The sequence below is a fragment of the Rutidosis leptorrhynchoides genome, chromosome 3 (genome assembly GCF_046630445.1).
Source record: "Rutidosis leptorrhynchoides isolate AG116_Rl617_1_P2 chromosome 3, CSIRO_AGI_Rlap_v1, whole genome shotgun sequence".
NCBI lineage: Eukaryota > Viridiplantae > Streptophyta > Magnoliopsida > Asterales > Asteraceae > Rutidosis > Rutidosis leptorrhynchoides.
In genome coordinates this window covers 433,665,909-433,737,997 of record NC_092335.1, presented here as the reverse complement: position 1 = coordinate 433,737,997, position 72,089 = coordinate 433,665,909, and the positions used below count along the sequence as shown (strand labels likewise).

General features: G+C 34.9%; 2 protein-coding genes across 2 annotated transcripts; both read right to left on the bottom strand.

Moving 5' to 3' along the window:
* Positions 1 to 19,657: 19,657 nt before the first annotated feature.
* On the bottom strand, positions 19,658 to 24,853 carry LOC139897885 (uncharacterized). Its single transcript, XM_071880598.1, has 13 exons — positions 24,757 to 24,853; positions 24,380 to 24,622; positions 24,239 to 24,307; positions 22,816 to 22,913; positions 22,639 to 22,726; positions 22,435 to 22,563; positions 21,897 to 22,097; positions 21,718 to 21,797; positions 21,543 to 21,615; positions 21,364 to 21,465; positions 20,811 to 20,916; positions 20,473 to 20,560; positions 19,658 to 19,979 (listed from the first exon to the last, which is right to left on the bottom strand). The coding sequence occupies exons 1-13, from the start codon at positions 24,838 to 24,840 to the stop codon at positions 19,799 to 19,801; spliced, it is 1,542 nt and encodes a 513-aa protein (XP_071736699.1). The 5' UTR covers positions 24,841 to 24,853; the 3' UTR covers positions 19,658 to 19,798.
* Positions 24,854 to 24,859: 6 nt separating this feature from the next.
* LOC139901481 (uncharacterized) lies at positions 24,860 to 27,904 on the bottom strand. Its single transcript, XM_071884190.1, has 4 exons — positions 27,565 to 27,904; positions 25,576 to 26,285; positions 24,909 to 25,425; positions 24,860 to 24,864 (listed from the first exon to the last, which is right to left on the bottom strand). The coding sequence occupies exons 1-4, from the start codon at positions 27,902 to 27,904 to the stop codon at positions 24,860 to 24,862; spliced, it is 1,572 nt and encodes a 523-aa protein (XP_071740291.1).
* Positions 27,905 to 72,089: the final 44,185 nt, after the last annotated feature.

Below are 72,089 nucleotides of genomic sequence, written 5' to 3'. Positions count from 1 at the left end.
AGGCATGGAGTACCGGTTTCCATAGTTTCGGATCGAGACACTCGATTTACATCTCGATATTGGAGAAAGTTTCAAGAGGAAATGGGTACTAAGTTACATATAAGTACCGCGTTTCACCCACAAACGGATGGTCAAAGTGAACGGACTATACAAACTCTCGAGGATATGTTAAGAGCATGCGTCATCGATTTTGGTGGTAGTTGGGATACTCACTTACCTTTAGTTGAATTTTCGTACAACAATAGTTATCATTCTACAATCGGAATGGCGCCTTATGAGATGTTGTATGGAAGGAGGTGTAGAACCCCGATATGTTGGGGCGAAGTAGGTCAACGGGAATTAGGAAGCACGGAAATAGTACAACAAACCACCGAGATGATTGACCAAATTCATGAAAGAATGAAGGCGGCGCAAGATCGACAAAAGTCTTATGTTGATAAAAGGAGAAAACCGATAGAATTTCAAGTAGGTGATAAAGTGATGTTAAAAGTTTCTCCATGGAAAGGCATCATTCGTTTTAGAAAGAGGGGAAAATTGGGTCCAAGGTTCGTGGGACCATTTGAGATAGTGGCGAAAGTTGGGAAGGTAGCCTACCGTTTGGCTTTACCCGATGAATTGAGTAATATTCACGACACGTTTCACGTGTCACAATTGAGAAAGTGTTTGGCGGATGAATCAACTTATGTTCCTTTGAATGAAATTGAGGTTGATAATAAGTTAAGATATGCGGAGAAGCCAATAAAGATATTGGAGCAAAAGGTTAAGCGCTTGAGAAATAAGTCGGTTACATTGTTGAAGGTATTATGGCAATTTAGAAAAGGTTCCGAATGTACATGGGAACCCGAAGAATGCCTCATGAAGTATTATCCGTCATTGCATCAAGAGTGGTTCGCGAGGACGCGAACGATCCAAGAGGGGGAGAGTTGTAACATCCCAAATATTTAAGGTATTATTTTATGTAAATTTTATTTGCTAAGAAATTATATGGTAAAGGTTGTTTTATGTTAAATGGATAAAAGTTAAGTTTATTGGTTAAGTTAAGAAGGACTAATGGTGCAAAGTTAGAATTAAGGACTTCCCTAACTATAGATGTGATGGGGAGGGTTGAAATTGCTAATAGACCAAAGTTACATTAAATAAAAGAAATTAGAAATGCTGGAAATTGAATTTATTCACAAAAAAATAAAGAAACCTCCTGGTTGTATGTGTGTGTGTCGACTTGGAGGAGGAAGAAGAAGGAGATCACCAATTGATGAAATTAAACTCATGCAAGCTTGAATTTAGTGAAATCTAACACACCTTAATCACTCTAGCAAGCTTTAATCTTCCAATTTCACTCTCTTGGTGCACAATTAGGGTTCTTAAACTCTAAAAGACAAGGTATGGATTTTGTGTCTAGGTATTGCTTGTATTGTGTGTTAATGATGAGATTATGCTTAAGAAAGTTGCTATTTGTTAAATTGTGCACATTTGAATAGATTAGAATGGAATTGTTGATGATTTTGGAAGTAATTACATGTATGAACTTGCATTATAGATTTATGGCATGATTATGGTGAGATTGATGATGTTCTAGTTAGATTTCTAGTCATGCACACCAAGTGTTTGTTAAAATGCCTCAATGAGAAGTTTATGTGTTCTAGCTAGAAATTGTGATGAAGGATGTTCATGTATGAACTATGGTTATTGTTGAAGGTTATAGAAATTGATTATTTGATAATTTAAGGGTGTTAGTAATGAAATTGGATTGTATGCACATTTCTTAAATAATGAAAGGATTAAAGGAAAAGTTGCATGTATTGCTAAGAAATGAACTAGTAAATGTACTTGATTAAAGTTATGAAGTTTAATTGGTAATATTCTTGTTTTAGAAAAGATGAGATCAAGGCTAGAATGTATGTATGTTGTGATTAGGGGGTTAAGTAAATGTGAAAGTATATGATAGTGTATTAATACATGAAAGTTGTGATTTTCGATTGAGTGATGATTAATGAGATTAGCTCATGTATAGGTGCTAATCAAGGAAAAGAGGTTACAAGTGATCAAGGAAATTCAATTAAGCAAGGTGAGTTCATAGGGGGTAATATGGGCGGGTCAAGAGTGGCTTAGTGTTCTCGGATTGCATCCGTGCAAGAGAGAAACGACTAAGTGCACTAGTTATGTAGCTTAGATAGAACTATTGGGTTAACCTAATAGTTGTATCTATGGTTGATGTTTAGCTTAGGCAAGGTTATTACATTGCTAGTAATCTTGCCTATGGTTTGTGTTAGCTTAGACACATTAAGTGTCTATGTATGAGATGATGATAGCTTAGGCATATTTAGTATGTCTATGGTTAGCTTAGGCATGATTACTAGGTTCGGCCTAGTAAGTCATGTCTATGGTATGAATGAATTGGATCCGAATGTATGCAAGCAACCAATGGGTTGAAGGATAAGTGTTATGATTTATGCCCACATGTTTTGTGTTTTGTGTTTTATTACTTTCCTATAACTCACTAAGTGCAAAAGCTTACCCCTATGATTTTTTATGTTTTAGGTGTTAAGGTCCATCGTGAAGGTAAGGAGCCCGTGTAAAGCGCTAGAGGAGCATTGGCATAGCGTAAGTGGTATTGCAAGTCCCTTTTTGTAATCACGCTCTACGGTTACCGCTTATTAAACGCCAAGGGCTTTGAATGAGTCATGTTTGTTATTGTTGAACTTGGGACCAAATGATGGTTTTGATTCATGAAAACACGTTTTGTTGTCTAAATGTTGTTTATAGATGGTTCACGATGTTAGAAACTGATTTCTGATGTTTGTGTATGAATTATCCAGTTTTAAATATGTTTGAGTATGATGAAAAGTGAAAAAGTTTGGTTTAAGTGAAATGTTGCAGATCAGCCCCCGGATTAGTGTTATGTCGCGCCGCGGCCAAGGGCTCCGCGCCGCGGCATATAACTGATGTTGGGAACAGAAGCAAGGCTAAGAAGTATAAATTTTCCTGTGTATTGTCGCGCCGCGACAAGGCTGGCCGCGCCGCGGCATAAGCCTTGTCCAGGCAGTAACCTTGTTTTTCAAAAAAAAAAAAAAAATTTACTCGATTCAAGGCGTTAAAGCGAGTTGTTGAGGTAACTCAAGTCGGTAAGCTACTGGTCCGACACGATCAATAATCTTGAATGGTCCAATATACCTTGGATTTAATTTCCCTCGTTTACCAAATCGAAAAACGCCTTTCCAAGGTGCAACTTTAAGCATGACCATCTCTCCAATTTCAAATTCTATATCTTTTCTTTTAATGTCAGCGTAGCTCTTTTGTCGACTTTGGGCGGTTTTCAACCGTTGTTGAATTTGGATGACCTTCTCGGTAGTTTCTTGTATAATCTCCGGACCTGTAATCTGTCTATCCCCCACTTCACTCCAACAAATCGGAGACCTGCACTTTCTACCATAAAGTGCTTCAAACGGCGCCATCTCAATGCTTGAATGGTAGCTGTTGTTGTAGGAAAATTCTGCTAACGGTAGATGTCGATCCTAACTGTTTCCGAAATCAATAACACATGCTCGTAGCATGTCTTCAAGCGTTTGTATCGTCCTTTCGCTCTGCCCATCAGTTTGTGGATGATAGGCAGTACTCATGTCTAGACGAGTTCCTAATGCTTGCTGTAATGTCTGCCAGAATCTTGAAATAAATCTGCCATCCCTATCAGAGATAATAGAGATTGGTATTCCATGTCTGGAGACGACTTCCTTCAAATACAGTCGTGCTAACTTCTCCATCTTGTCATCTTCTCTTATTGGCAGGAAATGTGCTGATTTGGTGAGACGATCAACTATTACCCAAATAGTATCAAAACCACTTGCAGTCCTTGGCAATTTAGTGATGAAATCCATGGTAATGTTTTCCCATTTCCATTCCGGGATTTCGGGTTGTTGAAGTAGACCTGATGGTTTCTGATGCTCTGCTTTGACCTTAGAACACGTCAAACATTCTCCTACGTATTTAGCAACATCGGCTTTCATACCCGGCCACCAAAAATGTTTCTTGAGATCCTTGTACATCTTCCCCGTTCCAGGATGTATTGAGTATCTGGTTTTATGAGCTTCTCTAAGTACCATTTCTCTCATATCTCTAAATTTTGGTACCCAAATCCTTTCAGCCCTATACCGGGTTCCGTCTTCCCAAATATTAAGATGCTGCTCCGATCCTTTGGGTATTTCATCCTTTAAATTTCCTTCTTTTAAAACTCCTTGTTGCGCCTCCTTTATTTGAGTAGTAAGGTTATTATGAATCATTATATTCATAGATTTTACTCGAATGGGTTCTCTGTCCTTCCTGCTCAAGGCATCGGCTACCACATTTGCCTTCCCCGGGTGGTAACGAATCTCAAAGTCGTAATCATTCAACAATTCAATCCACCTACGCTGCCTCATATTCAGTTGTTTCTGATTAAATATGTGTTGAAGACTTTTGTGGTCGGTATATATAATACTTTTGACCCCATATAAGTAGTGCCTCCAAGTCTTTAATGCAAAAACAACCGCGCCTAATTCTAAATCATGCGTCGTATAATTTTGTTCGTGAATCTTCAATTGTCTAGACGCATAAGCAATCACCTTCGTTCGTTGCATTAATACACAACCGAGACCTTGCTTTGATGCGTCACAATAAATCACAAAATCATCATTCCCTTCAGGCAATGACAATATAGGTGCCGTAGTTAGCTTTTTCTTCAATAACTGAAACGCTTTCTCTTGTTCATCATTCCATTCAAATTTCTTCCCTTTATGTGTTAATGCAGTCAAGAGTTTTGCTATTCTGGAAAAGTCTTGGATGAACCTTCTGTAGTAACCAGCTAGTCCTAAAAACTGGCATATGTGTTTCGGAGTTTTCGGGGTTTCCCACTTTTCAACAGTTTCTATCTTTGCCGGATCCACCTTAATACCTTCTTTGTTCACTATGTGACCGAGGAATTGAACTTCTTCCAACCAAAATGCACACTTTGAAAACTTAGCGTACAATTCTTCCTTCCTCAATACTTCTAACACCTTTCTCAAATGTTCACCGTGTTCTTGGTCATTCTTTGAGTAAATAAGTATGTCATCAATGAAAACAATGACAAACTTGTCAAGGTATGGTCCACACACTCGGTTCATAAGGTCCATGAACACAGCTGGTGCATTAGTTAAACCAAACGGCATGACCATAAACTCGTAATGACCATAACGTGTTCTGAAAGTAGTCTTTGGAATATCATCTTCTTTCACCCGCATTTGATGATACCCGGAACGTAAGTCAATCTTTGAATAAACAGACGAGCCTTGTAGTTGATCAAATAAGTCATCGATTCTCGGTAGTGGGTAGCAATTCTTGATGGTAAGTTTGTTCAACTCTCGGTAGTTGATACACAACCTGAATGTACCATCTTTCTTCTTGACAAACAAAACAGGAGCTCCCTACGGTGATGTGCTTAGTCGAATGAAACCACGCTCTAAAAGTTCTTGTAATTGGCTTTGCAGTTCTTTCATCTCGCTGGGTGCGAGTCTGTAAGGAGCACGAGCTATTGGTGTAGCTCCTGGTACAAGATCTATTTGAAATTCAACGGATCGATGTGGGGGTAATCCCGGTAATTCTTTCAGAAATACATCGGGAAATTCTTTTGCGATGGGAACATCATTGATGCTCTTTTCTTCAGTTTGTACTTTCTCGACGTGTGCTAGAATAGCATAGCAACCTTTTCTTATTAGTTTTTGTGCCTTCAAATTACTAATAAGATGTAGCTTCGTGTTGCCCTTTTCTCCGTACACCATTAAGGGTTTTCCTTTTTCTCGTATAATGCGAATTGCATTTTTGTAACAAACGATCTCTGCTTTCACTTCTTTCAACCAGTCCATACCGATTATCACATCAAAACTCCCTAACTCTACTGGTATCAAATCAATCTTAAATGTTTCGCTAACCAGTTTAATTTCTCGATTCCGACATATATTATCTGCTGAAATTAATTTACCATTTGCTAATTCGAGTAAAAATTTACTATTCAAAGGCGTCAATGGACAACTTAATTTAGCACAAAAATCTCTACTCATATAGCTTCTATCCGCACCCGAATCAAATAAAACGTAAGCAGATTTATTGTCAATAAGAAACGTACCCGTAACAAGCTCCGAGTCTTCCTGTGCCTCTGCCGCATTAATATTGAAAACTCTTCCGCGGCCTTGTCCATTCGTGTTCTCCTGGTTCGGGCAATTTCTAATAATGTGGCCCGGTTTTCCACATTTATAACAAACTACATTGGCATAACTTGCTCCGACACTACTTGCTCCGCCATTACTCGTTCCGACACCATTTGTTCCTTTCGTTCTATTAACCCCTGGTCCGTAAACCTCACACTTAGCCGCGCTATGACCATTTCTTTTACACTTGTTGCAAAATTTGGTGCAGAACCCCGAGTGATACTTTTCACACCTTTGGCATAGCTGCTTCTGATTGTTGTTGTTGTTGCGGTTATTATTGTTGTTGGGATGATTGTTGTAGTTGCTGTTGTTGTTGTTGTTGTTGTTGTTGTTGTTGTTGGGCCGTTTATTGTAGTTGCGATTGGTGTTGCGATTGTTGGGATAATTGTTGCGATTATTGTTGTAATTGCTGTTGTTGTATTGGTGATTCTTATCACCGTTTTCCTCCCACTTTCTTTTGACTTGCTTCACATTGGCCTCTTCAGCAGTCTGTTCTTTAATTCTTTCTTGAATCTGGTTCACTAGTTTGTGAGCCATTCTACATGCCTGTTGTATGGGGGCGGGCTCGTGTGAACTTATATCTTCTTGGATTCTTTCCGGTAATCCTTTCACAAACGCGTCGATCTTCTCTTCCTCATCTTCGAACGCTCCCGGACACAATAGGCATAATTCTGTGAATCGTCTTTCGTACGTGGTAATATCAAATCCTTGGGTTCGTAACCCTCTAAGTTCTGTCTTGAGGTTATTGACCTCGGTTCTGGGACGGTACTTCTCGTTCATCAAGTGCTTGAATGCTGACCACGGTAGTGCATAAGCATCATCTTGTCCCACTTGCTCTAGATAGGTATTCCACCATGTTAACGCAGAACCTGTGAAGGTATGCGTAGCGTACTTCACTTTGTCCTCTTCAGTACACTTACTTATGGCAAACACCGATTCGACCTTCTCGGTCCACCGTTTCAATCCGATCGGTCCTTCGGTTCCATCAAATTCCAAAGGTTTGCAGGCAGTGAATTCTTTGTAGGTGCATCCTACACGATTTCCTGTACTGCTAGATCCAAGGTTATTGTTGGTATGTAGCGCAGCCTGTACTGCGGCTATGTTTGAAGCTAGAAAAGTACGGAATTCCTCTTCATTCATATTCACGGTGTGTCGAGTAGTCGGTGCCATTTCCTTCAAAATAGTCAAATGGAACAAGTTAATCATACAGAATATTAAGAGTAGTTAATAGTATTTCGTAGCATAATATGAACTCATTTATAAAAGCTTTTTCTTCATATTAGCATTTTATAAGTTTAAATTCGGGTAGTACCTACCCGTTAAGTTCATACTTAGTAGCTAATATACAATTCAACTACTACAATTCTATATGAAAAACTGATTATAATAATATTTCGCGTTCAAACTTTTACACAATATTTTACAAACTTACAATACCGCTTATTTTACATATAGCATGAAATATAGCACACAATAAATTTGATACAAGATGGTTGTGAAGATAATTCTAGCTAGTACATAAGTCGTTCAGCAAAGGCAATAAAGACACGTAATTCATACGTCCAGAAACAAGTCATGCATTCTGGTTTTACTAGGATTACTTCCCATCCTTGGTCTTGTGGAACATAACCGTTATGGCCGTTGATAAGACAGCGTGTTGTAACGTCGTCAAAGGGACGAGGGTTACGTAATGTCCAACAGTCCCGTAACAATCTAAAAACCTCATTTCTTACCCCAATTACCGACTCCGTCACTTGTGGGAACGTTTTGTTTAATAGTTGTAGGCCGATGTTCTTGTTCTCACTTTGGTGAGAAGGGAACATTACTAATCCGTAAGCATAACATGCTTCTTTATGTTGCATGTTAGCCGCTTTTTCTAAATCACGAAGTCCAATATTCGGATATATTGAGTCAAAATAATTTCTTAACCCATTGCGTAAAATAGCATTTGGGTTCCCCGCAATATATGCGTCAAAGTAAACACATCGTAACTTATGGATTTCCCAATGTGATATCCCCCATCTTTCGAACGAAAGCCTTTTATAAACCAAGGCATTCTTGGAACGTTCTTCGAATGTCTTACAAACTGATCTCGCCTTAAATAGTTGTGCCGAAGAATTCTGACCGACTCTAGACAAGATTTCATCAATCATGTCTCCGGGTAGGTCTCTTAAAATATTGGGTTGTCTATCCATTTTGTGTTTTTATACTGTAAAATAGACAAGAGTTAGATTCATAAAAAAAAATACTTATTAATACAAGCAATTTTTACATATATCATAAAGCATAAGCACACTATATTACATATATTACACCACACGAATACAACTATCTTATTCCGACTCGCTCGTTTCTTCTTGTTCGGTTTTGGTTCGTTTTGCCAAGTTTCTAGGGATATATGATGTTCCCCTAATACGAGCCGTCGTTGTCCACATTGGTTTAGAAAAACCTGGTGGTTTAGAGGTTCCCGGGTCATTGTTACAACTTAAGGACTTCGGGGGTTGACGATACATATAAAGTTCATCGGGGTTGGAATTAGATTTCTCTATTTTTATGCCCTTTCCCTTATTATTTTCTTTTGCCTTTTTAAATTCAGTTGGGGTAATTTCTATAACATCATCGGAATTCTCGTCGGAATCCGATTCATCAGAGAATTGGTAATCCTCCCAATATTTTGCTTCCTTGGCGGAAACACCATTGACCATAATTAACCTTGGTCGGTTGGTTGAGGATTTTCTTTTACTTAACCGTTTTATTATTTCCCCCACCGGTTCTATTTCCTCCTCCGGTTCCTCCTCTTCCGGTTCTGATTCTTCTTCCGGTTCTTCTTCGGGAACTTGTGAATCAGTCCAATATATAGTTTCCAACAAAAATGTTAAGCAATCATTTTTAAAGAAAACACGGTCGAAGTCCAGACTCACTAATGCATCCTAACAAACTCGATAAGACACACTAATGCAAATTTTCTGGTTCTCTAAGACCAACGCTCGGATACCAACTGAAATGTCCCGTTCTTATTGATTAAAAACGTTCCATATTAATTGATTTCGTTGCGAGGTTTTGACCTCTATATGAGACATTTTTCAAAGACTGCATTCATTTTAAAACAAACCATAACCTTTATTTCATCAATAAAGGTTTAAAAAGCTTTACGTAGATTATCAAATAATGATAATCTAAAATATCCTGTTTACACACGACCATTACATAATGGTTTACAATACAAATATGTTACAACAAAATAAGTTTCTTGAATGCAGTTTTTACACAATATCATACAAGCATGGACTCCAAATCTCGTCCTTATTTAAGTATGCGACAGCGGAAGCTCTTAATAATCACCTGAGAATAAACATGCTTAAAACGTCAACAAAAATGTTGGTGAGTTATAGGTTTAACCTATATATATCAAATCAAAATAATAGACCACAAGATTTCATATTTCAATACACATCCCATACATAGAGATAAAAATCATTCATATGGTGAACACCTGGTAACCGACATTAACAAGATGCATATATAAGAATATCCCCATCATTCCGGGACACCCTTCGGATATGATATAAATTTCGAAGTACTAAAGCATCCGGTACTTTGGATGGGGCTTGTTGGGCCCGATAGATCTATCTTTAGGATTCGCGTCAATTAGGGTGTCTGTTCCCTAATTCTTAGATTACCAGACTTAATAAAAAGGGGCATATTCGATTTCGATAATTCAACCATAGAATGTAGTTTCACGTACTTGTGTCTATTTTGTAAATCATTTATAAAACCTGCATGTATTCTCATCCCAAAAATATTAGATTTTAAAAGTGGGACTATAACTCACTTTCCCAGATTTTTACTTCGTCGGGAAGTAAGACTTGGCCACTGGTTGATTCACGAACCTATAACAATATATACATATATATCAAAGTATGTTCAAAATATATTTACAACACTTTTAATATATTTTGATGTTTTAAGTTTATTAAGTCAGCTGTCCTCGTTAGTAACCTACAACTAGTTGTCCACAGTTAGATGTACAGAAATAAATCGATAAATATTTTCTTGAATCAATCCACGACCCAGTGTATACGTATCTCAGTATTGATCACAACTCAAACTATATATATTTTGGAATCAACCTCAACCCTGTATAGCTAACTCCAACATTCACATATAGAGTGTCTATGGTTGTTCCGAAATATATATAGATGTGTCGACATGATAGGTCGAAACATTGTATACGTGTCTATGGTATCTCAAGATTACATAATATACAATACAAGATGATTAAGTTATGGTTGGAATAGATTTGTTACCAATTTTCACGTAGCTAAAATGAGAAAAATTATCCAATCTTGTTTTACCCATAACTTCTTCATTTTAAATCCGTTTTGAGTGAATCAAATTGCTATGGTTTCATATTGAACTCTATTTTATGAATCTAAACAGAAAAAGTATAGGTTTGTAGTCGAAAAAATAAGTTACAAGTTGTTTTTGTAAAGGTAGTCATTTCAGTCGAAAGAACGACGTCTAGATGACCATTTTAGAAAACATACTTCCACTTTGAGTTTAACCATAATTTTTGGATATAGTTTCATGTTCATAATAAAAATCATTTTCTCAGAATAACAACTTTTAAATCAAAGTTTATCATAGTTTTTAATTAACTAACCCAAAACAGCCCGCGGTGTTACTACGACGGCGTAAATCCGGTTTTACGGTGTTTTTCGTGTTTCCAGGTTTTAAATTATTAAGTTAGCATATCATACAGATATAGAACATGTGTTTAGTTTATTTTAAAAGTCAAGTTAGAAGGATTAACTTTTGTTTGCGAACAAGTTTAGAATTAACTAAACTATGTTCTAGTGATTACAAGTTTAAACCTTCGAATAAGATAGCTTTATATGTATGAATCGAATGATGTTATGAACATCATTACTACCTTAAGTTCCTTGGATAAACCTACTGGAAAAGAGAAAAATGGATCTAGCTTCAATGGATCCTTGGATGGCTCGAAGTTCTTGAAGCAGAATCATGACACGAAAACAAGTTCAAGTAAGATCATCACTTGAAATAAGATTGTTATAGTTATAGAAATTGAACCAAAGTTTGAATATGATTATTACCTTGTATTAGAATGATAACCTACTGTAAGAAACAAAGATTTCTTGAGGTTGGATGATCACCTTACAAGATTGGAAGTGAGCTAGCAAACTTGAAAGTATTCTTGATTTTATGAAACTAGAACTTTTGGAATTTATGAAGAACACTTAGAACTTGAAGATAGAACTTGAGAGAGATCAATTAGGTGAAGAAAATTGAAGAATGAAAGTGTTTGTAGGTGTTTTTGGTCGTTGGTGTATGGATTAGATATAAAGGATATGTAATTTTGTTTTCATGTAAATAAGTCATGAATGATTACTCATATTTTTGTAATTTTATGAGATATTTCATGCTAGTTGCCAAATGATGGTTCCCACATGTGTTAGGTGACTCACATGGGCTGCTAAGAGCTGATCATTGGAGTGTATATACCAATAGTACATACATCTAAAAGCTGTGTATTGTACGAGTATGAATACGGGTGCATACGAGTAGAATTGTTGATGAAACTGAACGAGGATGTAATTGTAAGCATTTTTGTTAAGTAGAAGTATTTTGATAAGTGTCTTGAAGTCTTTCAAAAGTGTATGAATACATATTAAAACACTACATGTATATACATTTTAACTGAGTCGTTAAGTCATCGTTAGTCGTTACATGTAAATGTTGTTTTGAAACCTTTAGGTTAACGATCTTGTTAAATGTTGTTAACCCAATGTTTATAATATCAAAAGAGATTTTAAATTATTATATTATCATGATATTATGATGTACGAATATCTCTTAATATGATATATATATACATTAAATGTCGTTACAACGATAATCGTTACATATATGTCTCGTTTCAAAATCATTAAGTTAGTAGTCTTGTTTTTACATATGTAGTTCATTGTTAATATACTTAATGATATGTTTACTTATCATAATATCATGTTAACTATATATATAACCATATATATGTCATCATATAGTTTTTACAAGTTTTAACGTTCGTGAATCACCGGTCAACTTGGGTGGTCAATTGTCTATATGAAACCTATTTCAATTAATCAAGTCTTAACAAGTTTGATTGCTTAACATATTGGAAACATTTAATCATGTAAAAATCAATCTCAATTAATATATATAAACATGGAAAAGTTCGGGTCACTACAAAAGCCGAGCATCAGAGACCTTCTGGGTTACTTCAACAGCCGGAGATCCCACAATGGAAGTGGGAAAGGATCACGGTGGATTTCATTACTAAGCTGCCAAAGACGATGGGCGGATACGATACTATTTGGGTTATTGTTGACCGCTTTACCAAATCTGCACACTTTCTAGCGATGAAGGAAACGGGTACAATGGAAAGACTTGCTCAATTATACATCAAGGAGGTTGTATCTCGTCACGGTGTACCTTTATCGATCATCTCATATCGCGATCCCCGTTTTGCTTCTAGATTTTGGCGTTCTTTGCAAGAAGCCATGGGAACTCGTCTTGACATGAGTACTGCTTATCATCCTCAGACTGACGGACAAAGTGAACGAATGATTCAGACCTTGGAAGACATGTTGCGTGCATGTGTCATTGATTTCGGAAAGGCCTGGGAAAGGCATTTGCCACTAGCCGAATTCTCGTACAACAACAGTTATCACTCGAGCATTAACGCCGCACCTTTTGAAGCGTTGTATGGCCGCAAGTGCCGATCTCCTATTTGTTGGGCCGAAGTAGGCGAAAAGCAAATCACCGGACCCGAGGTAGTCCACGAAACGACGGAGAAGATTGCTCAGATTCAAGCTAGACTTAAGACTGCCCGTGATCGCCAAAAGAGTTATGCCGATCTTAAACGTAAGGACTTTGAATTCAACGTTGGTGATCGTGTAATGTTGAAGGTTGCACCTTGGAAAGGTGTGATTAGTTTTGGAAAACGTGGAAAGTTAAACCCACGATACATTGGTCCTTTTGAAATCTTGGAACGTGTTGGACCCGTTGCATACCGTTTGGATCTACCAGCACAATTGAGCTCAGTTCATCCTACCTTCCACGTGTCAAACTTGAAGAAGTGTCTTGCGGCACCGGAACTTATCATACCATTGGAAGAACTTACTATTGATGACAAACTCCACTTTGTGGAAGAGCCTGTTGAAATTATGGATCGTGAGATCAAAACATTGAAACGCAACAAGATTCCGATCGTCCGAGTACGATGGAATGCCAAACGAGGACCTGAGTTTACTTGGGAGCGAGAGGATCAAATGATGCGGAAGTATCCTCACCTTTTCCCCGCTCCTCCATCACCTTCAGCTTAAAATTTCGGGACGAAATTTTCTTTAACAGGTGGGTAATGTAACGACCCTGGATTTTCCAACGTTTATTTATTAATAATTGTTATTATTAATACGTGTGATTAAACAAATGTATGTTATTACATTTACATGTTGCCATGATTGCCCGAACTTGACTTTAATTGCCCGAAATGTCTTTGTGACACACGAAACTTCACGAATAATATTTTTAGATATTATTTGCATTCATGATTAAGTTTTATTAATCATTTTAATTAACTAAGGTTATTAGTTAGTTACTTGGGCTTTAATTGGATTTATTTGTTAATTAAGTGAACTTGGGCTTTATTAGTGTTAATGGACTCATGGTTTTGGACTTATAAGCCCACCCTACACCTTATTGGACTAACTAGTCCATTACTACTACTTGTAAATATTACTTAGATCATGAACTAGTTAGTTTGTACATGAGGAATCTAGTTAACTTGTTATCCCCATGCACATATACCAAGTAACCACCTTTTTTTCAAGCTTTACATTCTAGTGACCCTTGAATTCTTCCCTTCCCCCTTTTGTTTCTGCTGCAGGCCGTAGGCCTAGAGGGACTTGGAGGGAGTTTTTGGTTCATTTCCTTGTATTACTTCATTACTTGTAAACCTCATTCAAACACACACACACTTACTTGCAAAAATCCTCTCAACTTTCCTCTCATTTTTCTCTAGTTCTTGTAAGTAAACTTGAATCTTTTCTTCCTTCTTTTTCTCTTTGTAAAACCGAACCAAGATCATTCATCATCATCATTCTTTTGTTTACTTGTTACTTGTCTTTGATTACTTGTAATTACTAGTTGTTTTTGTTATTTACTTATGATCTTCTAAGAAGCAAACTTATTAGTTTGATTCTTCATCTATCTTGTTCTAACAAGAACACACAAGACATAAACTTCTTAGTTTATGATCTCCAATACTTGTTAAAGAAATAAAGTTCTTGTGTTGTAACTCATACTTGTAGTTCTTGAAGTAAACTTAAAGTTTACTTTACTTAAAGATCAAACCTTGGTTGAATCTTTAAAAGTATGAACAACCATGAACCTTTTACTTGTTTATTTAATTTTACTTGCACTTTAATTTTATGATTTTGGTTGTTGTTGGTCAAGTACTACAAGTTAGTCTTGATCTCATATCTCTTGGAACTAAAAGTTAACTTAAAAGTTCAAGAACATGTAAATAAGTTTTCTTTAAATATAACTTTGTATACTTATGCTTGATCTAGACTTTTGGGTCTTGGATCTTCAAGATCTAACTAAGAACTATGTTCTACATCTTAAGATCTTGATTAGTTAGTTTACTTTCAAGTTTGTAACTTATTATTAGTCTTAAAGTTCATGTATGTGTTAGATCTAAGACTTTGATGTAACTTTGGTTCATCAAAACACTTGCAACACTTAAGTGAGTTGTGCTTCATGTCTTAGACTTGCACTTGGGTTATGATGGTCAAATATTGGTCAAGATGATGCAAACACATCAACGAGTTGTACACTTGAAGCTATACGCATCAAGGATGAGAACCGTGATAAGCATCAAGCATCAAACTCACCGGAACCCATTATTTTTCTGCTTTCTGTCTGCTACCTACTGTTTTATGGTTTCTGTAACAGACCAGTAGACCTGGGCTGTTGTGATTATGATTTTCAAATAGATCTTTTCGAGTAGATAACTTTTCATATAGGACTCGTCTTAATCCGAGTTACGGTTTAGGATTTATGGCCCTCCGATCGTCACTATGTCCTTTTAAAGTTGTGCAGAAATTTCTGACCTACTCGCACTTAGACCGTCGCCACGGTCAAACGAAGACGAGTTTGCTTCTGTAAATTTTATCACACTTAAAGGACTCATATACGGAGCCATGGCCACTGGTCTCACCTTAATTCCGTAAGGGTAGAGGCCGTGGTGACTGACTGAAGTCAGCCTTTGTTTTAAACTACTTTCATAAACGAAACTTACTTTACGCCTTATGTTTAATGATGAATGATGATGACCCTTAAGACCTTATTTACGTACTTTTAAACCTATTCAGACGATTTACTGACTTAGTACTATTTGACTTAGGTTGAGGACTTTCGGACCGATTACTTGCACACTTTTTCCTACTCGACTTTACGACTACATTATCATTGTGAGTTATAGCATTCCCTTTTTACTTTAACTTATTTTGGGAACTGAGAATACATGCGGATTTTATGTTTTACATACTAGGCACGAGTACTTAAACTTATATATGTGTGGGTTATATAACGTCAGAAACATTCCCTTTAGCTCGGTAACGTTTAGTCATTGGTTTTTGAACCGGTGAACGCGAATCTTAGATATGGATCCATAGGGTTTGACATCCCCACTCGGGCTAGTCGCGCTAGCATTTAACGAGTGTTTAATACTTCGTATACATACGCACTTGCCAAGTGTACTTTCAGGGGGTATAAACGTTAAGTTAGTTACCAAGTGCCCACGGTTAACATATACTTTATCATACTATTTTGAAACGCTCTTTGTAGCACTGAAATCTCGTGGCCTACCTTACTTACTGTTATACTTAAACTATAGCTCACCAACCTTTGTGTTGACGTTTTTAAGCATGTTTTTCTCAGGTGCTTGAGGTTAGCTTCCGCTGTGTACTAGTCGTGCTGTAGACACCCGCTGCTTAGAGTTGTTATCGCATGAACTACTTTATTTTGCATTCAAACATTAGTACTTTTGAACTATGACTTGTAACGACCGTTGTGATCACATACACTTATTATTTGCTTCTCCTTAGTGAAGCATGCTTTGGGATTGTAAAACATTCGATGTTGGTTTAGACATCACTTTATTAATGAATGCAAACTCTTTTTGAAAACGCATATAGTACTTAACCTTGTAATGATCCTGTTGTTGATGATTCGTACACGATGGTTTTGTACGGGCCATCACATAACTAATCCTAAAGGGAGGTTTAAATCTAAGCATGAGATTCACTAATTTCCTTCGTTAATTCGTCGTTAATAGAATTGATTGAGCACAGTTATATGAAATAGCAAGCATTGAGAATAGAAGCAACAAAAAGTCAGTAACTTCAAAAGTCAGACCTACTAATGTGGTTGGGGAAGATGGACCAAGTTAAGGGGAAAAAAAAGCAAAATAAAACAATAATAAATAAGGTATTTACCTTCTTTGAGCTGCAATTAGTGCAGTAAGCGAGTAAGTATACAAGTAATTACAACTGGTTTATGGATTTCGTTTATGCGAATTGTGCACAATTAGCCTTTTTTTAGTTGCAGGCCCTAATTTTGTATGAACAAAGCGTGGAGGATTGATTTATTCCTAGTCCTAAACTCTGCCTTTAATTTTAATTTTGAAAGGTGGAGGGTTGATTTTAATTTTGAAAGGTGAAAGATATGAGGAGAGATAAAATGGAGATTGAAAAAGAAGAAATAGAAAGAAGAAAATGAGTTTTGAAACAGGCAAAGAGAAAAGAAGATAAAAAATAAATTAAATTGAATTATTTTAGAAAATGATAAAAAGACTGAAGTACCCTCACATGATTCGCACATGAGTCAGTTTAACATAAAAATTTGACGGAATGTAGACGGAGGGACGACCGGAGTTACAAAGTACAAGTTCAGGGATGACGCCAGCAAAAAAAAAAGTTTAAGGACGACCTGAGAAGACTGGATACAAGTTTAAGGACGACGAGCGTAATTTTGTCTTTTTATTTTTACTATTTTATAACCCACACTTTCACGAGACTTAAACATAACACGTAAAATAAATTATAAAAATAATTTGATTCATATTTTTAAATAAAACGATAAACTGATCATGGTTATGGACGAGATTGCCAAATGACACAACATAATGTCGAAAGTCTGTTAAAATAGTTTTTTATGACAACTTCTAATGTTCGTTATTTATATCAAATGTGTAAATTATACTCGTAAGAACAATTTATTGATCGGTTAATTTTTTTCGCCCCAATTAAATTTTGACCGTGTACCTTAATGGGTTAATTTTTTTCACCCACACCCGTAACACGTGGATACCAACAACCCGCATATTATAAAAAAATACATATAGATATACAATATAACTAAAAAAAAGGCTAATAATAATACTCGATAAAAACTAAGAAATATATGCAAATGGTTTAAATTTATGAAGTCTACTAATGACAGCCCTTAAGACTGTCTTTAAGATATAAAGTATGCATTAAACACTGCTACAATTATATGGATAACAAACTTGACTTCGAGCATCTACTGCGCTATCCTCAACCCATTGCAAACAATATGATATATTTATAAATTGAGACCTAACAACTCTAATTGAATCGATTCAACATTGTAAGAAGACAATGGACAACCTAACTCGTTTAAGTTGATCTCTTGTAAGGATAAATTCAGTCTTGTTGGGAGTCTATCCAACCTTAATCTCCATAGAAACTTCTCTGGAAGTACATTATACCAACAAGTCCCTGCGACTTCTCACCATTTTGACGTAGAATTCCTTGAATTCGCGGGTATGTATGCATCATTGGATAGGTTTCACTACGATATTGTTTTGAGGTGGATGGTTAACGTAATTTTCATCAATTACCCGATTATTTCTTTCATTAACGACCGTTAAAAAAACTCCATTAACTTTTGACACGAGGTAAACGTGTCATTTTTCTTTCTCCTTTGTATACACTACCTACCCCTTTATGCCATTCACAAAAAACTTATCTATGTTATAAACAAAGCTTGATATTCACTAAATGATTGGCGAGCAAGATTGGCGTGGCACTGACTAGACGCTATCAATGACGTCAATATTGGCTAGAGGGATTGGCGGCCCATTCACAAGTATCATTGGGAGTGCTATAAAAAAGCCTTTTCATGACCGCATTAATGTAGATCCTCACATTTTATAACTTTAATATGAAATCCCTCCTCCTATTACTGTAATTAATAATTAATAATTATGACAAAAGTGAAAAATCATAAAGATTTAAATGTGTTGTCATGTTGGACAACTTTGTTTAACTCCAAATAACAACTTCTGCCGTTTCTAAGCAAAAAAAAAAAAATATGTTTTGAAGCTACATGGTTTTTATTTGAGAAGGGTCAAACTTTATTATTTTATGTAAACTTTTAGTACCAAATGGCTGAAACTAGAAAAAGAATATAACATATGAACTGCTGATTAATTAATGATATATCTAATGTTTGCGCATAAACATAAACCGAACCCTATACTATTGTACGTCAACTGTACTACAGTACTCTAGTCCAAACCTTAATCCTAACCCTACTTCTAACCAAACCTATTTCGAAAATATTTGTCGTTTTCCAAACACACTTCACAATTCACATGTCTTCGTCACCTTATCCAGCCTAGTTTTGCATTACTTAGCCCTTCACTTTTGGATACTTGTCATGTTTGCCCCACTTCACTTTGTAAAATTTACAATTACTCCTCCATGAGCCACAAAGACAAGACACTTAACTAAAATGAAATGAAATGGCTTTCAAGTTTCCACAATTGAATGACAAATGACGACCCCGGGAGGAAGAAATCATAACGGGACAAATCGAGTTGGTATTGTTATCAATGTAGATGAAAATATTGTTGATCCATCAACATTACTCCATTTAACTAAAAATGTCTGCTAGTGTTTATCAGTAACTAAAATCACTTGAAAGAAATAGTTAGGCAATGGTTTGTCAAATACTAACAAAAACACACGAAGCACTGGTAACTGTCTTGGTCAACATTCATAACAAAAGGCCAAAGGATAATTCGATACTTAATTTATTTATAGGTAATGAGCCGCTTTGGTTTTAATTTATTCACGCAAAAGATTTATTTATTTATATGTATAATTCCAGAGGAAGAAAGACAAACATATACATGTGAGGCGGGTCAGACTCATACGACCCAACCATTTTGACCTGTTACCCCACCTAGTCCATTTTGCTAATAACAGAAGAGTAACTTCAACAGTGATCCAAAAAGTCATCTATCTATTCATAGAAAAAGGTTATCAAAAACTACGAATCAAGTTGTTTGTAATGGGATTGCAGCATTACAAGTCAAGTTGAGAACCAACTAAAGCAAAAGCACAATTAGGGACACTCGATTCAAGTAGAATTTAGGATCTTTACATTTTTCAACAAGTGGTTGACATTGACCCAAGTATATTTCTTCATTGAATGCCTACTAACTGAGATACGCACCTACACAGCCGTTTAATTCGTAAGTAACCCACTCTAAGATCTTTAACTGCAGCTGTAATCTGAGCTGAGAGTGTTTGAGTAGATGAGTTTTGTGATGCGTTTTCTGCGATGTCGATCTGGCATGGAGCAATCTCTGGTGGATAGATACCCCTGTTTGAGTTTCATTACTTAAGTCAGCAAGTGTATAACAAATTGATTGTCAGATGTCAACAAAAGCATGGAAATAATAAATAAATACATTACAGTTATAAAAGCATTATAAAAAAAAAAAAACCAGACTTTTACAATAAAAAAGCTATATATGATTTAAACTGACACCGCATCATCTTATTTGTAATCATTTATTTATATTTATTTTAATAATATTTAAGTTTAAAATTATTTATATTTTAAATATTTTTATTTATAAGTTAGCGTTGGTCAACATCCGTCTTGGCCGACTCGACCTTTCAAGGTCCTGAAACTACTCGTCTGAGACATGAACACGTCCAGGACGAGTCATCTCCTTCTCGTGCCTTTTTTCAACCATGGGTATAATAAGGCATGAACACGTCCATAGTTTATAGATAGAAACAAAAATAGCAAGCTATATAACATTTATAGCATCAACTTCTAGGGTCAAATAATAATTTATGTAAGGCACCTTTTTAGACATGACGTATTTAGCGATACTGTCGCCTTCTTTCCACTGGTTGCATTGAAGAAATAGAGCTCCAGATGAAGTTGTTCATCTGCAAATTAACATACGTAGTAAGACTTAACTAGACCCTAATTCTAATCCCGGGAACAGTCTCATGAAAAGAGGTAGAAGAGAACAGCACATGATGCCTTAGAAAGAATTTAATAAACTCGTTTTCAAATAGAATAATATAACCTAACCAATGATTATGTTTACATTGTACAAGTGATATCATATGATATTCTCTTCATTTAATCCACTCATTTCAGTTACTTAATGTAAGAATGTTCAAATAAGATTACCCAATGATGTGTGAAATCTTGCACGCATCAAATTCGGCAGCTCTAATCTTGCAAGTTGTATTTCGTCCAGCACATCAACCAGATTACCAAAAAGATGACTAGTGATCTATTAAGAAAGAAACAACAGAAATTATAGTTAATCGTATAAAATGTTATAAGGTAGTCTGGCAGGCTGGGTAAAGGGTCAAAAATGTTCTGGTTGAAACAGGTCAATTTAATGATGGGTGGAAACGGGTCGAGTTTGCTAGGATCAACTTGCAAACGGCTTCCTGTCCATTAAAAAAAACAGTAAAAAGTAAAATATAAATAACTAACATCTTAGTTATTATTACCAATCCAACATTATTACATAGCAACCTAATTCTTTGAATGAAAAAGTTAGAGGTATATATGCATTAAAACTAAACTAGACGAGCCAACTTTTAGTTTGACCCAATAGAAATAATTCACAATCGATATCAAATAGTGTAAACAGGTCGATACCGCTAGCTCTTAATTTCTCATTTATCTATACTAGACCGTGCACCGTATTCCATTTTGTTAAGATACTTACTTGAGTTTCTTGTGCCAAACTTGTCGCACCAACATATTTCTGTATCAACCCACCATTAAAAACAAACCCAAAAGCAGCTGAGGCATCCATATCTTTGAAAATCTACAAGGCAATAAGGCTATTCATATAAGAATATAAAGACAAAAAAAATTCAAAAATTTATCAACACTTTATATTACCTTGTTTATATTCGTCTGATTTAAAGAATGCGAGAAGGAAAAGCTTGGAATTACACCGGCAGTGACTGTTATCCTGTAAGTACCAAAAAAATAGAAACTTGAATTCAATTGAACATGAGCAAAGACTAAAATGAAATTATAGACATTATGATTAAGATGAATTTTAACAAGGAACCTTTGACTCATGAAGTTAAGGTAGTTAAGAGTAATCTCGTGATGATCTTTACTACTCTTAAAATCGTCTATAACCCAAAGCTGGAATAAGAATGATTAAATAGCAAACATAAGTTTAATCCGTCAAGCAATATTATGTTATGTGACAAAATAAACATGTAATGCAAGTATATGAACAACCTGCATATCTTTACGAATGATGTGACACCGTGCTCTTTTCAACAAATGATCATTTACATTTGCAATAGTGTCAGTGGGGTTGGGTGGTTCTCCTTTCATCTTACACGACCCGTGAAAAGATTTTGTCAAGCTTAAAATTCTTTCATCCATGTCTTTTATCACCTGCCTCATTGATTTCACTTTGTCGATGTCCACTTGGCACTGTACAAGTCAACCAGGTAAGAAACCAAACTAATTCTTTTCTTCCATTTTATTTATAAAAAAATGTAGTCACATCAAATCAAAATTGGCTAAAACCAAGGTTGTAAGAGTCGGCCATTGACCAACGTTGACTTCTAGTAATATATAAATTAAACATATATATATTACACATAAGTATATTAAAGATAAAACATAAATATTTCAAATATAGATATAAGACACAAAATCTAAATCTAAAAAAAAAAAAAAAAAATTGACTAACTTTGACTTTGACCGACTCAACCCCGATTCAGTCCAACTTTTAACGTTAACCGAACTTATTGTGCGGGCTCAATACCTCTTGAATTTCCTTTATATTATCTGTACGATGAGGAATAACTTGAGCAGGTAGCGAATTTTGAAGTGAAAGATTCAACTTCAAAACTTCTGACTCTTGAATTCCCGAGGCAAGTGATTGACCATTTTTCTGCGCATAAAAATATAACTGAGAAGATACAAACAAGATTGAGTTTATAAAAGATACACATAAAGTATTAATTACCAGTAATCTCTCTCGTTTCACATGCAGTAGCTGAGACTTTGCTTTTTCGTGCACAATTTTGCACAAGAGTAGTTTTGCTTCTATTGCTCTGGATTTTCGATTCATAGAAAGTCAAAGCATGTAAAATAACATTAAAGTTTGGGACATGAAATAAACCAATCTCATGAAATAAATTACCTTTTATTTTGAATATCATGAGACTGAAATTTGCTAGCGAGAAGCTCATATGTTTTTGACGTCTGTAGTTGCCCCAGAGTATCAATCAGACGATCAATCTGCAAAAACAGAACAACCGTTGCAGCAGATATTAAATAGAGCCCAGCCACATAGTAACGATCCACAATTAAAAATGTGGAACTAGAGTTTGTATCCCTCATGTCGTATACATAGAATTTTAAAAAAAAAAAGGCGTGAAAGTAACGCTGGAGGAAGCCTGTAAGGATACACAAAAAAAACCACAGGCCAAAGTTCAACAGTTCTCATACAAGTAGCATATAGCCATGTTTACTATATTACACGAGCCATAACCAAGCTTTCAAAAACCGCTACTCGGGTAGGGATGGCATCGGGTAGGGTTTAGGTAATCCCATCCCGGAACCCGATTGAAAAAACCTGTCCCAAACCTAGACCCACTGGGTCCTCATTTAATTACTAACTAGCAGGCAAACGGGTTTCTCCGCGGGTATTCGGGTCCCCATTTACTTACGAACAATTGGGTAAACGAGTTATCCCATGGGTATTCGAGTCTTTTTCAGGGTATACGGGTCGGGTAATCGGATAAATGGGCCGAGTAATCAGGTTTACGGGCCGGATTATCGGATTTGCGGGCTGTGTATATGGACTAGGGTCTTTTCAGGTATACGAGCCAGGTAATCGGGATTGTGTCTAAAACCAACCAGACCCGCGAAAAAAATTAAAAACCATCCCCGTACTCGGCCCAGAGGGTTCTCGATTCACGTTGGGAACGCATCGGGAACCATATGTGATTGCATAGTAGGACTTGTTTGGTTGTGGTATGTGAATAATTGTCTATACTTGTTAATAAAGTTGATATTTGTGTGAAATTGTTTGTGTTGATTGGTATGAGGGCTCGGTTCACGTTGGGAACGCATCGGGCGGGATCTTGGTTCACGTTGGGAACGCATCAGGATCCAGACGGTTCTCGTTTCACGTTGGGAACGCATCGGGAACCATACGTGATTGTGAAATGTGTGACTTGTTTGGTTTGTAATATATGGATAATTGACTATCTTTATGAATATTATTAATTCTTAGACCCATTTACACAGCCCTAAGCCGGCAAAAAAATATCGGGTTTCGAGTTTCTTCATCGGGTAGGGGGTTTTTTGCGATCCCTATACTCGGGGAGTACTCGTTCTGGACTTTTTAGGGAGTACTCAGCAACTCGAAGAGTACTCGAATGTTGACCAAGTTTGACTTTGACCAATTTTGACTGAGTTTTGACAAATTTTGACTGATTTCCCGAGTAATCCCAAGTTTTGACCGATTTTTCGAGTAATCCCGAGTACTCAGTAAGTAATTCCCAGTTCTGCAACACTGGCCATATTCGTGACATGAGATACAAAAGAAGAAAATGTACCGCATGCAAATTCATCTTATCAACTGAATCTGGAAGAAGTTTTGTTTCCTTAAAGAATCTTGTATGAATCTGCAATACAAAATATCAGATATACGGTCCTCTATAACCAAAAATATTAACGTTAGCAGATCAAAAGCAAACCTGAGTCAAATGTTCGAGAGTAGGACCAATATTTGACGTTCCACTGCCACTTGGGAGTTCAACACCAGAATTTGAACTCGTTTTAATTTTCACAATTTTTTCAGTAGGCATCACATTTTCAGATTTTCTTTTTCTCACAGATGACTGCATATTATCCACATGTAAGGAATCAATGTTGTCATTGTGAAACGTATCGCACAACTCTTTATCTGATGGACTTCTACCAAACTGTTCGGCCAAATTCTAAAAGAAGATATACCACAAGAGTCAAATTTATAGTTCCACATATTACAAAATAAAGCAATCGAATTGCTAAAAGTTTAAAACAGATCTATTTACCTTGGAACTTTTAAAGAAAGAAAAAAATAGGCACTTACCTTCTGACAAGATATTTCATCCATCCTTACGTTAGTTATATCATCATCCCTGATATTTGCACATTTAGATACTGTTGGCTGCATTTTTACTCCAGAAGCAATTTCAGACTGTAAAACCAATTGTGCTTCAACTTGAACAAGATTTTGATTACGGGTTGTACACACATCATTTTTTGGTATCTGGTTCTTATTAGCAACCATGTTCGGTAACGGATTTTCAAGACAAATGTCCATGATCTCAATCTCACCCCTATCCATAGAATTAACTTGAGGAGATACGATGTTATTCTCCAACAAAGTACCCAACGGAGTCATCTTAGAGACCAAAGATTTGAAATTTGAATTTTTAAGTTTAGTAGTTAAAGTAGTTAAACCAGCAGAAAAGGGAGAAGCTTCTAGACTTCTTAATTTAGAAATGCTTTTTTGTAAAGATGATACACTACCAACATGCTGTAGGCTATCAGTTCTTTGAAAAACCATTGTTCGATTAAGAGGAGTCGCGGCTGCACTAGGCCTATCAGTTGAATGTGCTATTGCCCCTATCAATGGAAGTTTATTTTCCTTTTCCATGACATCATCTAATCGATAAGCTATATTCCCATATTTTGATGGAGTGCTTTGACTAGTAGCCAAAAGTTCCAAGCTTGAGTTGGTTTCAGTAAGAGTGGCCTGATATTAAAAAGTAAAAGAAACAACGTACCTTAATAAAATAAGCAACTAGAACAATAAAGTGAATATTAACAAGGTTACAATCAAAAATGATCAAACAATAGCAAAAAGAGCAGTACTAACAGTTTCTCTACAGTTGTGGGTCGTTACCTTAGTAGACTGATTAGGGGATAGAGATTTAGAAGCTTGGGTGTCAGATGTATTTGGAAAAACTCCAAGAACAGGTTGCTTACTCGTAAATAGCTTGGATCCATCATCTGCCAATCCCATCTCAATATGATTAGCAGAAACCACTTCAGTGAGCTCCTCATGATTAATAATTCCTTCAATTTTAGTATCTTCGTCATGGCTCAAATCCATAAGGTCGGGCCCATTTTCCTTGTCGGCTAAAATCTTTTTTCCAGCTTTGATCGGGGACTTCAGTAGAGATACATGAGAAGCCGCATGCAAATCACAGTCATCTTCTGCCAATAGTGCATTCATTGGAGGCGATACTTTCCCGTAGTCATACTTATTACTATATTTTCCAACAAGACTCATGTCATTTATTTGAGACCCAGGGCTCATTTTTGAGGTAGATACATTGGGTATAGAATTCGGCTTCCGCTTATCAGTTAGTGTCAATATCATGGCACTTGTATTAGAGTCAATAGATCTCGGAGTTGGAGTTTTTTCCTCAAAGGAAAGATTAATCCCTGTCGAAGTCTTTAATTCTCCTGCTTCTGATCTAGCAATGCTACGGTAATGCATTGAAAACGCTGTCGAATCCATAGTTTGATCATGATTCTCATCTGAGGAAGAAGAGTCTGATAAATCTCTTCTAATAAAACTTGAAGATACAGGCCCAAAAAAGTTATCGTCTGCAAGAAGAAATGATTTGGAAAAACAATAGTAATATGAGTAGTGGGAATTATATCAAAAAATGTAGGCATCTAGTATATTAGTTGTGTATTATTTATTAAGCATATAAGAAGAAAAGGCAAGGATGTGATTGTATATATTTTTTATCTATTTCATATGCACTTGCATATGACTTGATGTACATGTGACCGCATAGTAAGAATGAATGTTAATATGTACCCTTAAACTCACTCAACGAATAATGATGTAATCTTTTCAACTGGATTATTATATGTATATTTGTTTTTGTTGAAAAACTAACTATATTATATAGGATCAAGCATAGCCCTTGGCTGAAAAAAGCAAAAGAAGCCAAGTCATTGCCTCATAGAATATCAATAAGAGAAATGTATAAATTGTTGGACATATTATAATCATTATTTCATCAAGTAATTCATTAGATAAAGATTAAAACATAAAGATGTAAGGCTTACTTGAACCAGAAGATGAAGATGCCATAAGAATAAATTAGGATGTTGGTCCTCTTCTTGAACCTCTAACTTAGATGATGGAATTAGAGTAAGTATGTAGTGATGTGTTGTTGTGGTGACTTACGAGGTGAGACATAAACCTCTATTTATAGGAGAGGTCAAGGTAGGGATCAACTCCATTAATTATGGTCATGTAACTTACAAGAGTTACACTATATTAGTCATTATGATAGTGTAACCTATAGGAGTTGTACCATGATATTTATTATGGTGAATAAGTTACATAAGTTACATAAGTTACACAAGTTATATCATAATGAGTTACATAAGTTACTCTTAATTATGATGAATAAGAGTAAGGAGTTACATAAGAGAGAATGAATAAGTTACGGCCAACTAATGGATGATTATTAATATAAAATAGATAAGTCTAACACAGATAAATGAGCCGATGTTAACAAATAATGCTCATTACAGGTCCATATACATTTGTAAGTGGTAAACAGATCAGGATCCTACATGTTGTGTTAATATACTTGGTGCATCATTTTACGATACTACATCTTATCTACGAACAAATAGGCACTGATTTACTGACACATACAACAATTAACAAGACACTGCACGAATTATAGTCATTAAGATTGCTGATAAACAGCTTATCTGATTCGTGGTTTCTTTAAACGCAAATACACAATTTGTTCGTAATTTAAAAGGCAAACGAGTACCTGCTTATTTCCATTTCCAATGCACATAACAATAATCTCATAAAACTTAAAACAACTTATTTAGGATTGAGATAACTTACCATCATTAGAGGTAGCAGAAGGAATGGTGCTTCCACCAGATGACGGAGACGCAACAACTCGAATAAATGGACTCGGCGGACCGAGTTCATCCGGATCATCATCATTGTCGTCATCTTCATCCTCGGTTCTGAAAAACTGTCTTGAGCCACTATCATCTTTTTCGTTTGAAGAATTAGAAGGTGCAGGATCCGGAGAAGATCCGGATTCATCACGGTCAAATATGAGAACCGAAGTATTTTCTGCAAAGCTAACGCGTCGAGATCGCTTTTTAAGTAACGCCGTCGTTACTTCCTCCGTTGTTTTGTTTGAGCGGTTCTCGTTAGTCATCGGCGACGACATTTGTTCGCTCCGGTGGAGAATTGACGGCAGTTAACAGCGATTTAGTGGATCCGGTAATGGAAATTGGGGGGTAGATAGCTAGGGTTTGGTCAGTGGAGCGTTGGATGTGATTAATTCAAATTAAGTACTTTTGTGCGGGAAAACAATAGCAATTTCAGATTTTGAAAAAGTGTCTATCAAGCGTCAAGCCTCGCTGATGAAAGAAGATTAAGGTGACTTGCAATTAACGATAAGATTAAAGTTAAATTTTTAAGAAATAAAAATACAGAAAAATAAAATAATTTCCGTTTCCGTGATTCTTTAAAACGTAAGCTCGATCATGGTTTAGAGTTTCTAATACGAGTAGTAATTAATTAAAATTGAAACACATCAGTTACAATTTAATTATTGCGAATCTTTTTAATCAATAGTTTTTTGCATGATCACCGGGTTTTCTCAATTATGAGCGAAAATAAAAATAATTAATTTTAATTTTTATGTACGATTAATTTTTTTAACAAAAAAAAAAAAATTACCAAAATTTATCAATGAGAAAAAAAAGTTCTCAATATAGTCGTATCAAATAGTTTTATTTTCAAAACATTGGTTAATTTAATTTATTTATATACTTACAATTAGGGGTGTTCACGGTCCGGTTTGATCCGGTTTCGACTAAATCTCGAACCAAACCGGCATCCACGGTTTCAACATATATGAAACCAGACCAGACCAAGAAAGTTGTTTTGCTGCCCGGTTTGGTCCAGTTTGGTCCGGTCCGGTTTGACCGGTTTAACGGTTTTGAGTTCTTTTTTTTTATGGATTGGGGACAAAACAAAAATCTGAAATTAACGACAACATGATTTCAAAAATTGGTTTCTCTATCCCTTAGATTTGAAAAATAAAAATCTGAACATATGCTAGTGGAAGCTAAAATGGTGATTTGGCTTCAAATTGTTGTTTTGGCATCAAATTACTAGCCCTGAGCAAACTTGAATTGACTTCAAATTACGTACAGTAAGAGTTCGTAGATGGTGTAAATTCATGTGGATTAATTATATGTGATTATAAATAGATCATGTTAGATTTTACATGTCACAGTATGGTTTTTTAATTTTAGTTCCTCAATAAAATCAATCAATTTTTCTATTCAAAGAAGATGTGGTGATTAATATATATGTATAATGTGTATATATATATATATATATATATATATATATATATATATATATATATATATACATGTCAACGGTCCGGTCCGGTTTTGACGGTTAGAATTTTTCTCAAACCGTAGTCGGACCAAGAAACCCGGTTTGACAAAAACTTAAACTGTCGAACCGTAATCTAACACCTCAACCCGGCCAAACCAAACCAAATACCCCGGTTCGGCCGATTTGACCGGTTTAAACGGTTCGATGAACACCCCTACTTACAATCAGAGGCGGAAGGTAGTGTGATTGTAAGAGGGTCATGGCCCTCCTCTTAATTTAACTTCTAGTGTAACATTTAGTGATATTTAGGTTGAAGATTTTTCTCTTAATGACCCTCCTAAAATTTGCTAATATTATTTTCGGCCCTTCTAATGTTGTTGATGACGTGCCGCCACTGCTTACAATAAATTTAACTATTTAATATTACAGGTATTACAACTTTAATTAAAGATTTTCTATTTAATTTAATTGAATATTTTGAGATACTTATACTGTATTGAATAATTTTCCTCTCTTTTTTAAAATTAACTTTATATATTTTTGTTTGTGTTATTTACCATGCATATATTTTCCGATAGAATATACACATTTGATCACCATAAAAAGGGGGTTTTTTAGGCTTCAATTCCTGTTCAAAAATCATGGATAACCCTAACTAAGATTATGATCTCGGAGGGTGGTTAAAGATTTGTCTGTCGGCTGATCAACGGGATCGATCGATGGCAAGGGGAAAAACCTTATGAGGATCTGTAGGTAGGGATGGCAATGGATCTAAAAATATCCGAGATCCACGGGTATCCGCGTCCGTGATGGGCGGATAAAATCCAAAACTTTTATCCGCGGGTGGGCGATGAATGTAATCTTGTACCCGCTGACGGGTCGCGTGAAGTGACCCGTCCTAATCCATAAGGACGAATATAATAACATATGATTACATCGCGAGGTATTTGACCTCTATATGATACAATTTACAAACATTGTATTCGTTTTTAAAAGACAAACTTTCATTTCATCGAAAGTTGACAGGCATGCATACATTTCATAATATTCAAACTATAAATGACCTAATATGTCATTTACTTAATAATTATTCTGATTGAACTCAACGACTTGAATGCAACGTTTTTTTGAAATATGCCAAAAATGACTCCAAATAATATATTTAAAATGAGCAAATGCACAGCGGAAGATTTCTTTCAAACCTGAGAATAAACATGCTTTCAAGTGTCAATCAAAAGGTTGGTGAGTTCATTAGTTTATTATAAACAATCATTTCCATTATTTTAATAGACCACAAGATTTCCATTTCCATTTCTCATAAATATACATCTCATATCAGGCATTTCGCACTGCATAGAGATAAAAATCATTCACATGGATTGAACACCTGGTAACCGACCTTAACTAGATGCATATAGAATATCCCCATCATTCCGGGACAACCTTCGGACATGATAAATTCGAAGTACTAAAGCATCAGGTACTTTGGATGGGGCTCGTTAGGCCCGATAGATCTATCTTTAGGATTCGCGTCAATTAGGGTGTATGTTCCCTAATTCTTAGATTACCAGACTAAAAAGGGGCATATTCGATTCGATAATTCAACCATAGAATGTAGTTTCGATTACTTGTGTCTATTTCGTAAAACATTTATAAAAGCAGCGCATGTATTCTCAGTCCCAAAAATATATATTGCAAAAGCATTTAAAAAGGGAGCAAATGAAACTCACAATACTGTATTTTGTAGTAAAAATACATATGACGACATTGAACAATGCAAGGTTGGCCTTGGATTCACGAACCTATATTAAGTATATATATATATATATATATATATATATATATATATATATATATATATATATATATATATAAAGCATTTAAAAAGGGAGCAAATGAAACTCACAATAATGTATTTTGTAGTAAAAATACATATGACGACATTGAACAATGCAAGGTTGGCCTTGGATTCACGAACCTATATTAAGTGTATATATATATGTATATATATATATATGTATATATATATATATGTATATATATATGTATATGTATATATATATATATATATATATATATATATATATATATATATATATATATATATATATATATATATATAATGGTCAATATCTGTCTAACAATCAAAGTCAAGTCATAGTGTACCACAATCCTAATGCTCGAGATCGATATGCAAAACTCAACAAAAGTCAATTTGACCCAAAATGATTTCCAAAATTTATACATGCTTATTATATAACTTAAATATAATCGTTTTATATATTTAAATATATTTATCAGATTTTTATTAAAGTAAAGAATACAAATCATTTATTAATAAGTAAAAGCTTATATTAAAATTTATATATGATAAAAATATACTTTTATATATCTTAAGTAATAAAATTTATAAAGTTCACTTAATATCATAAAATATAGTGGTATGTATTATTAATGTAATTATATTACGTGTGGTAAAAATATATTTGCATCACATATTTATTTAATAAAATAATATTAATAATAATAATAATGAGTAAAAGTTGTATTATTTTGTAATAATAATAATTATTATTATTTTACTAATAATAATAACAATATTTATATTTACTAATGATGATATTAATTATAATAAAATGATTATTCTAATCATGATAATTTTTAATAATAACGATACTTTTTATTATTAACCGTAATAATAATATTTTATAAAATAATAGTTCTATTCAAAATGATAATTTTTAATAATAATAATACTAAAATGATAATAATAATAATGATATTTAATAGTAACAATGATATTTCTATTAAAATTATAATAAAAATAATAGTTTTAATATTAATGATTCTTTTAATAATAATAATAATAATAATAGAAATAATAAAATGATAGTTTTAATCAAAATATTAATTATAATAATAATAATAATAATAATAATAATAATAATAATAATAATAATAATAATAATAATAATAATAATAATAATAATAATAATAATAATAATATTGATTATTAGATAATAATAATGACGATAATTGTGACGACCCAGAAATTTCCGAACAAATTTAAACTTTATCTTTATATCATTAGATAAATATTTCAAACATATATATTACGTACAAAATTTACAATTCTAAATAAAAATATATATATATATTTTAACTTAGTCATAAAACGTCCTGATTTAAAATAATATATTTTAATAAACAACGGGCCACTGATTTATAGAAGCAAATGACCACAACGCTCAATTTTATAAGTTACATTATTTATAAGATAATTTATTGATGAGTAAGTCAAATTATTAATAAGGGTACACATCGCGTAACGTAAAAGGCTAGTTTTCTAAACGTACGAAAGTGCGCTCGAAAAACCGAAAGTGGTGCATGAGTCGAGTGACAACGTACAAGTCATTTGAACAAAAATTACATTTTTACTACGCACATAAATATAATATAATATTTAATTAATTCTAAAGATTAAATATATTATATATTAAATAATATATATAATTATTACACATGAGTGTCGGCAGGTGCATTTGACGAATTGAAGCTGGAAAGAGGGCTCATGCGATCGCATGAGTGCCTCCTCACATCCTCATGCGATCGCATGAAGGGGGTAGGTGGCTAACATCTCCTTTAAAAATCGAACTCGTTTCATTATGTGATTCATTTCATCCTACGGAGTATTACCTATAGAAATTAAATTAAATTATTATTATTATTATTATTATTATTATTATTATTATTATTATTATTATTTATATTATTATTATTAAGATTAATATTATTATTAATCTTATTATTATTAGTAGTATTAGTAATATTATAATTAGTATTACACATAAAATAATACGATGAGGTTCTGCTCAAGTATTTTCCAAAACGAGTTTTTGAGTGGGATAGAACTAAGGAAATTATGGGTTATAACTAAGGAGGTGATGGGTATGGTTCAGGGGTATTGCTCGTGAGATCAAATTAATGTTCATCATCTCCGTTGCGTCTACGTACTTTTCTGCAATATTGAATCACAATATTGATACGTAAGCATTTATATCTTATCTATTATATATTAATAGTGTATCCCTGACTAGTGCTCGAGTATATAGGATTATGCATGATAGTACGATTAATTTTGTCGTTAAATAGTATATGATCGATCATGAATTTAATACATATGCTCCTAGGATAAGATATATGATATGCATGTCGTTGGAAAGCTGGCGAAAAATTATTAACTTTTCATTTAGAAATCGCGTGATTTCGATGAACGGATTAAAAGATATGGTCAACTGAATTATGATTAACATTAATTGGAATTGCTTTTGAATCTGCAATTAATGAGATTGATAAATTTGTTTTTAGATATTATTAATCGAATAAATGAATTTCTATATAAGGCACGTCTCGTTTTGTTAAACAATTGTCAAAATTGACTGTCTTATCATGTTTTAAAGCTTTGAAAACACTATAATCTGATTTTACAAGTATTGGAAAACTATGTGAAATAATAAATTCTCGATTGCCATGATAATTCAAATATAATATAGCTCCTGAAATAAATAATATTTTGAGTTTGATAAACTATAAATTCGTTCAATTATCAAGACTTATACTATGTTAATAAACATGTATAGATTTAAATATCATATTGGGTCAGGTTGACTTTTGAGATGACTTTTGTTAACTTTTGCGTGTCGGTCTCGAGCATTAGGATTGTGATACACTATGACCCAACTTAGTTTATTAGACATGTATTGACCAACATATGTTCTCTAGGTTGAGATCTACGATTAATTTTGCATTCCGAGTTTCGGTCACATTTCAGTGAATGACCTTATGTGCTGCTAAGGTGAGTTGCATTTGCTCCCTTTTTAATTGTTTTTGCAATCTATATTTTTGGGCTGAGAATACATGCACTTTATTTTAAACACAATGGATACAGGTACATACTAAATTCTACACTGAGTTTGAACCAAAAATCCCTTAGCTTTGGTAACTAGTAACTGCGGGTTATAAGAACTGGTGGGCGCGAGTAGTAGTATATGGATCCATAGGGCTTGATATCCCCGTCCGAGCTAGAGCACTAGCCTTTTAACGGACGTATGCTATTTGAGAAGCATACACGTTAGTTTGCGTGTATTATTAAGATGATTATACAAAGGGTATAAATTATATATACGTTAAGTTTAGTTACCAGGGTGCTTAATTTCGTAGAATCTTTTGATAAACATTTCAGATAAAATAACTGAAATTTTGTGATCCACCTTTACATACAGATTATGCGCAATATTAAAACTTTAAACTCACCAACCTTTGTGTTGACACTTTTAAGCATGTTTATTTTTTTTGAAAGGCAAGCCCCCCAAAGTGTAGCAAGTGAGGATTGAACTTGGGTCCCTTTGGAACTTTCCAAGCATCCTACCACCAAGCCAACCCCTTGGGGTTTTTTTAAGCATGTTTATTCTCAGGTTCCTAGAAGTCTTCCGCTGTTTGCTTATACGTTATACAAGCTATGTGCATGGAGTCATACATGCTTTATTCGAGAAAAATTTGCATTCACAAAATCATCACCATGTATCTTATTTTAACTACATTGTCAATGGATGTATTATGGTAAACTATTATTTATGGTGATTGTCTATACGTAGAAATCATCATATGCTAAAAACCTTAGAAATTGATATTTATTTATTGGGTGCCTTTTCAAAAGAATGCAATGTTTACAAAACGTATCATGTAGAGGTCAGTGCCTCACTATGAAATCGATGAATGATGTATTCTTCCAAATGGATTTGGATGGGTCATCACAGTTGGCATCAGAGCTTGAGGTCATAGGGAACCAGAATTTGCATTAGTGTGTTTAACTGGTAATTGTTAGGATGTATTAGTGAGTCTGGACTATGGCTGTATGTGTTTTTACCGAGTTTTGCTTATCATTTCTTGTCAAGAGTTACTTGCTTATCATTCTTAAGTCTAGACACGTCTTACTGCATTTACTACATAGATAGTGTATCGACAAAATTCATATCTTAGCATATCTGTTATTGTAAACTTTTCCTGACATCTTCCGAAAATTTCTCCGTAATTTATGGGATTTTGGTATTATATACATATGTAAATTATGTGTTGAAGAATATCAATCTAAGTCCTATAATCTATTTCATATCAAAAATCAATACCCTAATTATACAAGATGGATCCCGCATCTAGTTCGAATTTCTCAGATTCCGACAGGTATTCCGATATGGAATTCGACCTAAACTCCGAAAGCAGCGTAACCGGAATGGATCAACCAATTAGCCATCACCTATTCTGGATGAATTGGGGATGGGTTCGTAGCCTACTTAGTTACTGGAGACAAGAAGAAGGTGATCCCTTCCATCCACCACATTCCCCTCTTGGCGAAGAACCTGAAGCACTTACCGGCGAACCTGTTCGTAATACCATTTTCTCTCTCATCTCCAGAGTATCTCGTCATGACTATATACTATCTCAAATTCTGGATCTTATTCATCCGCTCGTCCGAACCGCCAATCATCCCGGTGTAGTAGAAGAAGTCAACGAGCTTCGCGCTCGGGTTGTGGCTTTGGAGAATATGGTGCAAAGATTACAAGCACCAGCAGCATCACCGGCATCAACAGTACCACCATCATCAACACCAACAGTATCATTACCACCACCAACAACAACATCCGCATCTCACACCTCAACATCACAATCTGTACCTCGAACATCAACGTTATACGCACCATAGATACCAAGGAATACTAACAACAACAAACGATGAAGTATTGATTCATAACCTCATCAAAGAAATATTCTGCAGAGAATATGTAGTTTCTAAAAGTTTTAGAGATTACTTATTCTGGTTCTAATTGTAAACCAGATGAGTGATCGAATGAAAATGATGAAATAAAACCCTGATCAGAATAGTGCACGATTTACAAGCTAGATCTATTTTACCAGCAGTAGCGTTAGCATCGTCAGCATCAGCAGCATCAGCAGCATCTTCAACATCACAAGCTCCGCCAGATCCATAATCACCGCAAACATCATCACTAATCAACAACGCGTATATCGTATCAACGAGTTATGAAGTATTAACTCATTCCCTCTGCAGAAATTATATGTATATATATATATGAATTTTGAGATCAAAATAAATCTTTTTGTACTAATCTATTACGTGTGAATCTTAACTAGTAGGTACTATTCGGTTAGTTCATATTACTAATATGCTATGATGTACATCCTTCATTAACAACTTAACCATCGTTAACTACAATCTCTGTTTCAAATTCAAAGAATTCCATTTCATAATAAACTAAGTATATTATTCAATTATATGTTTGATTTTATACTTTTATTTTCAATGTACTTGAAACTTTCCAGAAAACATCATTCGTACCTTGCGAAGTTAGCAAGAGTTCCATAAGCACCAACATGATTCACTGAGAAAATATCAATAAAACAGAATAACGAAGTATTGATTACATTAGTGAAATACTCTGCGAAGATTATGAAATCTTTAATGTTTTAGAGATTATTCAATATCTAATCCAGCCGAAAATTAAATGAGCTTAATATGATATTAACTCATTAAATCTGTATTACATCTGAAGAAAATATACATACATATATTTTCATAAAGACTGTAATAAAATTCTCTGGTACAAAATATTACTTGGGAAACTTTTAATGGGTAGGTAATACCCGAAAGATATATAAATTCACAAGTAATATGTTACATTCTTCGATTCTGATTCAATAAATCATCAATTATACTCACTACTTTCACAACGATATACATTCTTTCCTAGAAATCAACACAACCATTCGCATCCAAATTTAATTACATATTCTGATTTTGAAAAATCAGATGCTAAGCCAAGATTTAACAGAAAACATCACTCTTAGATTCTTACATCTTTCAAATGCCATACTTTGAATTCAAAACTGTACTAGAACATCATATGTATACATATAACATTCATCTCTTAGAATTATGAGCTTTCATTCTGAAAATCTGAAAAGCAACCAGTCTACGAATCAATACTCTGAATGTTGAAAAAGCTGATGAAGCAGCAAAAACTGTAAACGACCTTAACAGTCAAAAGTTTGACGATAAAGAATAGTGTGTTGGCAAAGCTTTGAAAAGTTGGAACTGGAAAACGGATTGAGTAAACCATGAAGGAGGCTGTGGACAAATCACAAAGACTAAACCTGCCTTCAAAGAATCCAAATGATTCAGTATCTGCTGAAGTCATTAACAAATACCTTACTCCTGACTCTAAACCTTTACGAATAAATCTTCTTTATCATCTTTTGATATTAGAAATTCTAAGATATCATCGTGTCTTTCATTATAAATATCCTCGATATTTCTGAAGATATTTTCATAACTATTCTTATCTGAAATCATTTATCTCCTCGCTTTATATGTATTACATCATAAAGGAAACTGTTTAGTTTCTATATTCTGTAAACCTTTGAACTTAAATTATGAATGTTATTGAAGTGGTGTTGGGAACTGAAGCACTAGTTAGTATAATATAATGACACTTGATCAACGTGATTGATGTGTCAAGACGTAACCTTTAAAATGTAGACAATATGCTTAATAATTAACACATAATACAGGCAACTAAAACCCGATCATGTAGTAACTAGCAAGTAAATTGACCAGTTCGATCCACAGAGAGAAGTTTGTTTAAATGATTTTACCACGATTAATTATTCTAAAAAGGGGGTTTGTATTTGAAGTTGTGTTTTTGTTTAACGAAACAGTAAATAAAAATAATAATTAACAAGAATGAGAATGCGGTGTTTACTTCTTTGCTTGATAAATGATAGGGATTGTTCTTTTATAATTAAAACCGTTATGCGATAGTTACAATAGAGTAGTTTATATCAATTTCACAATATTTATAAACTTAAGAACTATGTTTAATCAACAAAATTCTTTCTTGGTTAAATTCACATAAAACCTAGTTTACTAAGATCACTCTAAGTAAACTACATGATTGTAAAACCTAAATATCATCCAATTACCATCCTATATTCACATATAGGTGTCTAGATCACTAGGTGTTGAAGTACAAATTATAGCCTTTGATAAATTCACATAAATCAAGTCATAACTCGTATAATTGAACTAGAATATAAAGATAGTTACAACAATGGATTTCTTGAAAGAACATGGTGATTTAGATTGGTTAACTAACTAGATTCAACCCGGTTAAACTCACGTGAAACCTTAATTACAACAATCACTTGAGGTAATTTCATAACTATGTTGCTTTGGAATTTATTCAATTACCGAGTTAAACACATAACAAAATCACTTAAGTGTATATATTTAATCATCTAGATTACTAGATGTATTGAAGTATAGATTGTTTTCCTAGTTAACTCACATTAATAGGTTTGCAATCTATATAATTGAAGTAATGATCTAAACATGCATAACAATGGTTCTTACAGTTGAACTAGATAATTAAATCAATCAAACATATGTATAACTAGCATAACATCAAAGTATAGAACAATCCCAAGCCATAAATCTTACATTGAAGCAAACACACAAGGCTTTTAGCCTAACATAATCATAGTAGAACTAATGAATCAGTAAATACAAGTTGAATTCATGTTAAAAAGATATAGAACAATAGTACCAATTGCGATAAACGATCCTAGCTTAATATTGATGTTGAAAGAGTGGAGATTAACTTGCAGCCTTCCTTGGACCTTGAAAATCGTCTTAAAACTGGGGGAGAACGTAGTAGTGAAGGTGTCTCAAGTAAGTAACCAAAGGCTCCATTAAATAGCCTCAAAAGTTAGGTATTTTGGCCAGAAAGTGACCAGATGCACCGCATCTCTTTGGGATGCGCCGCATCTCTTTTCGTTCAGTAGATTCTAGCTCGATTCTGCACTCAGAACTGTCGGCAGGGGGTCAGATGCTCCGCATCTGGGACAGATGCACCGCATCTGGCTTGGATGCGCCGCATCCATCTCAGATGCGCCGCATCTGGGGCTGTTTTGGTACAGAAGTCTGCATGCTCCGCATCTGAAACTGTCGGGAATTATTTGGTGCATAGATGCACCGCATCTAAGAGAGATGCGCCTTATTTAGACCTGTTTCAGTGGTTTCGGGCTGTTTTGCGCGTTTAATCTTCGTTTTAACTCTGTTTTTGCTGTTGGTCTTCATTTATTCATTCACAATGGACTTTTACAAATATACATGAATTACAATACATACGTACAACAATTACATACAAATGGAACCACTTTGGATCGAAATAACGGCAATAAACATGTATAATTTTGGCGTTATCAAAATCCCCATACTTAAACCTTGCTTGTCCTCAAGCAAGACTTACAAGAATTTGAAATTTACTATAGTACACACACTTATTTAAGTGAGAACACAAAAAATGGGACTCACACTCACTCGATATAATACACAAGACACACAAGTTATTTAGTAACACAATAACTCACGCTATATGGAAATCACACTCGGGTCACAATATATACACACTCACACTTTTATTTCACACATGAATCAAACTTACGCGTTTTGAGTATACACACACCTTTGGAGTACACACGCGAAATGAAATCACGCCAAAGTCGAATGGTGGGTTTTAAAGTCCACATTTCTTGAAAATTTGGATCCTCAGGGAAATTAGGACCTTTGCGAAAAACCTTTTATGTTTTGAAAATTATTCATGTTAGTTTTTACACTAATCAAGTTTTCCGGTTTTAACCTCAAAGTTCGGTTGAGGGTAACTGAAAACCGAAGCCTCAGTCGGTGCTTAGCAAGCTACTCGCCCCCATGATTGAAGTATCATGGAACTTGAAACCGGATGTCCTAAAAATGGTTTTACACAATATAGTTCATAAAATAGCATAAGTTTTAGAAGAAACTATATCATGTCCAAATATCATCGGTGAACCATGAGTTTGCACACCTCAATTTGTTATGGCATATGTATGTTGACCGCGATCAACATAGATGCAGTTGATCTTTACAGAGATCATCCATCTGGGGATTAGATTCATTAGTCTTAAAAGCTAATTTGCACTGTGCCCCCCATTGTACGAGACAGATCCATCTCATGGTTAGGATAAGTCTGACCACCAAAAACCCTGTTTGATGCTGAGGTGAGGTGGATTTCCAGCCGATGATAGAGATGACTTTTCAAGATTTTTCGTCAACCTACAGCTGTTCTGGACTACGACTTCTAACATAAGTTAGCAAGTGTGTCATATTGGAAGACTTGACTTCCATCACAATCATTACATGGATGAGCATTGGATTAGATTGTTAGAATAACAAATTACTTGATGATTTTCATTTCATCCAGAATGTGGTATAGCATGATGATTATATCTTTTATATGACAAACTCAATCATTTGGTTGTTTCTTAATTTGTTTTGTGATAATAATTTCAGTGTATACACCTAGTTTTAAAATCTACAAATTTCAAACAAAATTTGAATTTATGAAGATTAAAGTTTAAATTTTTTTACCATTTTAAGCCTTTTTAACCAAAATCAAAAACCCGAAAGAATTTATAACTTCCTCCCCACACTTGAGTTCATGTATCGCCCTCGTTACATGAAATTAGAAAAATTTAAATTCAAGAGGGTCAAAGAGTGTAAGAGAGTTTATTACTTTCAAGGTTTAAAACCGAAGTTCACGGGATGATGGCGCTGAACTGAATGCCAGCATAAGAACATCATCCGCTTCTTGCAACCACAAAACAATCACCAATCAAGTATGTGCTGAACTTACTGCCAGTCTTTGTAAAAATGCAGCATATAGCACAATGCTCACCTGTAGCAATTCAAACAAAGGTACCATACGATTCACACAAATAAATGGGGGTGTACTCCATGTACTAAAAACCCCACTTACAATTATCTAAATTATTCAAATTACAATTATCCAAAATATTATCTAGTTATTACACACCAAACTTGAAAAGAAATTGTTTTTGAAACAAACCAACATCAACCAAACCTGTCACACATCAGGAAAAATTACGTCATCTTCAGAAAAATCCCCAAAATGAGTTACTTGGGCCAGCTCCACCTTCGCTTTGATTTCCCGCGTCGTCATCCTGAAATATTGAGGGGTTGTACCCCTGATAAGTTCCTTGAGCAGGGACGACCGCAGTGTCTTCAGTAGGCGGGTTAGGAGGAGGAGGATAAGGCGCAGGATATGGATCACCCATTCGAACCCAAGGATCGTATGCAGGCCAAGGAGAGGGGGTATAGTTAGCAGGATCTGCAGCGTATGACACTGTCTGTTCATGTATCCAATTAAGCTGATTTTGCTGCCCTGCTTGAGTGTACCATGTTCGATCATTCCCAACATCAATGTAATGTTGCATCTCCCTGTTACCTGCATCGTAGTGATCAATTACCTTTTGGGTGTTTCGATCACTATGGAGTCGCATATCTGAAAACTGGCGCGCCATGTAAGCCTCCCAATCATTTCCCGGACCCGAACTACTTCCAACATTCGGCTGTGGATCTGGTTGCTGTTGGGGTTGTTCTGGTTGCCTGTTCACGGGATCCTCATACCTAGTTAGAAGGCCGTTCGACCCCCTCATCAAAATATCATCCAATTACCATCCTATATTCACATATAGGTGTCTAGATCACTAGGTGTTGAAGTACAAATTATAGTCTTTGATAAATTCACATAAATCAAGTCATAACTCGTATAATTGAACTAGAATATAAAGATAGTTACAACAATGGATTTCTTGAAAGAACATGGTGATTTAGATTGGTTAACTAACTAGATTCAACCCGGTTAAACTCACGTGAAACCTTAATTACAACAATCACTTGAGGTAATTTCATAACTATGTTGCTTTGGAATTTATTCAATTACCGAGTTAAACACATAACAAAATCACTTAAGTGTATGTATTTAATCGTCTAGATTACTAGATGTATTGAAGTATAGATTGTTTTCCTAGTTAACTCACATTAATAGGTTTGCAATCTATATAATTGAAGTAATGATCTAAACATGCATAACAATGGTTCTTACGGTTGAACTAGATAATTAAATCAATCAAACATATGTATAACTAGCATAACATCAAAGTATAGAACAATCCCAAGCCATAAATCTTACATTGAAGCAAACACACAAGGCTTTTAGCCTAACATAATCATAATAGAACTAATGAAACAGTAAATACAAGTTGAATTCATGTTAAAAAGATATAGAACAATAGTACCAATTGCGATAAACGATCCTAGCTTAATATTGATGTTGAAAGAGTGGAGATTAACTTGCAGCCTTCCTTGGACCTTGAAAATCGTCTTAAAACTGGGGGAGAACGTAGTAGTGAAGGTGTCTCAAGTAAGTAACCAAATGCTCCATTAAATAGCCTCAAAAGTTAGGAATTTTGGCCAGAAAGTGACCAGATGCGTCGCATCTCTTTGGGATGCGCCGCATCTCTTTTTGTTCAGTAGATTCCAGCTCGATTCTGCACTCAGAACTGTCGGCAGGGGGTCAGATGCACCGCATCTGGGACAGATGCGCAGCATCTGGCTTGGATGCACCGCATCTGGGGCTGTTTTGGTCCAGAAGTCTGCATGCTCCGCATCTGAAACTGTCGGGAATTATTTGGTGCATAGATGCGCCGCATCTAAGAGAGATGCGTTGTATTTAGACCTGTTTCAGTGGTTTCGGGCTGTTTTGCGCGTTTAATCTTCGTTTTAACTCTGTTTTTGCTATTGGTCTTCATTTATTCATTCACAATGGACTTTTACAAATATACATGAATTACAATACATACGTACAACAATTACATACAAATGGAACAACTTTGGATCGAAATAATGGCAATAAACATGTATAATTTTGGCGTTATCAGTGATTATATTACAGTAAGTCATGCTGAGTTTCTAAATGGAACGTGATGATTCACAGATCATAACGTCATCATGAACCATGTTACATAATTCTTTCATTCTATTTAAACTCTAAACATATCAAGAAAATATTTTTCTTGATGATTCGGACTTTTCCGAGGTATTTTGGTAATTTGACAAATCAAGATCGTGTCATTACAATTTCCTTCTTAGAACATTAACTATGTTCATTCCGAAATTCATATCTGCGAATTCTGGACCATTACAAGAGATGCCTAATCGCAAGAAGAAGAAACGAAGGGACAAAGCTCCGAAATAGAAATTGGAGTATAAATCACAGAAAATAGGAGGGAGTATTAACTGTAGATAACAATGATTATAGAAGACAGAAGTAGGGATATTGAAATATAAGGGGAGATATAAAACCCGATAACAACGCATAAATTACAAAATGTGAATATCAATGTTTATCGCAACATAAAGACACGGGAGAATTAAAAGTACTATAACCCCAAGAGCAAAGTAGAAGTAAGCAGATTCCTCTGGTGGAAGTTGGAAAAGGAGAATGATTATTGCGATAGTAAGGATAAGGACAAGGGTCAGAACTGGATTAAGCATTTTCACAATCTTTTGAATTTGAGAATTAAGTATAGGAATGGTAAAAGTGACAAACCGAAAGGAGTTAATTTATAGTTAAATATTTGATAGAGAAATCAAGGCAGATCTCCGCATTTAATTAGAGAGATCCTAATTTCCTTATTCGCAGAAGAATCAAATCTTTTAGATTTAGAAAATTTTCTTTAAATCCCTTGAATTCCGGAATTCAACCAAGACAACGTCAAAAGTTAAGACAAAACTTTAGTTCTCATTTCATTCCTTTTAAGATAGCTTCACTCGTACTCTTCAAGTAATTGAATCATTTTATCTATATTACTCAATAGTGATAAAACTCTATATACCAACTTGTAGTGACCCGAACTTTTCCATGTTTATATATATTAAATGAAATTGTTATCTACATGATTAAATGTTTCCAACATGTTAAGCACTCAAACTTGTTAAGACTTGATTAAATGAAATAAGTTTCATATAGACAATTGATCACCCAAGTTGACCGGCGATTCACGAACGTTACAAAATTGTAAAAACTACATGTTGTGGTATATATATAGACATATATATATATATGGTTGACATAAGATTATGATAAGTAAGTATCTCACTAAGTATATTAACAATGTGTGATATACATAAGAAATGAGATTACTAAGTTAAGAAACTCGAAATGATATATATAACGATTATCGTTATGATAATGTCTACTAAATACATATGTATCATATTAAGATATTGATACACTATATTTAACATGATAAAATGATATTTAAATATATCATTAAGTGTGTTAACAATGAACTACATATGTAAAAACAAGACTACTAACTCAAGAATTATGAAACGAGACTTATATGTAACGATTATCGTTGTAACGACATTTAAATGTATATATATATCATATTAAGATATATTAATATATCATAATATCATGATAATATAATAATTTAACATCTCATTAGATATAATAAACATTGGTTTAACAACATTTAGCAAGACGTTAACTTAAAGGTTTCAAATCAACATTTACATGTAACGACTAACGATGACTTAACGACTCAGTTAAAATGTATATACATGTAGTGTTTTAATATGTATTCATACACTTTTGAAAGACTTCAAGACACATATCAAAGTACTTATACTTAACAAAAATGCTTACAATTTCATCCTCGTTCAGTTTCATCAACAATTCTACTCGTATGCACCCGTATTCGTACTTGTACAATACACAGCTTTTAGATGTATGTACTATTGGTATATACACTCCAATGATCAGCTCTTAGCAGCCCATGTGAGTCACCTAACACATGTAGGAACCATCATTTGGCAACTAGCATGAAATATCTCATAAAATTACAAAAATATTAGTAATCATTCATGACTTATTTACATGAAACCAAAATTACATATCCTTTATATCTAATCCATATACCAACGACCAAAAACACCTACAAACACTTTCATTCTTCAATTTTCTTCATCTAATTGATCTCTCTCAAGTTCCATCTTCAAGTTCTAAGTGTTCTTCATAAATTCCATAAGTATAGTTTCATAAAAATCAAGAATACTTCCAAGTTTGCAAGTCTACTTCCAAGCTTTCTAATCCATTCCAAGTAATCATCTAAGATCAAGGAACCTTTGTTATTTATAGTAGGTTATCTTTCTAATTCAAGATAATATTCATATTCAAACTTTGATTCAATTTCTACAACTATAACAATCTTATTTAGAGTGAAAATCTTACTTGAACTTTTTTTCGTGTCATGATTCTGCTTCAAGAACTTTCAAGCCATCCAAGGATCCTTTGAAGCTAGATCCATTTTTCTCATTTCCAGTAGCTTTATCCAGAAAACTTGAGGTAGTAATGATGTTCATAACATCATTCGATTCATACATATAAAGCCATCTTATTCGAAGGTTTAAACTTGTAATCACTAGAACTTAGTTTAGTTAATTCTAAACTTGTTCGCAAACAAAAGTTAATCCTTCTAACTTAACTTTTAAAATAAACTAAACACATGTTCTATATCTATATTATATGCTAACTTAATGATTTAAAACCGGAAAACACGAAAAACACTGTAAAACCGGGTATACGCCATTGTAGTAACACCGCGGGCTATTTTGGGTTAGTTAATTAAAAACTATGATAAACTTTGATTTAAAAGTTATTCTTCTGGGAAAATTATTTTTCTTATGAACATGAAACTATATCCAAAAATCATGGTTAAACTCAAAGTGGAAGTATGTTTTCCAAAATGGTCATCTAGACGTCGTTCTTTCGACTGAAATGACTACCTTTACAAAAATGACTTGTAACCTATAATTCCGACTATATACTTATACTTTTTCTATATATATATATTCATAAACTTAAGTTCAATATGAAACCATAGCAATTGGATTCACTCAAAACGGATTTAAAATGAAGAAGTTACGGGTAAAACAAGATTGGATATTTTTTGATTATTTTAGCTACGGGAAATGTTTAACAAATCTATACAAATCATATCCTAGCTAACTTATATTGTATTATACATGTATTCTAATATATTATGTAATCTTGGGATACCATAGACACATATGCAAATGTTTTGACATATCATATCGACCCATGTATATATATTATTTGGAACAACCATAGACACTCTATATGCAGTAATGTTGGAGTTAGCTATACAGGGTTGAGGTTGATTTCAAAAATATATATACTTTGAGTTGTGATCTAGCCTGAGACGTGTATACACTGGGTCGTGGATTGATTCAAGATAATATATATCGATTTATTTCTGTACATCTAACTGTGGACAACTAGTTGTAGGTTACTAACGAGGACAACTGACTTAATACACTCAAATCTTTAAAACATAATAAAAATGGTTGTAATTATATTTTGATCATACTTTGATATATATATGTACATATTTGTATAGGTTCGTGAATCGATCCGTGGCCAAGTCTTATTTCCAAGGAAGGAAATATCTGTGAAAGTGAGTTATAGTCCCACTTTTAAAATCTAATATTTTTGGGATGAGAATACATGCAGGTCTTATAAATGATTTATAAAATAGACACAAGTACGTGAAACTACATTCTATGGTTGAATTATCGAAATCGAATATGCCCCTTTTTATTAAGTCTGGTAATCTAAGAATTAGGGAACAGACACCCTAATTGACGTGAATCCTAAAGATAGATCTATTGGGCCTAACAAACCCCATCCAAAGTACCGGATGCTTTAGTACTTCGAAATTTATATCATATCCGAAGGGTGTCCCGGAATGATGGGGATATTCTTATATATGCATCTTGTTAATGTCGGTTACCAGGTGTTCACCATATGAATGATTTTTATCTCTATGTATGGGATGTGTATTGAAATATGAAATCTTGTGGTCTATTGTTACGATTTGATATATATAGGTTAAACCTATAACTCACCAACATTTTTGTTGACGTTTAAAGCATGTTTATTTTCAGGTGAATACTAAGAGCTTCCGCTGTTGCATACTAAAATAAGGACAAGAATTGGAGTCCATGTTTGTATGATATTGTTTAAAAACTGCATTCAAGAAACATATATCGATGTAATATATTTCTATTGTAAACCATTATGTAATGGTCGTGTGTAAACAGTATATTTTAGATTATCATTATTTGATAATCTACGTAATGTTTTTTTAAAACCTTTATTGATAAAATAAAGGTTATGGTTGTTTTAAAAATGAATGCAGTCTTTGAAAAACGTCTCATATAGAGGTCAAAACCTCGCAACGAAATCAATTAATATGGAACGTTTATAATCAATATGAACGGGACATTTCAGTTGGTATCCGAGCATTGGTCTTAGAGAACCAGAAAATTTGCATTAGTGTGTCTTATCGAGTTTGTTAGGATGCATTAGTGAGTCTGGACTTCGACCGTGTTTTCTTTAAAAATGATTGCTTAACATTTTTGTTGGAAACTATATATTATTAACATGTAAATATTATGTGATATATTAATCTCTTAACATGTTTGATATTGTGTGATAGATGTCTACCTCTAGCATAAATCCCATTGACTCACCTAATAATAACGAAGAGTCGAATATATATTGGCAAGATTCACAAGTTCCCGAAGAACCGGAAGAAGAAACGGAACCGGAAGAAGAGGAACCAGAAGAAGAGGAACCGGAAGAAGAAGAGGTTCCGGAGGGAGGAATAATAGGAACCATAGAAAACCGGTCAAATAAAAGAAAATCCTCAACCAATGGACCAAAGTTAATAATGGTCAATGGTGTTTCAGCTAAGGAAGCAAAATATTGGGAAAATTACCAATTTTTCGATGAATCGGATCCTGATGAGGATTCTGATGATGTTATAGAAATTACCCCTACCCAATTTAATGAGGCAAAAGAAAATAATAAGGGAAAAGACATCAAAATAGAGAAATCTGATTCCGACCCCGATGAACTTTATATGTACCGTCAACACCCGTATTTTCAATATCGTGACAATAACCCGAGAACCTCTAAACCACCAGGTTTTTCTAAACCAATGTGGAAAATGACGACTCATATTAGAGGAACATCATATATCCCTAAAAGATTAGGAAAAAGAACCAAGTCCGAAGAAGAAGAAACCAGTGATTCAAATTAGAGGGGTGTGAGCGTGTTGTGTAATAAATGTATTGTAGTGTGCTTGTACTTTTATGTTCTATGTAAAAATTGCTTGTAATGTTTGTTATTATGAATCTAATCCTTGTCTATTTTACAGTATAAAAACAAAATGGACGTTAAGGGTAGACAACCGAATATTTTAGAAGACCTACCAGAGGATATGATTGAGGAAATCTTGTCTAGAGTCGGTCAGAATTCATCAGCACATTTAGTTATGGCGAAATTAACTTGTCAAACATTTGAAAGACTTTCCAGAAATGTCTTAGTTTATAAAAAGGCTTTCCTTTGATAGGTGGGGTATATCACATTGGGGAGACTTTAAGTTACGCCGTGTTTTCTTTAAAGCATTAAATGCGGGGAACCCAAATGCAATTTTACGCTACGGGTTAAGAACCTATTTTGACTCAACATATCCCAACATTGGATTTCGTGAATTAGAAAGAACTTCTAACATGCAACACAAAGAAGCATGTTATGCTTACGGGTTAGTGATGTTCGCTTCTTACCAAAGTGAGAAAAAGAACATCGGATTGCAGCTTTTAAATAAAACTTTCCCACAAGTGACGGATTCAGTAGTTGGGGTGAGAAACAAGGTTTTTAGATTATTACGGGGCTGTTGGACATTATGAAACCCTTGTCCTTTTGACGACATTACAACATGCTGCCTAGCTAATGGTCATAACGGTTATTTTCCACAAGACCAAAGATGGGAAGTCGTCTTAGTAAAACCAAAATGCATGACTTGTTTCTGGACTTATGAATTATGTGTCTTTATTTTCTTTGCTGAACAACTTGCGTATTAACTAGATTTATCTTCAAAACTGTCCTGTATCATAGTGTACTATATTTCATGTTATATGTAATATAGCGAAGTTGTAAGTTTGAAGAATATTTGTATGTGATATATTATTATAATCAGTTTTTCATATGGAATTGTAGTAGTTGGATTGTATATTAGCTACTAAGTATGAACTTAACGGGTAGGTAGTACCCGAATTTAAACTTATAAAACGCTAATATGAAGAAAAAGCTTTTATAAATGAGTTCATATTATGCTACGAGATACTATTGACTACTCTTAATATTCTGTATGATTAAATTTTTTCATTTGACTATTTTGAAGGAAATGGCACCGACTACTCGACACACCTTGAATATGAGCGAAGAGGAATTTCGTGCCTTTCTTGCTTCAAACATAGCCGCAGTACAGGCCGCGCTACATACCAACAATTGTGGCGACCTGACAAAATCGTCATTGACGGCGCCGCTAACTTAGGTCCCGTTACGTGGTCGTAGTCCCTATATGAGACTCGTTTGACCAAAATTATGTCGTATTCATTTAAAAAGTACAAGACTCGCAAAGTTTAGTTTACAAAACCATTCGACAACAAGTTAAAGTTTACAAAAGTTACAAAGTGTAAATGAAATAACTTGCGACATAATATAAGTTGAAATTCACGGTTGCTATAAATAGCGCAAGTATGTAAACATTTGTTTGAATCCAAAGGTTCTATCACTAGCGTATGCATGTATGCTTGACTCCAATCAAAGTAATCAAAGTGCGCGGAAGCATGTATCAATTAGCCAAGTATGAACCTGAGAAAACATGTAGAAAACTGTCAACGAAAAATGTTGGTGAGATCATAAGTGTATTTGTAAAAGTATGTTTTTGAACCACAAGGTTTAGTATCAAATCGTATACATCTCAAAAGATGTGTTTGTATTAAAGCGTATACATCTCAAAAGATGTTGTTTGTAAACCACAAGATTTAGTATAAAGTGAATATCAAGCGTATACATCCCAAAGGATGTTGTATGTATCACGAGCACCCAATTACCAAAACTTAACTGAATCCTACCTCTGCATAATAGTGTTAGAACCTACACTATACACCGAAAATACGTTTCATCCTTCAGATGAGGGTTCTTCAAACCCGTATGGCCACACAACATAATTTCTCGCTCACACCCTACAAGTGTAACTAATGGTAATTGAACTTGAGGATTTTTGTTCTAACTCGTAGGTATCTTTGCTCTTGTATTCGTATTTGTTCAAAGTATAAAAGTATGAAAAGAATGTATACAAATGAAATGTATATAAGTATGTAATGTATATGTTTCTCAGCCCACAATTTAAAAGTATAAAAGTATTTGAAAAGGTGGGACTATGATCTCACCTCGAGTGCACGAGTATAAAAGTACTTCACAAAGTAAACGTGTGCATGAAAGTTGTTTAGCCTTGACCTAAACAAGTAAGTTGTATCAATTAACCGGTTACGACACAAGGTCAAGTGAAATGTGTTCAATTAGTCCTATGGCTCGTTACGACTCGAATACTATAGCAAGTGAATCATGTTGTCAAGTTTCATGCAAGAATCAAGTATGAACGCATGTTAGAACGTTTGCATAAGTGTTTTGTTAAGTTTGACTAAAAGTCAAACTTGTTCAAAGTCAACAAAAAAGTCAACGGGGTCGGGTCGGGTCCCGGACTATTTTCCTAACCTTAGAAATCATATATGAGCATGCTGTCCAAGTTTCATGTTGATCGGGGGTGCGTAGCATACATAGAATTGAACGAAAATTGACGTTTTTAGGCAGTCTACCTCAGATGCGCCGCATCTGAGGCAGATGCGCCGCATCTGCAGCTGTATCCGCAAATTCTGGGGCAGTTTTCACTTATACGATTTCAACTTCAAACGATCATAACTTTTGACTCGTTAACATTCAAAACACGTATCTTATATCGTTGGAAAGGTAATTTAAAGAGGAATACAACTAAACACATTTCATGAATCAAATCCATTATTAAAAACAATGAAAACCTCATCAAATGATCATTAAACGTTCAAAATCAAAGTTTCAAGTTCACAAAACGCATTTCTTGACTCGGGAATCCAATTTACACATACGATACATCGTTTTGAAGGTAATGAAACATACAATACAATTAAAGACTTACTAACACCATTAACAAGCATTCAATGCATCAAAATCCCGTTTTAAAGTTCATCAAACCCTAACCAAAATCATGAATTCAACAATTTTGTAAATGAAGCTTTTCTAAATCAACCTACACATCAATTTAAAGCTAATGATGCTAGTAACACTTTTAATACATGAACTTTAACATTTAAACAACATTAAATCATCCAAAATCAAAGATTAAGCAAGCACTTTTCATGTTCAAGATAGTTACACCAAAAACAACAAATCGAGCAAACAAAACGTATATTCATGCTAGACACAAGCCATAGACACTAACTAACACCATTTCAAGTATATAAAACGAATTTAGAGAAATCTAGTGTTTTAGAAACGTTACCCAAATGAGATGAAGTTGGTATCAAATTGTAGAGGATGAAGAGAGGATTCCAAATATGTAATTTGTTTTGTTGTAAGCCTCCTAGATCGAATTTAGATGATGAATGATTGAATTGGGTGTTTGTGTGTTCTTGAGATGGAGAGAAAAAGAGATGAGGGAGATGATGAAAATGAATGAATGGTAGAAAGTGGGTTGACTAGTTGACCTAGTCAACTAGTTTGCCCACTTGGCAACTTCGGTCCCTCGAGTTTAAAAGCGGGTACGGGATTTTACCGAACGAATATTTTAAAAACGCAAATTATCGAGCGATGTTATAATTAAATAACGGGAATATTAAGAACGTTAGTTAACGAAAGATACAAATTTAGATAACGAAAGATATTATCTAAAAAAAAAGACGGTGTTAAAAATAAATTTAACGAAAAAATGCGGGATGTTACATTACCTACACCTTAAAAGAAATTTCGTCTCGAAATTTAGTTAGAAGTAGTAGTCGTTGTTTCTCCCTCGAGATCTTGCATTGCCAATTCCACGAATAAGTGAAGGTACTTCCTTGGACATTCCAACGAACCTTGACGGTCGGGATTTTATGTTGTTTCAAAGTTTGGTTTCATGATTCAAAATTTCAACCGGTTCTCCTAGGAAGTGAAGTTTATCGTTGATAGTAAGTTCATCGAAGAGGATAACAAGTTCTTGTTTCGCAAGACACACATTTAAGTTTGATACACAGAATATAGGATGAACGGAATTTGTTTGAGTCGGAAGTTCGAAACGGTAAGCAATGGGCACAACACGCCCCAAGATTTCAAAAGGATTAAAAATATCGCGGATTTAGCTTTCTACATTTCCGAAACGAACTACACCTTTTCAAGGTGCGACTTTTAACGTTACGCGGTTTCCCACATGGTATTCGAAAGGTATACATCTAACATTGGCATAGCTCCTTTGGCGACTACGGGCCGCCTCGAGCCTTTCTCGGATTGGAAGGATTTTAACGGTTACACCATGAATGAGTCCAGGTTCGGTGACTTGATTATCATTTACTTGGTTCTACAAAAGGAGAATGACGTTTCCGGTCATATAAGATTTCAAAAGGTGTGACGTTAAGACTTGAACGATAACCATCGTTGTAAGAGAATTTGGTTAAAGGCAAAGACTTTTCTCAAGAAATTTTGAAGTTGATAACACAAATTCGTATTATGGTTTCCCAGGTTCAAATCGTACATTTGCTTTATTCGTCGTTGCGTGGATGATACGCGGTACCCATATTTAAGCGCGGTCCCGAGGCTTTTTGTAAGGTACACTGAAATTTAGAAGTGAAACGAGAATCTCGATCCGAGACGAGGTACATTTCCTCAAGATATATTTGAACAAGTTTTTTTTTTTTTTTCAAGAATTTCGCGCCGCGAAAGATTTATCGGTTTCCGAAAACGTTCGTTAGGACTATTCACCCTCGTGGCGAATACTAGTATAATGTGAAGAGTCTCTCTCTCCATTGAGAATTTAGAATAAAGATTTCCTTAAACGGAAATACGAGTGTAAGGCGAGAGAAGTTTCTGCCTCGATGTGAGCATAACAAGCATATTGTAGTTCGTCGATAAAACTTCGCGAAGACGAGATAGTATACACGTGTAACATGTGATTGAAGTTGAAAGAGTTCGTCATTCACTCGGAAGCATAAATATGGTTCGACAATAATCGAAGATGTGTCCCTAGTATGGTTGTTATTAATATTCTCGGAGTTTTCGGATATCCAAACAAGAAAAGTGAAGTCATGTACATGGCACATGGTGGTGATTAGGTTGATCGAGTCCAACCACCATCACGTGTCATTAGAACTTTGGTATGAATTACCGTAATATAACCACGTTGATCGAGTGTCGTTATATTACGCTATCTCATACCTCCATTCCCACATCACTCCATGGATTCAAGTTCGTGTAATCGTGAAAATTTAAAATGAATAAAGTGTAACGACGTCTCTAAGGTGACTCGTATTGAATCGAAAGAATTAGTGCAACTCTAAAGAAGCGTTCCTCGAGGAAAATGTATAAATGATTGTCACGTCAATGCGGTTCAAGTCAAACAATAATGTATTCCGGTACGAGAAGTGTAACGAATCATGATAACGAATAGTACGCAACCGTAGTGATAAATAGTGATGACGAGACTCACCTAGAGTAGTGGTGGTAGTAACACGAAATGGTAGACAGTAAGGAACACCGGTGTGACACCGATAGTAAGTTGAGACGGTTGGCGAATAACAACGTGGGAGACAGAGTTCCCGAACTAGTGTGACTAATGAAGTCGTCGTCATCCTTAAACGTATGAATCTTGAATTTACGCGTGTTACCAGAAAGTTGCAGAATACAAGTTCGTATGATGAAAACTTGGTACCATTAAGAAGTTTGCCTAAGAATGATTCAAGTATAATGCACAAGTAGTCAAGTAAGTGCTATCTATAGCAAATGTATGTCAGAATGCAATGATTTACTATCCGGTTGTAGTCTAGATTCACTAATGCGTCCTAACAACTCTGTCACACACACTAATGCACATCCTAGTTCCCTACAACCAACGCTCTGATACCATCTGTGGCGACCCGACAAAATCGTCATTGACGGCGCCGCTAACTTAGATCTCGTTACGTGGTCGTAGTCCCTATATGAGACTCGTTTGACCAAAATTATGTCGTATTCATTTAAAAAGTACAAGACTCGCAAAGTTTAGTTTACAAAACCATTCGCCAACAAGTTAAAGTTTACAAAAGTTACAAAGTGTAAATGAAATAACTTGCGACATAATATAAGTTAAAAATCACGGTTGCTATAAATAGCGTAAGTATGTAAACATTTGTTTGAATTCAAAGGTGCTATCACTAGCGTATGCATGTATGCTTGACTCCAATCAAAGTAATCAAAGTGCGCGGAAGCATGTATCAATTAGCCAAGTATGAACCTGAGAAAACATGTAGAAAACTGTCAACGAAAAACGTTGGTGAGATCATATGTGTATTTGTAAAAGTATGTTTTTGAACCACAAGGTTTAGTATCAAATCGTATACATCTCAAAAGATGTGTTTGTATTAAAGCGTATACATCTCAAAAGATGTTGTTTGTAAACCACAAGATTTAGTATAAAGTGAATATCAAGCATATACATCCCAAAGGATGTTGTATGTATCACGAGCACCCAATTACCAAAACTTAACTGAATCCTACCTCTGCATAATAGTGTTAGAACCTACACTATACACCAAAAATACGTTTCATCCTTCAGATGAGGGTTTGTCAAACCCGTATGGCCACACAACATAATTTCTCGCTCACACCCTACAAGTGTAACTAATGGTAATTGAACTTGAGGATTTTAGTTCTAACTCGTAGGTATCTTTGCTCTTGTATTCGTATTTTTCAAAATATAAAAGTATGAAAAGAATGTATACAAATGAAATGTATATAAGTATGTAATGTATATGTTTTTCAGCCCACAATTTAAAAGTATAAAAGTATTTGAAAAGGTGGGACTATGATCTCACCTCGAGTGCACGAGTATAAAAGTACTTCACAAAGTAAACGTGTGCATGAAAGTTGTTTAGTCTTGACCTAAACAAGTAAGTTGTATCAATTAACCGGTTACGACACAAGGTCGAGCGAAATGTGTTCAATTAGTCCTATGGCTCGTTACGACTCGAATAGTATAGCAAGTGAATCACGTTGTCAAGTTTTATGCAAGAATCAAGTATGAATGCATGTTAGAACGTTTGCATAAGTGTTTTGTTAAGTTTGACTAAAAGTCAAACTTGGTCAAAGTCAACAAAAAAGTCAACGGGGTCGGGTCGGGTCCTTTGTGGCGACCCGACAAAATCGTCATTGACGGCGCCGCTAACTTAGGTCCCGTTACGTGGTAGTAGTCCCTATATGAGACTCGTTTGACCAAAATTATGTCATATTCATTTAAAAAGTACAAGACTTGCAAAGTTTAGTTTACAAAACCATTCGACAACAAGTTAAAGTTTACAAAAGTTACAAAGTGTAAATGAAATAACTTGCGACATAATATAAGTTGAAAATCACGGTTGCTATAAATAGCGTAAGTATGTAAACATTTGTTTGAATCCAAAGGTGCTGTCACTAGCGTATGCATGTATGTTTGACTCCAATCAAAGTAATCAAAGTGCGCGAAAGCATGTACCAATTAGCCAAGTATGAACCTGAGAAAATATGTAGAAAACTGTCAACGAAAAACGTTGGTGAGATCATAAGTGTATTTGTAAAAGTATGTTTTTGAACCACAAGGTTTAGTATCAAATCGTATACATCTCAAAAGATGTGTTTGTATTAAAGCGTATACATCTCATAAGATGTTGTTTGTAAACCACAAGATTTAGTATAAAGTGAATATCAAGCGTATACATCCCAAAGGATGTTGTATGTATCACGAGCACCCAATTACCAAAACTTAACTGAATCCTACCTCTGCATAATAGTGTTAGAACCTACACTATACACCGAAAATACGTTTCATCCTTCAGATGAGGGTTCTTCAAACCCGTATGGCCACACAACATAATTTCTCGCTCACACCCTACAAGTGTAACTAATGGTAATTGAACTTGAGGATTTTTGTTCTAACTCGTAGGTATCTTTGCTCTTGTATTCGTATTTGTTCAAAGTATAAAAGTATGAAAAGAATGTATACAAATGAAATGTATATAAGTATGTATTGTATATGTTTCTCAGCCCACAATTTAAAAGTATAAAAGTATTTGAAAAGGTGGGACTATGATCTCACCTCGAGTGCACGAGTATAAAAGTACTTCACAAAGTAAACGTGTGCATGAAAGTTGTTTAGCCTTGACCTAAACAAGTAAGTTGTATCAATTAACCGGTTATGACACAAGGTCGAGCGAAATGTGTTCAATTAGTCCTATGGCTCGTTACGACTCGAATAGTATAGCAAATGAATCACGTTGTCAAGTTTCATGCAAGAATCAAGTATTAACGCATGTTAGAACGTTTGTATAAGTGTTTTGTTAAGTTTGACTAAAAGTCAAACTTGGTCAAAGTCAACAAAAAAGTCAACGGGGTCGGGTCGGGTCCCGGACTATTTTCCTAAGCTTAGAAATCATATATGAGCATGTTGTCCAAGTTTCATGTTGATCGGGGGGTGCGTAGCATACATAGAATTGAACGAAAATTGACGTTTTTGGGCAGTCTGCCTCAGATGCGCCGCATCTGAGGCAGATGCGCCGTATCTGAGGCAGATGCGCCGCATCTGCAGCTGTATCAGCAAATTTCTGGGGCAGTTTTCACTTATACAATTTCAACTTCAAACGATCATAACTTTTGACTCGTTAACATTCAAAACACGTATCTTATATCGTTGGAAAGGTAATTTAAAGAGGAATACAACTAAACACATTTCATGAATCAAATCCATCATTAACAACAATGAAAACCTCATCAAATGATCATTAAACGTTTAAAATCAAAGTTTCAAGTTCACAAAACGCATTTCTTGACTCGGGAATCCAATTTACACATACGATACATCGTTTTGAAGGTAATGAAACATACAATACAATTAAACACTTACTAACAACATTAACAAGCATTCAATGCATCAAAATCCCATTTTAAAGTTCATCAAACCCTAACCAAAATCATGAATTCAACAATTTTGTAAATGAAGCTTTTCTAAATCAACCTACACATCAATTTGAAGCTAATTATGCTAGTAACACTTTTAATACATGAACTTTAACATTTAAACAACATTAACTCATCCAAAATCAAAGATTAAGCAAGCACTTTTCATGTTCAAGATAGTTACACCAAAAACAACAAATCGAGCAAACAAAACGTATATTCATGCTAGACACGAGCCATAGACACTAACTAACACCATTTCAAGTATATAAAACGAATTTAGAGAAATCTAGTGTTTTAGAAACGTTACCAAAACGAGATGAAGTTGGTATCAAATTGTAGAGGATGAAGAGAGGATTCCAAATATGTAATTTGTTTTGTTGTAAGCCTCCTAGATCGAATTTAGATGATGAATGATTGAATTGGGTGTTTGTGTGTTCTTGAGATGGAGAGAAAAAGAGATGAGGGAGATGATGAAAATGAATGAATGGTAGAAAGTGGGTTGACTAGTTGACCTAGTCAACTAGTTTGCCCACTTGGCAACTCCGGTCCCTCGAGTTTAAAAGCGGGTGAGGGATTTTACCGAACGAATATTTTAAAAACGCAAATTAACGAGCGATGTTATAATTAAATAATGCGAATATTAAGAACGTTAGTTAACGAAAGATACAAATTTAGATAACGAAAGATATTATCTAAAAAAAAAGACGGTGTTAAAAATAAATTTAACAAAAAAATGCGGGATGTTACAACAATAACTCTGAATCTAGCAATACAGCTAACGACACAAGAAATCGTGTTAGATGCTCCTACAAAGAATTCACTGCATGCAAACCTTTGGAATTTGATGGAACCGAATGACCAATTGGATTGAAACGGTGGACCGAGAAAGTCGAATCGGTGTTTGCCATAAGTAAGTGTGCTGAAGAGGACAAAGTTAAGTACGCTACGCATACCTTCACATGTATTGCGTTAACATGGTGGAATACCTATCTAGAGCAAGTGGGACAAGATGCTGCTTACGCGCTACCGTGGTCAGCATTCAAGCATTTGATGAACGAGAAGTACCGTCCCAGAACCGAGGTCAATAAGCTCAAGTTAGAACTTAGAGGGTTACGAAAACAGGGATTCGATATTACTTCGTACGAAAGACGATTCACAGAATTGTGCCTACTGTGTCCGAGAGCGTTCGAAGATAAGGAAGAGAAGATCGACGGGTTTGTGAAAGGGTTACCAGAGAGAATCCAAGAAGATATAAGTTCACACGAGCCTGCCTCCATACAAAAGGCATGTAGAATGGCTCATAAACTAGTGAACCAGATTGAGGGAAGAATTAAAGAACAGCCGGCCGAAGAGTCCAACGTGAAGTTAGTCAAAAGAAAGTGGGAGGAAAACGGTGATAAGAGTCACCAAAACAACAACAACTATCCCAACAATCGCAACATCAATCGCAACTACAACAAACGGCACAACAACAACAACAACAATAACTACAATAATCATCCCAACAACAATAACAACCACAACAACAACAACAATCAGAAGCAGCTATGCCAAAGGTGTGAAAAGTATCACTCGGGGTTCTGCACCAAATTTTGCAACAAGTGTAAAAGAAATGGTCATAGCGCGGCGAAGTGTGAGGTCTATGGACCAGGGGTTAACAGAACGAAAGGAACAAATGGTGTCGGAACGAGTAATGGCGGAGCAAGTAGTGTCGGAACAAGGTATGCCAATGTAGTTTGTTATAAATGTAGAAAACCGGGCCACATTATTAGAAATTGCCCGAACCAGGAGAACACGAATGGACAAGGCCGCGGAAGAGTTTTAAATATTAATGCGGCAGAGGCACAGGAAGACCCGGAGCTTGTTACGGGTAAGTTTCTTATTGACAATAAATCTGCTTACGTTTTATTTGATTCGAGTGCGGATAGAAGCTATATGAGTAGAGATTTTTGTGCTAAATTAAGTTGTCCATTGACGCCGTTGGACAGTAAATTTTTACTCGAATTAGCAAACGGTAAATTAATTTCAGCAGATAATATATGTCGGAATCGAGAAATTAAACTGGTTAGCGAAACATTTAAGATTGACTTGATACCAGTAGAGTTAGGGAGTTTTGTTGTGATAATCGGTATGGACTGGTTGAAAGAAGTGAAAGCAGAGATCGTTTGTTACAAAAATGCAATTCGCGTTATACGAGAAAAAGGAAAACCCTTAATGGTGTACGGAGAAAAGGGCAACACGAAGCTACATCTTATTAGTAATTTGAAGGCACAAAAATTAATAAGAAAAGGTTGCTATGCTGTTCTAGCACGCGTCGAGAAAGTACAAACTGAAGAAAAGAGCATCAATGATGTTCCCGTCACAAAAGAATTTCCCGATGTATTTTCGAAAAAATTACCGGGACTACCTCCACATCGATCTGTTGAATTTCAAATAGATCTTGTACCAGGAGCTGCACCAATAGCTCGTGCTCCTTACAGACTCGCACCCAGCGAGATGAAAGAACTGCAAAGCCAACTGCAAAAACTATTAGAACATGGTTTCATTCAACCAAGCACATCACCATGGGGAGCTCCTGTTTTGTTTGTCAAGAAGAAGGATGATACATTTAGGTTGTGTATTGACTACAGAGAGTTGAACAAACTTACCATCAAAAACCGTTATCCACTGCCGAGAATTGACGACTTATTTGATCAACTACAAGGCTCATCGGTTTATTCGAAAATTGATTTACGTTATGGATATCATCAAATGCGAGTAAAGGAGGATGATATTCCAAAAACTACTTTTAGGACGCGTTATGGTCATTACGAGTTTATGGTTATGCCATTTGGATTGACTAACGTACCAGCTGTGTTCATGGACCTTATGAACCGAGTGTGTGGGCCATATCTTGACAAGTTTGTCATTATTTTCATCGATGACATACTTATTTACTCAAAGAATGATCAAGAGCACGAAGAACATTTGAGAAAAGTGCTAGAAGTATTGAGGAAAGAAAAACTGTACGCTAAGTTTTCAAAGTGTGCATTTTGGTTGGAAGAAGTTCAATTCCTCGGTCACATAGTGAACAAAGAAGGTATCCAGGTGGACCCGGTAAAGATCGAAACCGTTGAAAAGTGGGAAACCCCAAAAACTCCAAAACACATACGCCAGTTTTTAGGACTAGCTGGTTACTACAGAAGGTTCATCCAAGACTTTTCCAGAATAGCAAAACCCTTGACTGCATTAACGCATAAAGGGAAGAAATTTGAATAGAAAGATGAACAAGAGAAAGCGTTTCAATTGTTAAATAAAAAGTTAACTACGGCACCTATATTGTCATTACCTGAAGGGAATGATGATTTTGTGATATATTGTGACGCCTCAAAGCAAGGTCTCGGTTATGTATTAATGCAACGAACGAAAGTAATTGCTTAAGCGTCTAGACAATTGAAGATTCACGAACAGAATTATACGACGCATGATTTGGAATTAGGCGCAGTTGTTTTTGTATTAAAGACTTGGAGGCACTACTTATATGGGGTCAAAAGTATTATATATACCGACCACAAAAGTCTTCAACACATATTTAATCAGAAACAACTGAATATGAGGCAGCGTATGTAGTGACCCGAACTTTTCCATGTTTATATATATTAATTGAGATTGATATTTACATGATTAAATGTTTCCAACATGTTAAGCAATCAAACTTGTTAAGACTTGATTAATTGAAATATGTTTCATATAGACAATTGACCACCCAAGTTGACCGGTGATTCACGAACGTTAAAACTTGTAAAAACTATATGATGACATATATATGGATATATATATAGTTAACATGATACTATGATAAGTAAACATATCATTAAGTATATTAACAATGAACTACATATGTAAAAACAAGACTACTAACTTAATGATTTTTAAACGAGACATATATGTAACGATTATCATTGTAAAGACATTTAATGTATATATATCATATTAAGAGATATTCATACATGATAATATCATGAAATGCTTTACATGCCTGTCAACTGTCGATGTAACGAAAGTTTGTCTTTTAAAAACGAATGCAATGTTTGTAAAATTTATCATATAGAGGTCAATTACCTCGCGATGTAATCAACTGTTGTGAATCATTTGTAATCGATATGGACTTCGTTCGGATGGATTAGGACGGGTCTTCACATAATGTATATATATCATATTAAGAGATATTCATACATGATAATATCATGATAATATAATAATTTAAAATCTCATTTGATATTATAAACATTGGGTTAACAACATTTAACAAGATCGTTAACCTAAAGGTTTCAAAACAACACTTACATGTAACGACTAACGATGACTTAACGACTCAGTTAAAATGTATATACATGTAGTGTTTTAATATGTATTTATACACTTTTTAAAGACTTCAATACACTTATCAAAATACTTCTACTTAACAAAAATGCTTACAATTACATCCTCGTTCAGTTTCATCAACAATTCTACTCGTATGCATCCGTATTCGTACTCGTACAATACACAACTTTTAGATGTATGTACTATTGGTATATACACTCCAATGATCAGCTCTTAGCAGCCCATGTGAGTCACCTAATACATGTGGGAACCATCATTTGGCAACTAGCATGAAATATCTCATAAAATTACAAAAATATGAGTAATCATTCATGACTTATTTACATGAAAACAAAATTACATATCCTTTATATCTAATCCATACACCAACGACCAAAAACACCTACAAACACTTTCATTCTTCAATTTTATTCATCTAATTGATCTCTCTCAAGTTCTATCTTCAAGTTCTAAGTGTTCTTCATAAATTCTACAAGTTCTAGTTACATAAAATCAAGAATACTTTCAAGTTTGCTAGCTCACTTCCAATCTTGTAAGGTGATCATCCAACCTCAATAAATCTTTGTTTCTTACAGTAGGTTATCATTCTAATACAAGGTAATAATCATATTCAAACTTTGGTTCAATTTCTATAACTATAACAATCTTATTTCAAGTGATGATCTTACTTGAACTTGTTTTCGTGTCATGATTCTGCTTCAAGAACTTCGAGCCATCCAAGGATCCATTGAAGCTAGATCCATTTTTCTCTTTTCCAGTAGGTTTATCCAAGGAACTTAAGGTAGTAATGATGTTCACAACATCATTCGATTCATACATATAAAGCTATCTTATTCGAAGGTTTAAACTTGTAATCACTAGAACATAGTTTAGTTAATTCTAAACTTGTTCGCAAATAAAAGTTAATCCTTCTAACTTGACTTTTAAAATCAACTAAACACATGTTCTATATCTATATGATATGCTAACTTAATGATTTAAAACCTGGAAACACGAAAAATACCGTAAAACCGGATTTACGCCGTCGTAGTAACACCGCGGGCTGTTTTGAGTTAGTTAATTAAAAACTATGATAAAATTTGATTTAAAAGTTGTTATTTTGAGAAAATGATTTTTATTATGAACATGAAACTATATCCAAAAATTATGGTTAAACTCAAAGTGGAAGTATGTTTTCTAAAATGGTCATCTAGACGTCGTTCTTTCGACTGAAATGACTACCTTTACAAAAACGACTTGTAACTTATTTTTCCGACTATAAACCTATACTCTTTCTGTTTAGATTCATAAAATAGAGTTCAATATGAAACCATAGCAATTTGATTCACTCAAAACGGATTTAAAATGAAGAAGTTATGGGTAAAACAAGATTGGATAATTTTACTCATTTTAGCTACGTGAAAATTGGTAACAAATCTATTCCAACCATAACTTAATCAACTTGCATTGTATATTATGTAATCTTGAGATACCATAGACACGTATACAATGTTTCGACCTATCATGTCGACACATCTATATATATTTCGGAACAACCATAGACACTCTATATGTGAATGTTGGAGTTAGCTATACAGGGTTGAGGTTGATTCCAAAATATATATAGTTTGAGTTGTGATCAATAATGAGATACGTATACACTGGGTCGTGGATTGATTCAAGATAATATTTATCGATTTATTTCTGTACATCAAACTGTGGACAACTAGTTGTAGGTTACTAACGAGGACAGCTGACTTAATAAACTTAAAACATCAAAATATATTAAAAGTGTTGTAAATATATTTTGAACATACTTTGATATATATGTATATATTGTTATAGGTTCGTGAATCAACAGTGGCCAAGTCTTACTTCCCGACGAAGTAAAAATCTGTGAAAGTGAGTTATAGTCCCACTTTTAAAATCTAATATTTTTGGGATGAGAATACATGCAGGTTTTATAAATGATTTACAAAATAGACACAAGTACGTAAAACTACATTCTATGGTTGAATTATCGAAATCGAATATGCCCTTTTTTATTAAGTCTGGTAATCTAAGAATTAGGGAACAGACACCCTAATTGACGCGAATCCTAAAGATAGATCTATTGGGCCTAACAAACCCCATCCAAAGTACCGGATGCTTTAGTACTTCGAAATTTATATCATATCTGAAGGGTGTCCCGGAATGATGGAGATATTCTTATATATGCATCTTGTTAATGTCGGTTACCAGGTGTTCACCATATGAATGATTTTTATCTCTATGTATGGGATGTGTATTGAAATATGAAATCTTGTAGTCTATTGTTACGATTTGATATATATAGGTTAAACCTATAACTCACCAACATTTTTGTTGACGTTTAAAGCATGTTTATTCTCAGATGAATACTAAGAGCTTCCGCTGTTGCATACTAAAATAAGGACAAGATTTGGAGTCCATGTTTGTATGATATTATGTAAAAACTGCATTCAAGAAACTGATTTCGATGTAACGTATTTGTATTGTAAACCATTATGTAATGGTCGTGTGTAAACAGGATATTTTAGATTATCATTATTTGATAATCTACGTAAAGCTTTTTAAACCTTTATTTATGAAATAAAGGTTATGGTTTGTTTTAAAAAATGAATGCAGTCTTTGAAAAACGTCTCATATAGAGGTCAAAAACTCGCAACGAAATCAATTAATATGGAACGTTTTTAATCAATAAGAACGGGACATTTCAGTTGGTATCAGAGCGTTGGTCTTAGAGAACCAGAATTTTGCATTAGTGTGTCTTATCGAGTTTGTTAGGATGCATTAGTGAGTCTGGACTTCGACCGTGTTTACTTGAAAAATGATTGCTTAACAAATTTTGTGGAAACTATATATTTTTAACATGTGAATATTATGTGATATATTAATCTCTTAACGCGTTTGATATTATGTGATAGATGTCTACCTCTAGAATAAGTCCCATTGACTCACCTAATAATAATGAAGAGTCAAATGTAAATTGGAATGATTCGTGGACTGATTCACAATTTCCCGAAGAGGAACCGGAAGAAGAGTCGGAACCGGAAGAAGAATCGGAACCGGAAGAAGAATCGGAACCGGATGAAGAAATAGAACTGGTGGGGGAAATAATAAAACGGTTAAGTAAAAGAAAATCCTCAACCAACCGACCAAGGTTAATTATGGTCAATGGTGTTTCCGCCAAGGAAGCAAAATATTGGGAGGATTACCAATTCTCCGATGAATCGGATTCCGACGAGAATTCTGATGATGTTATAGAAATTACCCCAACTGAATTTAAAAAGTCAAAAGAAAATAATAAGGGAAAGGGCATAAAAATAGAGAAATCTAATTCCAAACCCGATGAACTTTATATGTATCGTCAACCCCCGAAGTCCTTAAGTTGTAACAATGACCCGGGAACCTCTAAACCACCAGGTTTTTCTAAACCAATGTGGAAAACGACGGCTCGTATTAGGGGAACATCATATATCCCTAGAAACTTGGCAAAACGAACCAAAACCGAAGAAGAAGAAACAAGCGAGTCGGAATAAGATAGTTGTATTCGTGTGGTGTAATATATGTAATATAGTGTGCTTATGCTTTATGTAAAAATTGCTTGTATTAATAAGTATTTTTTTTATGAATCTAACTCTTGTCTATTTTACAGTATAAAAACACAAAATGGATAGACAACCCAATATTTTAAGAGACCTACCCGGAGACATGATTGATGAAATCTTGTCTAGAGTCGGTCAGAATTCTTCGGCACAACTATTTAAGGCGAGATCAGTTTGTAAGACATTCGAAGAACGTTCCAAGAATGCCTTGGTTTATAAAAGGCTTTCGTTCGAAAGATGGGGGATATCACATTGGGAAATCCATAAGTTACGATGTGTTTACTTTGACGCATATATTGCGGGGAACCCAAATGCTATTTTACGCAACGGGTTAAGAAATTATTTTGACTCAGTATATCCGAATATAGGACTTCGTGATTTAGAAAAAGCGGCTAACATGCAACATAAAGAAGCATGTTATGCTTACGGGTTAGCAATGTTCGCTTCTCACCAAAGTGAGAACAAGAACATCGGGCTACAACTATTAAACAAAACGTTCCCACAAGTGACGGAGTCGGTAATTGGGATAAGAAATGAGGTTTTTAGATTGTTACGAGACTGTTGGACATTATGTAACCCTCGTCCCTTTGACGACGTTACAACACGCTGTCTTATCAACGGTCATAACGGTTATGTTCCACAAGACCAAGGATGGGAAGTAGTCCTAGTAAAACCAGAATGCATGACTTGTTTCTGGCCGTATGAATTACGTGTCTTTATTGCCTTTGCTGAACGACTTGTGTACTAGCTAGAATTATCTTCACAACTATCTTGTATCAAAGTTATTGTGTGCTATATTTCATGCTTTATGTAAAATAAGCGGTATTGTAAGTTTGTAAAATATTGTATAAAAGTTTGAACGCGAAATATTATTATAATCAGTTTTTCATATAGAATTGTAGTAGTTGAATTGTATATTAGCTACTAAGTATGAACTTAACGGGTAGGTACTACCCGAATTTAAACTTATAAAATGCTAATATGAAGAAAAAGCTTTTATAAATGAGTTCATATTATGCTACGAAATACTATTAACTACTCTTAATATTCTGTATGATTAACTTGTTCCATTTGACTATTTTGAAGGAAATGGCACCGACTACTCGACACACCGTGAATATGAATGAAGAGGAATTCCGTACTTTTCTAGCTTCAAACATAGCCGCAGTACAGGCTGCACTACATACCAACAATAACCTTGGATCTAGCAGTACAGGAAATTGTGTAGGATGCACCTACAAAGAATTCACTGCCTGCAAACCTTTGGAATTTGATGGAACCGAAGGACCGATCGGATTGAAACAGTGGACCGAGAAGGTCGAATCGGTATTTGCCATAAGTAAGTGTACTGAAGAGGACAAAGTGAAGTACGCTACGCATACGTTCACAGGTTCTGCGTTAACATGGTGGAATACCTATCTAGAGCAAGTGGGACAAGATGATGCGTAAGCACTACCGTGGTCAGCATTCAAGCACTTGATGAACGAGAAGTACCGTCCCAGAACCGAGGTCAATAAGCTCAAGACAGAACTTAGAGCGTTACGAACCCAAGGATTTGATATTACCACGTACGAAAGACGATTCACAGAATTGTGCCTATTGTGTCCGGGAGCATTCGAAGATGAGGAAGAGAAGATCGAAGCGTTTGTGATAGGATTACCAGAAAGAATCCAAGAAGATATAAGTTCACACGAGCCTGCCTCCATACAACAGGCATGTAGAATGGCTCACAAACTAGTGAACCAGATTGAAGAAAGAATTAAAGAACAGAATGCTGAAGAGGCCAATGTGAAGCAAGTCAAAAGAAAGTGGGAGGAAAACGGTGATAAGAATCACCAATACAACAACAACAGCAATTACAATAATAATCGCAACAATTATCCCAACAATCGCAACGTCAATCGCAACTACAACAAACGGCCCAACAACAACAACAACAACAACAACAACAGCAACTACAACAATCATCCCAACAACAATAATAACCGCAACAACAACAACAATCAGAAGCAGCTATGCCAAAGGTGTGAAAAGTATCACTCGGGGTTCTGCACCAAATTTTGCAACAAGTGTAAAAGAAATGGTCATAGCGCGGTGAAGTGTGAGGTCTACGGACCAGGGGTTAATAGAACGAAAGGAACAAATGGTGTCGGAACGAGTAGTGTCGGAGCAAGTAGTGTCGGAGCAAGTTATGCCAATGTAGTTTGTTATAAATGTGGAAAACCGGGCCACATTATTAGAAATTGCCCGAACCAGGAGAACACGAATGGACAAGGCCGCGAAAGAGTTTTCAATATTAATGCGGCAGAGGCACAGGAAGACCCGGAGCTTGTTACGGGTACATTTCTTATTGACAATAAATCTGCTTACGTTTTATTTGATTCGGGTGCGGATAGAAGCTATATGAGTAGAGATTTTTGTGCTAAATTAAGTTGTCCATTGACGCCTTTGGATAGTAAATTTTTACTCGAATTAGCAAATGGTAAATTAATTTCAGCAGATAATATATGTCAGAATCGAGAAATTAAACTGGTTAGCGAAACATTTAAGATTGACTTGATACCAGTAGAGTTAGGGAGTTTTGATGTGATAATCGGTATGGACTGGTTGAAAGAAGTGAAAGCAGAGATCGTTTGTTACAAAAATGCAATTCGCATTATACGAGAAAAAGGAAAACCCTTAATGGTGTACGGAGAAAAGGGCAACACGAAGCTACATCTTATTAGTAATTTGAAGGCACATAAACTAATAAGAAAAGGTTGCTGTGCTGTTCTAGCACACGTCGAGAAAGTACAAACTGAAGAAAAGAGCATCAATGATGTTCCCGTCGCAAAAGAATTTCCCGATGTATTTCCGAAAGAATTACCGGGATTACCCCCACATCGATCCGTTGAATTTCAAATAGATCTTGTACCAGGAGCTGCACCAATAGCTCGTGCTCCTTACAGACTCGCACCCAGTGAGATGAAAGAACTGCAAAGCCAATTACAAGAACTTTTAGAGGGTAGTTTCATTCGACCAAGCACATCACCGTGGGGAGCTCCTGTTTTGTTTGTCAAGAAGAAAGATGGTACATTCAGGTTGTGTATCGACTACCGAGAGTTGAACAAACTTACCATCAAGAACCGCTACCCACTACCGAGAATCGACGACTTATTTGATCAACTACAAGGCTCGTCTGTTTATTCAAAGATTGACTTACGTTCCGAGTATCATCAAATGCGGGTGAAAGAAGATGATATTCCAAAGACTGCTTTCAGAACACGTTATGGTCATTACGAGTTTATGGTCATGCCGTTTGGTTTAACTAATGCACCAGCTGTGTTCATGGACCTTATGAACCGAGTGTGTGGACCATACCTTGACAAGTTTGTCATTATTTTCATTGATGACATACTTATTTACTCAAAGAATGACCAAGAACACGGTGAACATTTGAGAAAAGTGTTAGAAGTATTGAGGAAGGAAGAATTGTACGCTAAGTTTTCAAAGTGTGCATTTTGGTTGGAAGAAGTTCAATTCCTCGATCACATAGTGAACAAAGAAGGTATTAAGGTGGATCCGGCAAAGATAGAAATTGTTGAAAAGTGGGAAACCCCGAAAACTCCGAAACACATACGCCAGTTTTTAGGATTAGCTGGTTACTACAGAAGGTTCATCCAAGACTTTTTAGAATAGCAAAACCCTTGACTGCATTAACGCATAAAGGGAAGAAATTTGAATGGAAGGATGAACAAGAGAAAGCGTTTCAGTTATTGAAGAAAAAGCTAACTACGGCACCTATATTGTCATTGCCTGAAGGGAATAATGATTTTGTGATTTATTGTGACGCATCAAAGCAAGGTCTCGGTTGTGTATTAATGCAAAGAACGAAGGTGATTGCTTATGCGTCTAGACAATTGAAGATTCACGAGCAAAATTATACGACGCATGATTTGGAATTAGGCGCGGTTGTTTTTTGCATTAAAGACTTGGAGGCACTACTTATATGGGGTCAAAAGTATTATATATACCGACCACAAAAGTCTTCAACACATATTTAATCAGAAACAACTGAATATGAGGCAGCGTAGGTGGATTGAATTGTTGAATGATTACGACTTTGAGATTCGTTACCACCTAGGGAAGGCAAATGTGATAGCCGATGCCTTGAGCAAGAAGGACAGAGAACCCATTCGAGTAAAATCTATGAATATAATGATTCATAATAACCTTACTACTCAAATAAAGGAGGCGCAACAAGGAGTTTTAAAAGAGGGAAATTTAAAGGATGAAATACCCAAAGGATCGGAGCAGTATCTTAATATTCGAGAAGACGGAACCCAGTATAGGGCTGAAAGGATTTGGGTATCAAAATTTGGAGATATAAGAGAAATGGTACTTAGAGAAGCTCATAAAACCAGATACTCAATACATCCTGGAACGGGGAAGATGTACAAGGATCTCAAGAAACATTTTTGGTGGCCGGGTATGAAAGCCGATGCTGCTAAATACGTAGGAGAATGTTTGACGTGTTCTAAGGTCAAAGCTGAGCATCAGAAACCATCAGGTCTACTTCAACAACCCGAAATCCCAGAATGGAAATGGGAAAACATTACCATGGATTTCATCACTAAATTGCCAAGGACTGCAAGTGGTTTTGATACTATTTGGGTAATAGTTGATCGTCTCACCAAATCAGCACACTTCCTGCCAATAAGAGAAGATGACAAGATGGAGAAGTTAGCACGACTGTATTTGAAGGAAGTCGTCTCCAGACATGGAATAACAATCTCTATTATCTCTGATAGGGATGGCAGATTTATTTCAAGATTCTGGCAGACATTACAGCAAGTATTAGGAACTCGTCTAGACATGAGTACTGCCTATCATCCACAAACTGATGGGCAGAGCGAAAGGACGATACAAACGCTTGAAGACATGCTACGAGCATGTGTTATTGATTTCGGAAACAGTTGGAATCGACATCTACCGTTAGCAGAATTTTCCTACAACAACAGCTACCATTCAAGCATTGAAATGGTGCCTGATGTGCAGCGGGGTGTATACAAAATAGCTTATATTTTACTAGGAAATACTATTAAATACGATACAATTTTACACAAGATATTTATTTATTTATAGAATGGATATACTTAAACCTTGCTACAACACTTATAGGCAGTGTACCTAATCGTACAGTAGTGTAGTTTTTAGTAAGTCCGGTTCGTTCCACAGGGAAATCTTTAAACAAAGCTCAACGCTATATTAGTTTACTTTTATAAAAATACAAATATATATATAAGTGATATTATTATTATAAAGGGGGGTTTTTACCGTTTAATGACCGGTTTGTCGATTTTAAAACTTTAGTCGCAGTTAAAACCTAATGTAAAATATAAAATAAATACAAGACTTTAAATTAAAGCGTAAAGTAAATAACGATAATGCAATTGCGAATAATAAAGATGCGATAAAATTAAATTGCGATAATTAAAAGTACGATAATTAAAAGTGCGATTAAATAAAATAACAATAAATAAAAGTGCGATAATTAGAAGTGCAATTAAATATAAAATAAAGGAAATTAAATATGAAATAAAAGAATTATGCTTATTTAAACTTCCGTAATCATGATGTTTGACGTGTTGATTTTAGTTTTATGCCCTTGGGTTAATTGTCCTTTGTCCTGGATTATTCAATATGTCCGTCTGGTTTTTGTCCATAACAGTCCATCAGTCATAAATATAAATTGCAAGTGTCCTTGTCAAATTATTATTATACCCGAAGATAAATATTCCAACTAATTGGGGATTCGAATTGTAACAAGGTTTTAATACTTTGTTTAATGAATACACCAGGTTATCGACTGCGTGTAAACCAAGGTTTTACTACTTTGTTAACAATTACACCAATTACCCTTGAATGTAATTTCACCCCTGTTTTAATTATTCTAGTGGCTATTAATCCATTCCCGTGTCCGGTTAAATGAACGATTATTCGTACATATAAATACCCCGCCCATCGTGTCCGATCGAGTGTATATGGTAATTTATAGGGACGCCCAATTGTAAATCTTTATATTAACATTAACAAACTTTCATTTAGTTAAACAAATATAAAGCCCATTAATAGCCCATAGTCTAGTTTCCACAAGTGTCGTTCTTTTGTCCAAACCCCAATTATGGTACAAAGCCCAATTACCCAATTTTAGTAATTAGCCCAACATCATGATTACCTCGTTTTAAATAAGCATAATAATAACTTAGCTACGAGACATTAATATAAAAAGGTTGAACATAACTTACAATGATTAAAAATAGCGTAGCGTTACACGGACAGAATTTCGACTTACACCCTTACAACATTCGCTAACATACCCTTATTATTAGAATTATAATTAAAATTAAAATATAAATTATAAATATAGATATATTTACGTTGAAGAGGAAGAGAAAAAGGATGCTCATAACTCGGCACAAAACTGGCTTTATATAGGACCTGACCAGCAATCTCACACCATGCGACTCGCATGGTTTTGTGCCTCTGGCCATGCGAGTCGCATGGCCACCCTGGATTCAGCCAACTGCTTTTGTTTTCTTCTTTGTCGACGTAATATAATAATAATAATATATATAATATATAATTATATATAATTATATATATATTATATTATATTCTTGTGCATAGTAGACTAGATATTTTTGGTCCGTTGCGTCGGGCGTTTCTTCTTGGCTCAGGTCCCGGTTCCGGATTTTCGGACGTCCTCGCGTATTATTTTAAATCGCGTACTTTGTGTTCCGCAACTTGTACTCTTGTCATTTTGAGACGTTCCTCATCAATATTTTGAACCTTTTTAGTTGTATCTTGTACTTTTTAGCTC

Coding starts and splice junctions, on each gene's coding strand:
- LOC139897885 (XM_071880598.1), bottom strand. CDS start 24,840: ATGCAGCCAACAGTATCTAAATGTGCAAATATCAGGGATGATGATATA. Junction 21,798..21,896: donor TCATTCGTAAAGATATGCAG/GTTGTTCATATA, acceptor TTCTTATTCCAG/CTTTGGGTTATAGACGATTT. Junction 19,980..20,472: donor AATACGTCATGTCTAAAAAG/GTGCCTTACATA, acceptor AAACTCAAACAG/GGGTATCTATCCACCAGAGA.
- LOC139901481 (XM_071884190.1), bottom strand. CDS start 27,904: ATGTCGTCGCCGATGACTAACGAGAACCGCTCAAACAAAACAACGGAG. Junction 26,286..27,564: donor TTCTGCTACCTCTAATGATG/GTAAGTTATCTC, acceptor TTCTTCTTGCAG/ACGATAACTTTTTTGGGCCT. Junction 25,426..25,575: donor CCCCTAATCAGTCTACTAAG/GTAACGACCCAC, acceptor TTTTAATATCAG/GCCACTCTTACTGAAACCAA.